Source organism: Lolium rigidum, chromosome 1 (assembly GCF_022539505.1).
Source record: "Lolium rigidum isolate FL_2022 chromosome 1, APGP_CSIRO_Lrig_0.1, whole genome shotgun sequence".
NCBI lineage: Eukaryota > Viridiplantae > Streptophyta > Magnoliopsida > Poales > Poaceae > Lolium > Lolium rigidum.
Window position 1 is genome coordinate 112,200,136 of NC_061508.1, and position 72,089 is coordinate 112,272,224.

Consider the following 72,089-nt stretch of genomic DNA (forward strand, 5'->3'; position numbering starts at 1 on the left):
GTCTTCGAATAGAACCATCATCGCCTTAGATGCAATTGCACCTTCATTTGTGTCTTCTTCGGTTGAACTTTTATTTTCATGTGTTATTCGTCAGATTTTGAATGACTATGTGCATCTTCGCTATGTAGAAGTTAGATGTAATGCTTAAACTTTTAAGTAATTATAAAGCGTTCTTTATTAGAAAAAGAAGAAGGCTGAAACCCCTATATAAACCCACCTCACACTCCTCACTCCCTCACGGAGACTAACACTCTCCCGGAAGTCCAATCTAACCCACCAAGCCACCATGGCGGCCACTCCCATCCCTCTGCTCCTCCTCCTCGCGGCCAACGCTGCCGCGGCCGCCGACCTCTCCGTCTACCACAATGTGCACCCACCGTCCTCCTTCCCGCTCGAGTCCATCATCGCACTAGCCCGCGACGACAACGCGCGCCTCCTCTTCCTCTCCTCCAAGGCCGCCTCCACCGGCGTCACCTCCGCGCCCGTCGCCTCCGGCCAGACCCCGCCCTCCTACGTCGTGCGCGCCGGCCTCGGTTCCCTGGGCGCAGCCCATCCTCCCGGCCCTCGACACCGGTGCCGACGCCACCTCGGGCGCACTCGCTCCCCGTGCGGCACCTCGCCCGACCGGCAGCCTCTTCGTCCCGGCCAACTCCACCTCCTACGCGCCCCTCCCCTGCTCCTCCACCATGTGCTCCGTCCTCCGGGGCCAGCCCTGCCCGTCCCGGGACCCCTACGACAGCCGCCACGCCGCTGCCGTCCCGCGCCTTCTCCAAGCCCTTCGCCGACGCTCCTTCGACGCGTCGGCCGGCCGGCCGACTGGCTGCGCCTGGGCAAGGACGCCATCCCCAACTACGCCTTCGGTTGCGTCGGCTCGGTGACCGGGCCGACGTCCAACCTGCCGAGGCAGGGGCTACTGGGTCTCGGCCGGGGCCCCATGGCTCTGCTATCCCAGGTAGGGAACATGTACAACGGCGTCTTCTCCTACTGTCTGCCCAGCTACTGTTGGATAATTAGGCACAATTTCCATGATTAATTCCAGAATATAAAACATGATGGCAGCAACTACTAACATGTGAAACTCAAACATACTAGATGCATTAATCAACATGAGTAGCAGCAGCGCAAGAACGGTAAAGCATCCATCGCTAAACGGATCGAGATATGTCGCACGTACCGATCCGGTGGAGGTGGCGGTGGAGGTGTAGCGGATGATGTCGCAGCGAGCAACGTTGTTGATGACAACGTTGTTGACGACGGGGACGACGGGTCGAAGTAGACGGCGTTGAAGACGACGGTAGGCAGCACCGCCCGACTTGGACGGAAGGCGACCCGTGATGAAGAACTTGAGCGGCCGCGCGAGCGCTTCCCAAAAACCTACTCCGCCCTCTCCCGTACGAGATCGCAAGGACGAGCGGTTCCGGAGACCTGCTCTCCCATTCGCCGATGCACGTCGGCTCACGGGATGGAGTAGGCTACGATGGCGGCGCAAGCAGAGAGAGGTGGAAACCCTAACTCGTGTATTGGATCTGTTTCTGCGGTAGCCGGGTAGGAGATTATATAGGCTCGGGAAACCCTAGGCAACGTGGGCCACGCCCACGTCGCACGAACGTTTCGAGTCGGTTATAGATAGCCCACGGTCCGGGAGCAACCCGAACCGACTAACTGCGACGCCTCCGTCTAGGACTCTGTTCGTTTTCCTGAGCTGCAAAAAGTAAGGAAAGTCTCGGCTCGAGGCTCAATCCACTCACCACGAGCGCGGCGCGCGCGTCGTGACGAGCAAGCGAGGAGGAGGAGGAGCGCGCGTGTAGCACTCCTATTCTCACTCACTTACTAGTGGTGGAACAACCCACCTTATAAGGTGGTCTAACTTCCTCCCAACTTTCCATGTGGGACTAAACTTCCCACCTCTTGCCACTCCCTAGTGAGATGCCACCAACTTGGGCTCAAACTCACAAGGCTGCCACTAAGTGGGCTTTGAGATTTATAGGAAAAACTGAAATCTAATTTGGGCCACTAAAAGTGGGCCCAATATTTCAACAATCCCCCACCAGATCTCAAATCCCCATTTAGAGATTTACCAATACTCGCTGCTTGTTTAGATACCAGTGTTTCAGCGGAGACTGTTAAGTTGAACTTCCGCCTAGAACCTTAAGCTACATCCATTCACACTTGAACAATGGACTAAGCCTTGAATTGCAAGTTTTGCTTGAACAGGGTTTCACTCAAAGTCATGACCAGTACATGGCTGCCAGTAGCATACCCCGCGGGTGAAGCATATGCGTCATACTTCGTGGTCTCTTCATGAGTTTACTAGAGATCACCCAAATCTCATAGATTGCGACGTTTAACAATCGGACTCATATAGGTGTGTTATTTCAAGAATGCTCTGTAGGACAGCACCTTTGCTAAAATAGCCAACATAAACACATTAAGGCTTGTTGCCAACCTGCCTTACAGCAATTGAGAGTTGTGCATCTTCACATAGAGAGGGTTACTTAATACTCTCCTCAATTAAACCACTAGTTTGTTCTTCCCGTGTCCTAATTCACGGGATCTCCGATCACAAAGGTTGGGTTACCACTATGGCATAACATCAACGGGTCTCAAACCCATCTCCCTCGATGCACTTTCTATCACATTACGTGATAGTCCCTTTGTAAAGGGATCCGCAGTGTTTTTGTCTCGTTTGAATATATGTAACAGCTTATTACTCCGGAGTTTCGCAATTTCCCGACGTGACTTCAAACGTCTCTTGACGTGTCTTGATGACTTCGCGTTATCCTTAGAATTGTTCACTTTGACAATTACAGCTTGATTGTCACAATTCAAAAGGATTGCCGGAATAGGTTTTTCAACCACGAGCAAGTCCATCAAGAGCTCACGCAACCATTCCGATTCAACAGTGGTTGTGTCTAAAGCAAGTAAGTTCTGCTTCCATAGTTGACCTCGTCAATATGGTTTGCTTGCAAGATCTCCATGATACTCGCGCCACCTCCAAAGGTAAATACATACCCACTTGTGGCGTACGGATCAGCTACATCCGAGATCCAATTCGAATCACTATATCCTTCAAGCACAGCTGGGTGCCCCGAATAGTGAATCCCATAACTCATTGTACCACATAGGTAGCGCATGACCCTATCAAGTGCATGCCAATGATCAGTACCCGGGTTTGACATGAACCTACTCAACTTGCTAACAGCAAAAGAGATGTCGGGTCTAGTCGCGCTCGCTAAGTACATGAGTGAGCCAACGATCTGAGAATATCTCAATTGATCTATGGCAATCCGCCGGTTCTTGCGTAGTGTCACACCGGGATCATAAGGTGTTGAAGAAGGCTTGCTATCAATATAGCCGAACCGGCTCAAGATCTTCTCAACATAATGGGATTGCGTTAGAGTAATCCCACTCTCGTTCTTAATCAGCTTGATGTTCGAATCACATCGGCTTCTCCCGCATCTTTCATATCAAAGCTCTTTGACAAGAAAGACTTGACCTCGTGTATTACTTTCATGTTTGTACCAAAGATCAGAATATCATCCACATACAAACATAGTATAACACCTTCGCCCCCACCATGGCGATAGTAAACGCACTTGTCAGCCTCATTGACAACAAAGCCTACGTAAGTTAAAGTTCTGTCAAACTTCTCATGCCATTGCTTAGGTGCTTGTTTCAGGCCATATAAAGATTTCAGCAACTTGCAGACCTTTCTTTCTTCACCTTTTACTACAAACCCATCAGGCTGATCCATATAGATTTCCTCTTCCAACTCTCCATTAAGGAAAGCTGTCTTCACGTCCATTTGATGAACGATAAGACCATAGGAGGCAGCCATGGATAGTAGTACTCAAATGGTGGTAAGTCTAGCGACAGGTGAATAGGTGTCGAAGTAATCTTCGCCTTCTCTCTGTGTGTAGCCTTTCGCTACAAGCCGCGCCTTGTACTTTTCAATAGTACCATCAGGTCTTAGCTTCTTCTTGAACACCCATTTGCAGCCTACGGGCTTGCATCCGTGGGGTCGTTCGACAACTCCCAAGTTCCATTAGAAAGAATCGAGTCCATCTCATTATGGACAGCTTCTTTCCAGCTCATCTCGCATCCGGAGATGCATATGCCTCTGCAATGGACGTGGGAGTATCATCCACAAGGTACACAATGAAATCATCACCAAAGGATTTTTCAATCCTCCGTCTCTTGCTCCGTTTAGGAGCTTCATTGTCATCCTTCTCAATAACAATCTCATGTGATTGTTCAAAATACTCATTAGACGTACTAGATTCAGGAACTATCTCGCGAGAAATTCTAGCAATGCTATGCATATCTTTCATAGGAAACATATTCTCAAAGAATGTTGCATCACGAGATTCCATAATAGTGTCAACATGCATATCGTGTACTTCGATTGAACTACTAAAAATCTATAGCCTACACTCCGCGGAGCATAACCTAGAAAGATACAATCCACTCGTCTTTGGTCCGAGTTTGCGCTTCTTAGTAATTGGAATATTGACTTTCGCCAAACATCCCCATGTGCGCAAATACGAAAGTGATGGTTTTCTCCCGCACCACTCCTCGTAAGGGGTTTCATCTTTATTCTTGTTAGGAACTCTATTCAGGACATGACATGTAGTCAACAAAGCCTCCCCCACCATGCCTTTGATAAACCAGCAAGTGGCTAACATGGAATTCACCAAGTCGGTCAGCGTGCGGTTTTCCTCTCGGCAACCCCGTTTGATCGGGGCGAATAGGGAGGCGTCCTCTCATGAATAATACCATGTTCCTCACGTAATTCATCAAAGATTTTAGGAAAATACTCGCCACCACGATCCGACCTAAGACGCTTGATCTTTCTCTCTAGTTGATTTTCAACTTCGGCCTTATAAATTTTAAAGTAGTCTAAAGCTTCATCTTTAGTTCGCAACAAATAAACATAGCAAAATCTAGTCGCATCATCAATCAATGTCATGAAATATCTCTTTCCACCTTTTGTCAACACACCATTCATCTCGCATAGATCGAATGTATGAGTTCTAGAGGTGCCAAGTTTCTCTCCTCGGCCGCCTTGTGAGGCTTCCGAGGTTGCTTTGATTGCACACAACTATGGCACTTAGAACCTTTGGCAATGGTGAAATTCGGAATTAAACTTAAACTGGATAGCCGAGACATTAAACCAAAATTAATGTGACACAAACGAGAATGCCAAACACTGGTATCATCACTAACATTGCCACAAACATGGTTTACAGACTTATTACTGAAATCAGAAAGCGAAAAGCGGAACAAGCCTCCACACTCATAGCCTTTACCAATAAATTGTCCAAACTTGGAAACAACTACTTTATTCGACTCTAAAACAACCTTAAACCCATCTCTGCATAGAAGGGAGCCGCTAACGAGATTCTTGTTCATAGTAGGGACATGCCGCACGTTCCTCGCCGCACGATCTTCCCCGAAGTGAACTTCGGATCTACCGTGCCAACACCACGAACGTAAGCATGTGACCCATTCCCCATCAAGACGGAAGAATCCCGGCGACTCGGTAAGAAGTGAACATGGATATGTCGAGCACACACATGAACATTAGCACCTGTATCAATCCACCAACATGGAGATTGAAATACCGAAAGAACAAGAAGAGATTACCGTACCCATCAAGCATTGCTAGCGGTCACCGTGTTGACTTGCCTTGCCTTTTTCTTGCGGTCCGCCCTCTCCGGATGAGTCCTTAGAAAAGTGGCCAACCTCTCCACGGTAAAGCAGCTCGGATCCGCTTTGTTTATCATCTTCTTCTTCTTGAAGGTTGTAGTCTTCATAGGCTTATTGAAGGAGGGCTTGTTATTCCCTTTATTCTTGCCGTAGGGTTTCTTCCGCACCATGTTGGCGCTAGACTCGACCCTCTCCTTTCTCGCATTATCCTTAGCCCGAGCTTTCTCCTCAACATCAAGAGACGCTATCGGATTTTCAACCGATATCTCCTGTCTCTTGTGTTTGAGAGTTGTGGCAAAGTTCCTCCATGAAGGGGGCAACTTAGCGATGATGCATCCAGCCAAAACTTGTCGTGTAAGGCACACTTAAGGAGTTCAAGCTCTTTCGCAATGCACCGTATCTCATGAGCTTGTTCGACTACGTAACGGTTGTTTACCATCCCGATGTCATGGAAGCTCTCCATGATGTACAGTTCATCGCTCGCATCGGTTGCACCGAATTTAGCATTCGGTGCATCCCGTAGCTCTTTACCATCCGTTATGTGCATGTACACATCACACGTATGATCGACAAGAATACTCGGAACGCATCCGACAAAGAGAGTATTGTTTTCCTTGAACTTGTTCCGATCTTGGTCGATATAGTTCCTTCGTGTAAACCATCACTAACTTCGAACACTTTCGGATGAGTAATCCGGAGCGTGGCCTTAACTTGCCACCTCTTAAAGTGCACACCGGTGAACTTATCCGGCCTCAGTGCATCGACAGAAACCAGCCATTGTTAACTCAGGAAATTGCCTACAATTAGGTTTTTGGATTGTTGGATAATTAGGCACAATTTCCATGATTAATTCCAGAATATAAAACATGATGGCAAGCAACTACTAACATGTGAAACTCAAACATACTAGATGCATTAATCAACATGAGTAGCAGACAGCCGCAAACGGTAAAGCATCCATCGCTAAACGCATCGAGATATGTCGCACGTACCGATCCGGTGGAGGTGGCGGTGGAGGTGTAGCAGATGATGTCGCAGCGAGAACGTTGTTGATGACAACGTTGTTGACGACGGGGACGACGGGTCGAAGTAGACGGCGTTGAAGACGACGGTAGGCAGCACCGCCCGACTTGGACCGGAAGGCGACCCGTGATGAAGAACTTGAGCAGGCCGCGCGAGCGCTTCCCAAAAACCTAATTCGCCCTCTCCCGTACAGGATCGCAAGGACGAGCGGTTCCGGAGACCTGCTCTCCCGTTCGCCGATGCACGTCGGCTCACGGGATGGAGTAGGCTACGATGGCGGCGCAAGCAGAGAGAGGTGGAAACCCTAACTCGTGTATTGGATGTGTTTCTGCGGTAGCCGGGCAGGAGATTATATAGGCTCGGGAAACCCGAGTCGGTTACAGATAGCCCACGATCCGGGAGCGACCCGAACCGACTAACTGCGACGCGTCCGTCTAGGACTCTGTTCGTTTTCCTGAGCTGCAAAAAGTAAGGAAAGTCTCGGCTCGAGGCTCAATCCACTCACCACGAGCGCGGCGCGCGCGTCGTGACGTGTCGAGACGAGACGAGCGAGCGAGGAGGAGGAGGAGCGCGCGTGTAGCACTCCTATTCTCACTCACTTACTAGTGGTGGAACAACCCACCTTATAAGGTGGTCTAACTTCCTCCCAACTTTCCATGTGGGACTAAACTTCCCACCTCTTGCCACTCCCTAGTGAGCTGCCACCAACTTGGGCTCAAACTCACAAGGCTGCCACTAAGTGGGCTTTGAGATTTATAGGAAAAACTGAAATCTAATTTGGGCCACTAAAAGTGGGCCCAATATTTCAACAATCCCCCACCGGATCTCAAATCCCCATTTAGAGATTTACCAATACTCGCCGCTTGTTTAGATACCAGGTGTTTCAGATGAGACCGTTAAGTTGAACTTCCGCCTAGAACCTTAAGCTACATCCATTCACACTTGAACAATGGACTAAGCCTTGAATTGCAAGTTTTGCGTGAACAGTGGTTTCACTCAAAGTCATGACCAGTACATGGCTGCCAGTAGCCTACCCCGCGGGTGAAGCATATGTGTCATACTTCGTGGTCTCTTCATGAGTTTACTAGAGATCACCCAAATCTCATAGATTGCGACGTTTAACAATCGGACTCATATATGTGTGTTATTTCAAGAATGCTCGTAGGACAGACACCTTTGCTAAAATAGCCAACATAAACACATTAAGGCTTGTTGCCAACCTCGCCTTACAGACAATTGAGAGTTGTGCATTTTCACATAGAGAGGGTTACTTAATACTCTCCTCAATTAAACCACTAGTTTGTTCTTCCCAGGTCCTAATTCACGGGATCTCCGATCACAAAGGTTGGGTTACCACTATGGCATAACATCAACGGGTCTCAAACCCATCTCCTCGATGCACTTTCTATCACATTACGTGATAGTCCCTTTGTAAAGGGATCTCGCTGAGTTTTTGTCCGTTTGAATATATGTAACAGCTTATTACCTCGGAGTTTCGCAATTTCCTCGACGGACTTCAAACGTCTCTTGACGTGTCTTGATGACTTCGCGTTATCCTTAGAATTGTTCACTTTGACAATTACAGCTTGATTGTCACAATTCAAAAGGATTGCCGGAACGAGTTTTTCAACCACAGTGCAAGTCAATCAAGAGCTCACGCAACCATTCCGATTCAACAAGTGGTTGTGTCTAAAGCAATGAAGTTCCGCTTCCATAGTTGACCTCGTCAATATGGTTTGCTTGCAAGATCTCCATGATACTCGCGCCACCTCCAAAGGTAAATACATACCCACTTGTGGCGTACGCATCGGCTACATCCGAGATCCAATTCGAATCACTATATCCTTCAAGCACAGTCGGGTGCCCCGAATAGTGAATCCCATAACTCATTGTACCACATAGGTAGCGCATGACCCTATCAAGTGCATGCCAATGATCGAGTACCCGGGTTTGACATGAACCTACTCAACTTGCTAACAGACAAAAGAGATGTCGGGTCTAGTCGCGCTCGCTAAGTACATGAGTGAGCCAACGATCCGAGAATATCTCAATTGATCTATGGCAATCCGCCGGTTCTTGCGTAGTGTCACACTCGGGATCATAAGGTGTTGAAGAAGGCTTGCTATCAATATAGCCGAACCGGCTCAAGATCTTCTCAACATAATGGGATTGCGTTAGAGTAATCCCACTCTCGTTCTTAATCGGCTTGATGTTCGAATCACATCGCCTTCTCCTGCATCTTTCATATCAAAGCTCTTTGACAAGAAAGACTTGACCTCGTGTATTACTTTCATGTTTGTACCAAAGATCAGAATATCATCCACATACAAACATAGTATAACACCTTCGCCCCCACCATGGCGATAGTAAACGCACTTGTCAGCCCTCATTGACAACAAAGCCTACGTAAGTTAAAGTTCGTCAAACTTCTCATGCCATTGCTTAGGTGCTTGTTTCGGGCCATATAAAGATTTCAGCAACTTGCGACCTTTCTTTCTTCACCTTTTACTACAAACCCATCGAGCCGATCCATACAGATTTCCTCTTCCAACTCTCCATTAAGGAAAGTTGTCTTCACGTCCATTTGATGAACGATAAGACCATAGGAGGCAGCCATGGATAGTAGTACTCGAATGGTGGTAAGTCTAGCGACAGGTGAATAGGTGTCGAAGTAATCTTCGCCTTCTCTCTGTGTGTAGCCTTTCGCTACAAGCCGCGCCTTGTACTTTTCAATAGTACCATCGGTCTTAGCTTCTTCTTGAACACCCATTTGCAGCCTACAGGCTTGCATCCGTGGGGTCGTTCCGACAACTCCCAAGTTCCATTAGAAAGAATCGAGTCCATCTCATTATGGACAGCTTCTTTCCAGTCATCTGCATCTGGAGATGCATATGCCTCTGCAATGGACGTGGGAGTGATACGTCTCCGACGTATCGATAATTTCTTATGTTCTATGCCATATTATTGATGATACCTACATGTTTTATGCACACTTTATGTCATATTCGTGCATTTTCTGGAACTAACCTATTAACAAGATGCCGAAGTGCCGGTTCTCGTTTTCTGCTGTTTTTGGTTTCGTAAATCCTAGTAACGAAATATTCTCGGAATTGGACGAAACGAAGACCCGAGGGCCTATTTTTCCACGGAGCTTCCGGAAGACCGAAGAACATACGAAGTGGGGCCACGAGGTGGCGACACCACGTGGCGGCGCGGCCTAGGGGGGCCGCGCCGTCCTATGGTGTGGCCCCTCGTCGGGCCCCCGACTCGCCCTTCCGCCTACTTAAAGCCTCCGTCGCGAAACCCCCGATGCGAAAAACCACGATACGGAAAACCTTACCGAGACGCCGCCGCCGCCGATCCCATCTCGGGGGATTCTGGAGATCTCCTCCGGCACTCCTGCCGGAGAGGGGATTCATCTCCCGGAGGACTCTACACCGCCATGGTCGCCTCCGGAGTGATGAGTGAGTAGTTCACCCCCGGACTATGGGTCCATAGCAGTAGCTAGATGGTTGTCTTCTCCTCATTGTGCTTCATTGTTGGATCTTGTGAGCTGCCTAACATGATCAAGATCATCTATCTCGTAATTCTATATGTTGTGTTTGTCGGGATCCGATGGATAGAGAATACCATGTCATGTTAATTATCAAGTTATTACATATGTGTTGTTTATGATCTTGCATGCTCTCCGTTTCTAGTAGAGGCTCGGCCAAGTTTTTACTTTTAACTCCAAGAGGGAGTATTTATGCTCGATAGTGGGTTCATGCCCGCATTGACACTCGGGACGAGTGACGTAAAGTTCTAAGGTTGTGTTGTGCTATTGCCACTAGGGATAAAACATTGGCGCTATGTCCGAGGATGTAGTTGTTGATTACATTACGCACCATACTTAATGCAATTGTCTCGTTGCTTTGCAACTTAATACTGGAGGGGGTTCGGATGATAACCTCGAAGGTGGACTTTTTAGGCATAGATGCGATTGGATGGCGGTCTATGTACTTTGTCGTAATGCCCAATTAAATCTCACTATACTTATCATGTCATGTATGTGCATTGTTATGCCCTCTCTATTTGTCAATTGCCCGACCGTAATTTGTTCACCCAACATGCTTTTATCTTATGGGAGAGACACCTCTAGTGAACTGTGGACCCCGGTCCATTCTTTTAATACTGAAATACAAATCTGCCGCAATACTTGTTTTTACTATTTTCTCTGCAAACAATCATCTTCCACACAATACGGTTAATCCTTTGTTACAGCAAGCCGGTGAGATTGACAACCTCACTGTTTCGTTGGGGCAAAGTACTTTGGTTGTGTTGTGCGAGTTCCACGTTGGCGCCGGAATCTCCGGTGTTGCGCCGCACTACATCCCGCCGCCATCAACCTTCAACGTGCTTCTTGACTCCTACTGGTTCGATTAAACCTTGGTTTCTAACTGAGGGAAACTTGCCGCTGTGCGCATCACACCTTCCTCTTGGGGTTCCCAACGGACGTGTCAACTACACGCATCAGGGAGTATCATCCACAAGGTACACAATGAAATCATCACCAAAGGATTTTTCAATCCTCCGTCTCTTGCTCCGTTTAGGAGCTTCATTGTCATCCTTCTCAATAACAATCTCATGTGATTGTTCAAAATACTCATTAGACGTACTAGATTCAGGAACTATCTCAGTAGAAATTCTAGCAATGCTATGCATATCTTTCATAGGAAACATATTCTCAAAGAATGTTGCATCACGAGATTCCATGATAGTGTCAACATGCATATCAGGTACTTCAGATTGAACTACTAAAAATCTATAGCCTACACTCCGCGGAGCATAACCTAGAAAGATACAATCCACTCGTCTTTGGTCCGAGTTTGCGCTTCTTAGTAATTGGAATATTGACTTTCGCCAAACATCCCCATGTGCGCAAATACGAAAGTGATGGTTTTCTCCCAGACCACTCCTCGTAAGGGGTTTCATCTTTATTCTTGTTAGGAACTCTATTCAGGACATGACATGTAGTCAACAAAGCCTCCCCCACCATGCCTTTGATAAACCAAGCAGTGGCTAACATGGAATTCACCAAGTCGACCGCCGTGCGGTTTTTCCTCTCGGCAACCCCGTTTGATCGGGCGAATAGGGAGGCGTCCTCTCATGAATAATACCATGTTCCTCACAGAATTCATCAAAGATTTTAGGAAAATACTCGCCACCACGATCCGACCTAAGACGCTTGATCTTTCTCTCTAGTTGATTTTCAACTTCGGCCTTATAAATTTTAAAGTAGTCTAAAGCTTCATCTTTAGTTCGCAACAAATAAACATAGCAAAATCTAGTCGCATCATCAATCAATGTCATGAAATATCTCTTTCCACCTTTTGTCAACACACCATTCATCTCGCATAGATCGGAATGTATGAGTTCTAGAGGTGCCAAGTTTCTCTCCTCGGCCGCCTTGTGAGGCTTCCGAGGTTGCTTTGATTGCACACAACTATGGCACTTAGAACCTTTGGCAATGGTGAAATTCGGAATTAAACTTAAACTGGATAGCCGAGACATTAAACCAAAATTAATGTGACACAAACGAGAATGCCAAACACTGGTATCATCACTAACATTGCCACAAATATGGTTTACAGACTTATTACTGAAATCAGAAAGCGAAAAGCGGAACAAGCCTCCGCACTCATAGCCTTTACCAATAAATTGTCCAAACTTGGAAACAACTACTTTATTCGACTCTAAAACAACCTTAAACCCATCTCTCGCATAGAAGGGGAGCCGCTAACGAGATTCTTGTTCATAGTAGGGACATGCTGCACGTTCCTCAGTCCGCACGATCTTCCACGAAGTGAACTTCGCATCTACCGTGCCAACACCACGAACGAAGCATGTGACCCATTCCCCATCAAGACGGAAGAATCCCGGGCGACCGGGTAAGAAGTGAACATGGATATGTCAGCACACACATGAACATTAGCACCTGTATCAATCCACCAACATGGAGATTGAAATACCGAAAGAACAGTAAAGAGATTACCGTACCCATCAGCATTGCTAGCGGTCACCGTGTTGACTTGCCTTGCCTTTTTCTTGCGGTCCGCCCTCTCTGGACAGTCCTTAGAAAAGTGGCCAACCTCTCCACAGGTAAAGCAGCTCAGATCTGCTTTGTTTATCATCTTCTTCTTCTTGAAGGTTGTAGTCTTCATAGGCTTATTGAAGGAGGGCTTGTTATTCCCTTTATTCTTGCTGTAGGGTTTCTTCTGCACCATGTTGGCGCTAGACCGACCCTCTCCTTTCTCGGTATTATCCTTAGCCCGAGCTTTCTCCTCAACATCAAGAGACGCTATCAGATTTTCAACTGATATCTCCTGTCTCTTGTGTTTGAGAGTTGTGGCAAAGTTCCTCCATGAAGGGGGCAACTTAGCGATGATGCATCCAGCCAAAACTTGTCAGGTAAGGCACACTTAAGGAGTTCAAGCTCTTTCGCAATGCACTGTATCTCATGAGCTTGTTCGACTACAGAACGGTTGTTTACCATCCTGATGTCATGGAAGCTCTCCATGATGTACAGTTCACTGGCCGCATCGGTTGCACCGAATTTAGCATTCGGTGCATCCCAGAGCTCTTTACCATCTGTTATGTGCATGTACACATCACACGAGATGATCGACAAGAATACTCGAACGCATCCGACAAAGAGAGTATTGTTTTCCTTGAACTTGTTCGATCTTGGTCGGATATAGTTCCTTCGGGTAAACCATCACTAACTTCGAACACTTTCGAGATGAGTAAGCCGGAGCGTGGCCTTAACTTGCCACCTCTTAAAGTGCACACCGGTGAACTTATCCGGCCTCGAGTGCATCAACAAAACCAGCCATTGTTAACTCGGAAATTGCCTACAATTAGGTTTTTGGATTGTTGGATAATTAGGCACAATTTCCATGATTAATTCCGAATATAAAACATGATGGCAGCAACTACTAACATGTGAAACTCAAACATACTAGATGCATTAATCAACATGAGTAGCGAGCAGCGCAAACGGTAAAGCATCCATCGCTAAACAGATCGAGATATGTCGCACGTACCGATCCGGTGGAGGTGGCGGTGGAGGTGTAGCGGATGATGTCGCAGCGGTAACGTTGTTGATGACAACGTTGTTGACGACGGGGACGACGGGTCGAAGTAGACGGCGTTGAAGACGACGGTAGAGCAGCACCGCCCGACTTGGACGGAAGGCGACCCGTGATGAAGAACTTGAGCGAGTCGCGCGAGCGCTTCCCAAAAACCTAATCCGCCCTCTCCCGTACGAGATCGCAAGGACGAGCGGTTCCGGAGACTCTGCTCTCCCGTTCGCCGATGCACGTCGGCTCACGGGATGGAGTAGGCTACGATGGCGGCGCAAGCGGAGAGAGGTGGAAACCCTAACTCGTGTATTGGATGTGTTTACTGCGGTAGCCGGGCGGGAGATTATATAGGCTCGGAAACCCGAGTCGATTACGGATAGCCCACGATCCGGGAGCGACCCGAACCGACTAACTGTGACGCGTCCGTCTAGGACTCTGTTCGTTTTCCTGAGCTGCAAAAAGTAAGGAAAGTCTCGGCTCGAGACTCAATCCACTCACCACGAGCGTGTCGTGACGTGTCGAGACGAGACGAGCGAGGAGGAGGAGGAGCGCGCGTGTAGCACTCCTATTCTCACTCACTTACCAGTGGTGGAACAACCCATCTTATAAGGTGGTCTAACTTCCTCCCAACTTTCCATGTGGGACTAAACTTCCCACCTCTTGCCACTCCCTAGTGAGCTACCACCAACTTGGGCTCAAACTCACAAGGCTGCCACTAAGTGGGCTTTGAGATTTATAGGAAAAACTGAAATCTAATTTGGGCCACTAAAAGTGGGCCCAATATTTCAACAGCTACAAGTCCTACTACTTCTCCGGCTCCCTCCGGTTGGGCGCCGCCGGCCAGCCCACGCGCGCCAGGTACACGCCGATGATGAAGAACCCGCACCGCTCGTCGCTGTAATACGTGAACGTGACCGGGCTCAGCGTGGGCCGGTCCCCCGTGAAGGTCCCCGCAGGGTCGTTCGCGTTCGACCCCAGCACCGGCGCCGACACGGTGATCGACTCAGGCACGATGATCACGCGGTGGACGGCGCCCGTGTACGCGGCGCTGCGGGAGGAGTTCCGCCGCCACGTGGCTGCTCCGAGCGGGTACACGTCGCTGGGTGCCTTCGACACGTGATTCAACACCGACGAGGTGGCTGCCGGGGGCGCGCCGGCCGTGACCATCCACATGGACGGCGGCGTGGACCTGGCGCTGCCGATGGAGAACACGCTCATCCACAGCAGCGCCACGCCGCTCGCGTGCCTGGCCATGGCCGAGGCGCCGCAGAACGTGAACGCCGTCGTCAACGTCATCGGCATCGCCAACCTGCAGCAGCAGAACGTCAGGGTCGTCTTCGACGCCGCCAACTCCCGGGTGGGATTCGCGCGCGAGTCCTGCAACTGAGATTTGTGGCGCGCGACACGAAGTTTAGCGTCTCCATGCATGAAATTAGTTTATTAATTAATCTCGACGCGCGCTGGCGTCGTCTTCTTGTTAATTGATGATTTGTGGCTCAATTTTCTAGTGTGTGAAATAATGGGAAGTGGCATCGGACTATGTCACGTGTGGTGTGTGCTGTGTTTCTACTGTATACGTGTCGATACGACTAGGGAATTAATTTGCTGGCAACTGTTTTACTGGTGTGGTTCATTTGACTGTTCTGCAGCTTGCAACTTGCAAGAGATTGATTTACAGGCCAGGCGTAGTTGCAGGACTAATTTCACATTGTGATTAGGTTTGACTAAGGGTGGAAATTGATTGGGTGCGGATTGAATAGTGTTCTTCTTATATCCATTCTCATATTTTTAAAATAAATACGGATGCGAGTGCGGATGTTGATGAATATTAATATGGAGCGTGTTTTCTCCATTCAACAAATAACGAAATAATAGACTCATAATACTAAATCACATGCATAATGATATAATACATACTCTATAAACACCTTCGAGAAAATGAGTTAAAAAAAACTGATTCAGCGGGTCTTGAGATTGATGAAGTCACCACATGCACCTTAATATCCATGAATTCCACTAAAGAATATTATGCCTTAATGAGAACCTAAGGTTAGGCTGAATGATCAGGAGGCGTGTTAGCGTGAGCACGCATGTGTGTATGATGGTGTGTTACTTCACAAAAGGAAACCGACATACATGAGATTTGTCCAAGTAGGTTATAGCCACGTATACGCAATATACATCAATATGATTATTGAAAATGATCAAAACATCCGGTTCCTCTGTCTGAGCAAGAAGCACCATATGAGAGAGAGGGTCCTCTTGCACAACCTAATCACCAGATGCCGACATCATGGGCCGCCTTTATTGCTATGCGCCAGGAGATTCGAGACTCTACAATGCATCAACAGCTGCAAGATGATCTGGTGGAGTACATATAGACGCTCCGAGGCAACGCCAACGCCGACGCCAATTAGTCTGTCTTAATTTGTTTCAAAACTTGTGAAATTGTGTGCTTCATTTGTTTCAGCACTTGTTAAACATTGTACTGATATTCGCCGAATTTGTTTCAGCAATTTCCTGACTCTTGTTCGCCGAACTTGTTAAATTTTATGTCGAATTTGTTTGAAATATGTCAAATGATCGAGGGTGGGGGTTTCTTACCGGGGGGGGGCAGCTGGAACTTCGACGCTCCCCAGACCAAATTTTCCTCCAATTCGGATGAAAATATCGCCGGATTTGGGGCCTGGGGATCGCCAACCAGTGGAGATGCTCTAAGCACTCGATTCTCCACACAGAACCCCCAAAACCCTACAAACACGCCGCAGCCACCGCCACCGCCTCCGCCTCCCCGTCCGAGCAGGGCCGGCTCTGGCCCAGGGCAAGAGGTGCGACGGCCTGGGGCCCATCGAATGTAGGGGCCCATATCTGCTGCATATACTAACTACGGTAGAGTAGAAGGAAAAAAAGAAGATGCCCATGTTTTCATGCACAGCTAGGCCAGGCTTCCAGGAATCGATCGCTCGGATTGACTTCCCTCAATCTAATTAAGCACGGAGGTCGCCTTTCGCCTCACCTTCCCTTGCCTCATGCCTGAAATCCCTAATCCCTATTCGGCTAATGAAGCACCACTAGTAAATCTCGAATAGTCTGAGACCGAGGCATAGGTTCATGGGATTAGGGAGAGATCAAGATCAGCAGGTAAATCTCGGATCGAAAACTCAACAAGACCCTGCTAGCTGACTCTAGGTTTTCGTGTTTAATCAAAATTATCAATTTCTGACTGTTTGATCTTTCTTTATACAACAATGTGACTGTTTGTTCTTTCTTTCCGCAGCAATGTGAGGCTGCAAATGCTTCCGTTCGGTTTGTCCGTTCTTGGTCAATTTCAGCTTATTTCTCATGATTAATTGATTACTTGAGGCTTGGAGGTTTTTCCTCACCCTATTTCTCTTACTTATTTCACTGTAGCTTCTATAATGGTTTGAGATGAAGGCAAGAAAATTTATCGAAATTTTGATGCGACTAAAAAATTATTTGTGTTAAATAGCTCACAAAAAATAACCATGCATTTATGCAATTGATTTTTTCTCCCTTGGGCCCATTGATAGAACTTGCCCTGGGGCCTTCGAAATCCTAGAGCCGGCCCTGAGCCGTCGATCTCCGGCTACCCTCTACCCCCACACCCATCTCCGGCCATGGCTGAACCCGAGGCACCCGCCGCCGCAGCAACAGCCATGGAAACCGAGGCCCCGGAGGCGAACCCTAGCCTGAAGAGGGAGCGGGAGGAGGCGGACGACTCCGCCGCCGCCGCCGCCGCCGCCGCGACCGAGGCGGCGGAGGAAGCGCCTGCCAAGAAGGCGAAGGTGGAGGAAGATGCGAAGGAGGCGGAGGATGCTGCGGTGAAGGGGGAGGAGGACGAGGGGGCCAAGGCAGATGAAGGGAAGCCCGTGAAGTTGGGCCCCAAGGAGTTCGCCTCGGCCGTCGACATGTTCGACTATTTCTTCGCGCTTCTCCACTCGTGGTCGCCGCAGCTTGATTTCAACAAGGTGAGGCCGTCAGGGTTATCTGGCCTCGCGCTGATGCGGTTACATATTGACATATTGTTAAGCTTTTACAGTGATGTGCTATGTGTTTGTAGTCAGTTTAATCTTACGAGTTTGTAGACTATTGGCAGTGTGAAGCTGGTAGGTTGATTTGATTAGTTCAAGGAGTTCATGGTGCCTGGACCCGGATTAGGCAAAGCCTTATTTGCTTGATTTGCTCCAAGTAATCTAATAGGACTCATGCATGGGCTGCGAAGGTTGCAAGTTTGCAGTAGTGAAGGTTGGGCGTGTTGTTGTAAGTTGGAGCTAATTATATGCGATGCTTAGGCCTCACAGCATTCTAATTTGAGTGAGTTCGTTGCCGTTTTGGACGCTATTCTGCTAGAAAAGATTGAAGTTTTAGGGTTTGCTTATGTGCATTCCAATGCTATTTGGTATCCTCAAATGTTCAGTCTTATGTAATGTTAGTCCTGCCTGCACAGTAGCAACCTATTGGTTTGATTTGATTAGTTTCAATGTTCTGGTGTGCTTGGATTAAGCATGGTTGATCTTTTACTTATTTTACTGCTGTTTCTTATTTCTCATATACAGTTACATTAGACATTTGTAATTAAGGGCTTTGGTCTTTGGCTGGATTTATTGGGCTTCCATGTGTGAATTTTCATTGAGTGGTTTTGTGTTTGTTTTTGCTGCATATGTAGTTTTATTTTCATGTTGTATTTGCCCCAAGTTTATGTTAAGTAATCTGTTCATCGTTACCTTTGATATGACAGTGACAAGTAGCTCCAGTCAAGACTGAAAACCTCATTAGGTCGATATAATTCTTCCTTGATATGTTTTTATTTGAAGTTGACATCGCTACCAGTCTGAAGGATATCTAGCTGGGACTTTGGTTCACTACTTTATTTCCCTGCAAGTGCTTTGTAGGCCATAAACTGCGTGTTTCAATTTGGTTGTGCATTGGTAAGGGCTTAGTGTTAGTATTGAGTTGTTAACAAAATATGTAAACCATCGCCTCAGCATTATTAACTCACCTTCCAAGTTTTTAGTTTCTATGTGGCTATGCATTGGACAGGGATTTTGTTGCCCTTCATGTCGTGTGCATTGCTAGACTTTGGTTCACTACTTCATTTCCCTGCAAGTGCTTTGTAGGCCATAAACTGCTAGTTTCAGTTTGGTTGTGCCATGGCCATGCTCTTTTTGGTAAGGGTTTGGTGTTAATATTGAGTTAATAAAAAAATCTAAACCATTACCTCAGCATTGTTAACTTACCTTCCAAGTTTTTAGGTCCTAGGTGGCTATGCATTGGACATGGAAATTTTTGCCCTTCTTGTTTGACATTGCTAGACTTGTGAGCTATTTACTCTTATAGCTTCAGCATGGCATGGCATGATATGATATGATAATCAAGTGAATTGGGTCTATCTGTTGTTTTGGCGTAATCTTGTTTAAATTGATTTAGAAACTTCGAATTGGCTGGCCCTTGACCTGCTTATATGCAATTTAACATATTGACCACATTTTAGGATTATGTTAGTTTATGGGAGCTATACTTCATACTTTTGAGATGCCTATGATGTATTGTATGCTCTTCAAGCTTCAATTTTCCAGTTGACAGTTCATTATTGTCATCTGCATTGTGAGGCAGAGTGCTAATTTGCATCTTACGCTTTGCAGTATGAGCAAATGGTGTTGGAGGACCTGGTGAAGAAAGGCCATGCTGAGCCCGAGAAGAAGATTGGAGGAGGCATTGAAGCCTTTGAGATCCGCAACCACCCGGTGTGGCAGAGCCGTTGTTTCTTCGTTCGCAGGGTTGATGGCTCTGCTGACGATTTCAGCTTCCGCAAGTGCGTCGACAACATACTTCCTCTCCCTGAGGACCTGAAGATTGGCAAGAAGTCAAATGGCAATAAGGGTGGTGGTGGTGGCCACTACAGGGGCAGTGGTGGAAGAGGAGGAGGAGGCCGAGGTGGTGGTGGTGGCCGAGGTGGAGGCGGCTACCGTGGCGGTCGTGGCCGGGGTAGGCGTGGCAACTAGGAGGAACACAATAATAAGCCCCACAATTTTGCCTGTCCAATGCCAATCGTTGCAATTGAGGCAGGTTGTTGCAATTGAGGCATTTATCATGACCTATGCGTGTTTGTTCCCCTGTCCTAGAGACCTATGCTCCACTTATGTACTGTGTGCAACTGATATATGATCCTTGGATGCTTTGCCATCACGCTGTTCTTTACTTTCTGTTATTCGGTTATTCCGTTGCTCTGTCAATGTTGATGCATCACCATCATTCAGTTATTCCAGTTTGGCGTGGATGAGGGCATGCAGTCAAATCGAGTTGGTTTTGTTCATGCGTTTTTGCTGTGGTCTTGCTAAGAAACCTGCTTCAGAGCTGAATATATTCCTCGCCACTCCAGGCTGCTGCTGGTCTTTAGGACGACGCGATAATGATGATTCTCTCCGGGTAATCAGCGGAATTGACCAGTGAGTGGCTACTTTCTCTGGGTAGGGAAAAAGATGGATGCTTTCTTGGTCACTTGTGGCATATATATCCAGTTATGCACTAGCAGCATCTGTGCTGTGTTTCGGGAAAAAAAAGAGGAGGCAGCAGCACTAGTGCTGTCCGTTTGTCTGTTGCTTGCTTGCGCCATTTTTTTTTATAATACATTTTTTTCTTTATTTTCAGAAATAATATTCGTTTTTGATAATTTGCATAAATAATACATCGTCGGGGAAACGAAACCCGATTAGACGAAATCGGGGTAGGCCAACCCGATTGATCCCTATCGGGATAGTATAGCCCGATTCTGTGGGCTACCTGAAGTTTGCTATTTTACTTTATAGTAATCGGGATTCTGTAACCCGAAAGGAACTTATTCGGAACTAAGAGCATCTCCACTCGTTGGCGCTCCTCACGCTCAAATCCGGCGAAAGTTTCGTCCGGATTGGAGGAAAAATTGGCCTGGGGAGCGCCGAAGTTCCAGCCGTCCCCCCCCCAGGTCACCCCCAACTTGGGGCATTTGACATATTTCAAACAAATTCGACATAAAATTTAACAAGTTCGGCAAACAAGATTCAGAAAATTGCTGAAACAAATTCGGCGAAAATCAGTACAATGTTTAACAAGTGCTGAAACAAATGAAGCACACAAACAAATAAATAAAGATAGACTAGTTCGCGTCGGCGTTGGCGTTGCCTCGGAGCGTCCATATGTGCTCCACCAGATCATCTTGCAGCTGTTGATGCATTGTAGAGTCTCGGATCTCCTGGCGCATAGCAATGAAGGCGGCCCATGATGTCGGCACCTGGTGATTAGGCTGTGCAAGAGGTCCCTCTCTCTCATATGGTGCTTATTGCTCAGCCAGAGGAACCGGATGTTTTCGCTCATTTTCAATAATCATATTGTGTAGGCACACACATCAGTTCATCACCTCCCACATCTAATCTTTGGACCAAGTCATAGCAGGGAACCAGACGACAACAAATCTCTGCTGGAGGACACCAAATGCACGCTCGACGTCTTTTCGGCAAGCTTCTTGTTTCTTCACAAACTCGCAAAGTTTGGGGGTGCTAGGTTTCGAGATAGTCTTCACAAATGTTGCCCACTTTGGATAGATACCGTCCGCAAGGTAGTATCATTTGTTGTAGTGTCGACCATTGATCACATAGTTCACCGGGGGAGCATGACCCTCAACAAGCTTGGAAAAGATCGGGGAGCAGTTTAGGACGTTGATGTCATTGTTGGATCCAATCATACCAAAGAAAGAGTGCCAAATCCAGAGATCATGGGTAGCCACTGCTTCAAGTATCACAGTGCAGCCGTTTTTGTGACCCTTGTACATTCCCTGGCACGCAAACAGACAGTTCTTCCATTGCCAGTCCGGCGTACATGCTTGACAAGCAACCGAGGATCATCATGTACTCCTCGTCTTGGGCGGCGGCTGCCATCTCTTCTCGCATAAGCTCGACGAACATCTGCTCCTCCTCTTCGTCCGAGTCCATGGCCGGCGAGGCAAATGGACGAACACCTGACGGGCGTGGTCGAGGCAACCCGAGCCGCGAGCGACGAGGAGTAGGCCAAAGTCGGAAAACAGGCCGCCGGAGGAGCAGCCAGATAGGCCTCGGAAAATAGGCAGGTGGAGAAGGAGGGACGGCGGAATCTGGGCAACAAGCCGGCGGGGTGGTGCCGGCGACGAGAGAGATACGAGGGGTGGGGGAGATTTTGAGCGAGGTGGCGGTGGGGTTCGTGTGTCGAGTCGCCGACAGATCGGACCCTTCCCCGCTTTTCACTCGTCCGGAGTCCCCGATAGATCCCCGGGGGACCGGGGATGGCGTGGACTCGCCGGATGGATGAAGGTCCAAATCTGGACGAAAACGAGGAACCGGGAACGCGACTGAACCGAATTTTGCCGTCCGAATGGAAAAAGCGTCGCTCGGGGCCTCGTCGGGGACGAGTGGAGATGCTCTAATAACCCGAAGGAAGAAACGCTATCCAATAGTGCCTACCTGTACTTCCTTTCAGTGAATCTATCTTAGTCTTCAGCTGGGCTAGCTAATTCCGTGTCGCTGTCAAGAGAGCAGCAGCAACTGCTCACGCCACCAAAGGCAGCAACTAGTAAGTACATCTTTAATGGAGTGACGCATTTTGGATGTCTAAAATGTCCGCGTGTATTTATTTGCGTCGGCTCAAATGGTCGAAATCGACCGCGCGTTTCGTTTGCATCGGGGTGGCTCCAGTGGCACGCCACATTTTTTCAATTTTACATTTTTTCAACATAAAAACACAACTTACATAGTAAAAGAAAGGAAATTAAAATATAAAACCTAATAACGCCTGCGCCTACTCGCCTGGCTCCGGTACCGGCCACGGCCAGTTGGCAAGCCGGCGGTGGTGGAGGTTGAGCGGCCCACGCCGGTGGTGGAGGTGGATCAGGCCACGCCGGTGGTGGAGGTGGAGCGGCCCACGGGTTGTACGGCGGCGGAGGAGGCGGCGGTTGCACCGGTTGCGGGGCTGATTCCTCGAGCGCCCGTCGTAGGGCCTCTTCCTCGTGAGGCTCGGCGGCAACATGCCGGTGGCGTACCGGGGGCAGCGGCGGCCACCGGTCGGTCCACCTCCGAGACGGGACGCCGAGCCTCTCGATCTCGTCGTCCGTCATCGTCGCCTGGTACTCGAACTCCCGAGCCTCCGCCATGGCCAACTACCATTCATGTAAAATGCAGGCGACGTAGTCATCGCTGTCTTGAAGGAATTGACTAACGCCCTCTACTCCGTCGCCTTCTCCTCCGGGGTAGGCGCATCAGGGTCATCAGAAGACTATGAGATGTCGGAGTCGTCGTCCTCTGCGGCTGCGGCGGCCGCCACCCTGCGGCGTTCCATCTCGACTTCGAACGCCGCGTGGGCCGCCCGCTCCTCCTCTGTTTCCTTCTCCGCACCGCGCGCAGCTGCCGGCGGACCTCCAGGAGCACCCCGCGTACGGCGACGCAAGTCCCAACTGGGACTTGTGGTTCGAGGTGGAGCACGATGCGCGCCGGCGCACGTGCTTCACGTCCGCGATGGCGCGGTCTCGCGCGCAGCCGCGCACGCCTACAAGGCGGGCTGGCCGCGGCCTCGGCGGCCTCTACATCGACGAGCCCCAGCCCCAGGAGGAGGACGGCCCCGAGCTGCAGGCGGCGCTCGCGGCGTCCCACGAGCAGCATGCGACCCAAACGGACACGCGGACGCGGCCGCTGTCCGGGTGTCCGCTCGGCCACCCAAACGGTCCAAAACGGGCGGCCCATCGTGTCCGTTTGGATCGCTCGGTTGGAGATGCCCTTACTATGCATCGACCCGCTGGAGCTAGCACGTGGCGTATTTATTTTTAATCCAGGTGGACGCAAACGGTCGATCATCTTAGGTTTGCGCTGCATACTGCATGTTTGCATCCCTCGCGCGCGCGCTTGCCCATAGCTGGCCTGCTCATGCGCAGGCATGGTGCAGTAAACACCAAGAGCGGTGAGTGAGCTTTTATTGCAAGACGTGCAGTGTTTGACCAAGATTTAAACAATTTTAAAACATGAAAATGAAAACGTTTCAAGTTCACCTCTGGTTCGATCTTGCAGTAACCAGACGTATATATGGATGCAAATTGAGATAATTAATTCATGAAGCATTGGAAATGTCCATCATGTGTCGTGTTTCCCCTCACATGAAAATTGGATTGGTGGCAGACAAGTAAAAGCACATTTATGTGCGACAACCCAAAATGCACATATTTTGCTTAGTTTTCATGCATGCATTAACAATTGTGAATATATACATAAAATGCATGTGGGTCATGATTCAAAAGTTTGACATGTATATGGTTCTTGTGTAGTAGTACTATAGTAGTACCAATCTCACATGTGCTATTTTCTAAAACATTGGTATGGCATGTCTCGTATTTTCCCTAGCTATAAATTTAGAAAAAGATGAGCAATCCATGATGTTCGATTGCCTTTTCTGAACCACCTTTGGCCTGATTTCAAATCTGGTAAAAATCACATGGGTAGGGGACGAGTGTATTTTTTTGGATGCATCGCTCGTATTTGCAAGTTTTGGGGTTCCCACCAATTCAGGGTTTAGGGTTAGGGGGTACTAGTCGGCAACCCGTGCACGCGCACGGGCTAGTTATTTTAGACCGTGCATGCGAAATACTTGTGAATCTTTTTACATGCATGTTTCCAAATGATAGACTTGGTAGTTCTCTAAAAAGTTTCCTATTGATTACATGATATTATGTGTTAGCCATGTGTTAAAACAATGTCCAATAAAACCAAAACAATGAAATTGCATTGATTTGCTAATAAGTTCGTGTTATTTTCTAGTTGGTTTATCGAATACACAAAGAAATTATGCAGAAAAATAAATCACACATCTACTAATGTATCCAATACAATGGTTGAAATATATATCTCTCGTTTCCAACATATAAGGCATATTGGTTTTCCCATAAGTCAAACTTCTTTTAAGCTTGAACAACTAAGAAAACAAATTTAATGGTTGATGAATTTGTATTGACTTGGTATTTTATATGTTTACATTTTTTGATAAAATTTGTCACACTTAAAAGCAGAGTTCCTAGGGCAATATCTATACACCTTATTTTTTTTAGAAGAGGTCATAGTATTTATACAATTGAAAATAGTATTTTGCAACACTTTTCTCAAATATAGAATTATATAATGTTTAGACAGAACGCGATACAAAAGAAATACAAATCGTGCTAGAAAATGAGCAAATATGACATGCCAAAATAATGCTATATTCACATGTTGAGACTATTATTACTATTACCATAGTGGTCGTTATTTCTGAAAAGAAAACATCAGATGAACGATAGAACACACGATTAGTCACTCTTGCAACCTTTATGATCATAACCTTTATCAAATTCAACATCTGTCACGTGTTCCTGTCACCCTGTAAAGTCACGAAAACATTTGCCAAATGACCTTAAAATCAAACACGTTCAAGGTGGAAAGGACACAACAGTTGAAGAAAGCTTAACATGGCCTGCTCGCCCACGCTTCATTGGTCTTTCTACAACAGCTGCAACTCTTCGAACGACCTGTATACGCCTTACTCCGATAAAATCACCATCCACTTCATTCGCTAGCGTTGATGCACAATCTCAGCTGCAGCCTGCAGGCAACAGATTGCACAGGAATACCACAATGAACGCTTACTCTTCATGGATGTAGGCATTAGAAGATTAGCCTTTTATCGCATGGAATAACTAATGGTCTAAAGCTGGCTACCGGCATCGAACTTCTCAGCCACGCACGTGTGCTTTCTCTCGTCCTTCCACGACCTGGATAGATTACTGAACTGCATGCGTGCCCTGTCATGGCGGAAGGGTGAGAAGACGGTGGATCGCTTCACCGGCCGAGATCGCTAGACTTGAGAGTTGAGATATGCCAATATGGCATCATGAGATATACATGGCGATGTGAGGGCTAGCAGTTGTGATTGATCCGTTCCTTTCAAAGGGATTTTTATAAGGAGAAGCTAAGATTGATCTTCACATATATAACCCTTACTATGTAAAATTTATCTCAAGGAAAAACGGTGCACAAAATCATTTTTTTTTCTGTACCATCCCGTATCAAGAGTTGTAGACAACTTGGACTCTTCAATATTTGGTCGGTAGAGGTGCAAAATCTGATCCGTACCTCTATCTTCAGATTAAATCAAACGTGTATGTTGCATACAAACTACATCCACCCTCCTATTAGCTTTCTTTTAAATGTATGTGCAGTTATTATTTCTTTATAAAGGACGTGTACGTCCAGCTAAAGTTTTATCCACACCCGCAATTTTTCTTCCGCGATCTGTACTCCGTAATTTATTTTAACAGACGTGCCGTATTTGGACGTGGTAGCTATATTAGGATTGACACGTTCTGTGGCCTACTATAATTAACGAAACGTGACTACGTAACATTATAAAATACAACTCTCTCCACTAATCCTAGCCATACATTATCCCTAAAGACCACTAAGGGCATCTCCAACCGAGCGACCCATCTCGCGCCCGCGCGTCCAGATGGGTCGAAACGGACAAAACCGCGGCCCAGCGCGCGGATCCATCCCTAAAACGGATGGCCGCGGCGTCCGGGATGACCCAAACCCGGCCCAAATCTTGGACGGGTTTGCGTGGCCGCGGACGCGAAAGGCTGGTCGCTCGCGTCCGCCCCTTGTCCGCCCCTGGCCCGCCTGTCTGCGTCCCAAAACACAAGACCCTCGCACACATCTCCCCACCTCTCCGCCGCCACCCACGGACAGGCGATTTGGGAGCGCGTCGACGCCGGCCATCGTCGTCGAGACGCCGGCAAGCGGGGCGGAAGCTTAGGTCGAGGTCCCGCGCTGCTTTCGCCGCGTCGTAGCAGAGTTGGAGGACGCCGCCGCCGGCGCTGTTGTCCTCTCACCGTCGCGACACCTCCCGCCGTTCGCAGCTGCGCCGTTTCCGCCGGAGGTGAGCTCTCCTGCAACGTGTTTCCAGACCGCACGTCGGCTGAGACGGCCATGCCTGCAGGTCCCTACAGAAGCATTTGGATCGCCTCCGCCTGCGAGGTGTTCGTTCAAATGCTCGAACTAAAATGTGTCCCTTTTCAGATCATGGTGGACAGCGACGACGAATACTACTTCAAGAACTTCATCGACACGTCGTCAGAAGAGGAGTCCGACGACGATTTTTTTCACGGATGCTGCGATGCTCATCCACGAGCACATTGTCTCGCAGATCCCCATGTACCGGGGGTCCTTGCCGAGGCGTGCGGCCGCCTTGGACCGCAAAAGAGAACGCGGCCACGACCAGCTGTACAACGACTACTTCCAACCCACTCCATTGTTCGTGCCGTCCTTGTTTCGCCGTCGTTTTCGGATGACCGGAGCCGCTGTTCCGCCGGATAATGGATGGCGTCAAGATCTACGACGACTACTTCGTGCGAAAGTGGATGCAATTGGCAAGGTAGGCCTCTCTTCGTACCGAGAAATGCACGACGAGCGATTAGGATGCTCGCATATGGCGTTGCCGGTGATTTCGTAGATGAGTACACGCGCATGAGTGAGTCAACCGGCTTGGAATCGATGTACGGGTTCTGCGGAAGCGGTGATCGGTTCGTTCGGAGAACAGTACCTCCGGCAACCTAATGCAGAGGACACAGCTCGTCTGTTGTCGATCAACGCTTTCATGGGTTTTCCTGGGATGCTTGGCAGCATAGACTGCATGCACTGGGAGTGGAAGAACTGCCCCTTTGGTTGGCAGGGGGCATACAACGGCCATTCTGAGGGGTGCACAGTCATTCTTGAAGCTGTTGCTTCCCATGACACATGGATTTGGCACTCTGATGCGTGCAATTAACACACGTCCGTTGGGAACCCCAAGAGGAAGGTGTGATGCAGACAGTAGCAAGTTTTCCATCAGAAAGAAACCAAGGTTTATCGAACCAAGAGGAGCCAAGAAGCACGTTGAAGGTTGATGGTGGCAGAATGTAATGCGGCGCAACACCAGGGATTCCGGCGCCAACGTGGAACCTGCACAACACAACCAAAGTACTTTGCCCCAACGTAACAGTGAGGTTGTCAATCTCACCAGGCTTGCTGTGAACAAAGGATTAACGGTATTGTGTGGAAGATGATTGTTTGCAAAGAACGAGTAAAGAACAAGTATTGCGATAGATTGTATTTCAGATGTAAAGATGGACCGGGGTCCACGGTTCACTAGAGGTGTCTCTCCCATAAGATAAATAGCATGTTGGGTGAACAAATTACAGTTGGGCAATTGACAAATAAAGAAGGCATAACAATGCACATACAAATATCATGATGAGTACTATGAGATTTAATCAAGGCATTACGACAAAGTACATAGACCGCTATCCAGCATGCATCTATGCCTAAAAAGTCCACTTTCAGGTTATCATCCGAACCCCTTCCGGTATTAAGTTGCAAGCAACAGACAATTGCATTAAGTATGGTGCGTAATGTAATCAATAACTACATCCTCGGACATAGCATCAATGTTTTATCCCTAGTGGCAACATCACATCCACAACCTTAGAAATTTCTGTCACTATCCCAGATTTAATGGAGGCATGAACCCACTATCGAGCATAAATACTCCCTCTTGGAGTCACAAGTATCAACTTGGCCAGAGCCTCTACTAGCAACGGAGAGCATGCAAGAACATAAACAACTCATATATAATAGATTGATAATCAACTTGACATAGTATTCAATATTCATCGGATCCCAACAAACACAACATGTAGGATTACAAAGAAACGATCTTGATCATGATAGGCAGCTCACAAGATCGAGCATGATAACACAATTAGGAGAAGACGACCATCTAGCTACTGCTATGGACCCATGGTCCAGGGGTGAACTACTCACACATCAATCCGGAGGCGATCGTGGCGATGAAGAGTCCTCCGGGAGATGATTCCCCTCTCCGGCGGGGTGCGGAGGCGATCTCCTGAATCCCCCGAGATGGGATTGGCGGCGGCTGCGTCTCGGAAGGTTTTCCGTATCGTGGCTCTCGATGCGGGGGTTTCGCGACGGAGGCTTTAAGTAGGCGGAAGGGTAGGTCAGGGGGCCACACGAGGTGGCCACACAGTAGGGCCGCGCGGCCAGGGCCTGGGCCGCGCCGCCCTGTTGTGTCGTCGCCTCGTGGCCTGATGACCCACAAGTATAGGGGATCGCAACAGTCTTCGAGGGAAGTATTACCCAATTTATTGATTCGACACAAGGGGAGACAAAGAATACTTGGAAGCCTTAACAGCGGAGTTGTCAATTCAGCTGCACTGGAAACGGACTTGCTCGCAAGAGTTTATCGATAGTAACGGTTTTATAGTAGTAGCGATGGTGAAATAACGACGACAGAGTAACAAAGACAGCGGTAGTGATTATAGTAAACAGCAGGATTAAAAAATACGTAGGCACGGGGACGGATGACGGGCGTTGCATGGATGAGAGAAACTCATGTAACAATCATAGCGGGGCATTTGCGGATAATAATAAAACGGTATCCAAGTACTAATCAATCAATAGGCATGTGTTCCAATTATAGTCGTACGTGCTCGCAATGAGAAACTTGCACAACATCTTTTGTCCTACCGGCCGGTGGCAGCCGGGCCTCAAGGGAAACTCTTGGATATTAAGGTACTCCTTTTAATAGAGTACGGAGCAAAGCATTAACACTCCGTGAACACATGTGATCCTCACATCACTACCATCCCCTCCGGTTGTCCCGATTTCCGTCACTTCGGGGCCATTGGTTCCGGACAGCGACATGTGTATACAACTTGCAGGTAAGATCATAAACAACGAATATCATGATGAAATAATAACATGTTCAGATCTGAGATCATGGCACTCGGGCCCTAGTGACAAGCATTAAGCATAACAAGTTGCAACAATATCATAAAAGTACCATCTACGGACACTAGGCACTATGCCCTAACAATCTTATGCTATTACATGACCAATCTCATCCAATCCCTACCATCCCCTTCGGCCTACAGCGGGGGAATTACTCACACATGGATGGGGGAAACATTGCTGGTTGATGGAGAGGCGTTGGCGGTGATGGCGGTGATGATCTCCTCCAATTCCCCGTCCCGGCGGAGTGCCGAACGGAGACTTCGGCTCCCGCGACGGAGTTTCGCGATGTGGCGGCGTTCCGGAGGGTTTACGGCGACTTCGACTTCTCCCCGTGCGTTTTTAGGTCGAGGCGAATAAGTAGTCCGAAGGGGGCGTCGGAGGCCAGCCGAGGGGCCACACCACATGGCCGCGCGGGCCCCCCGGGCCGCGCCGCCATGTGGTGTGGGGCCCTCGGGCCTCCACTTCAATTGTCCTTACGGCTCCGTCATTATTCCGGGAAAATAGGCCCTTTCGTCAAAATCCCGAGGTTTTTACGAAAGTTGGATTTACGCACAAAAACGAGACACCGGAACAGTTCTGCTGAAAACAGCGTTAGTCCGTGTTAGTTGCATCCAAAATACACAAATTAGAGGCAAAACAATAGCAAAAGTGTTCGGGAAAGTAGATACGTTTTGGACGTATCATGGCCCCACTTCGTTTCCTCTTCGGACTTCTGGAAGCTTCGTGGAAAAATAGGCCCCTAGGCGTTGATTTCGTCCAATTCCGAGAATATTTCCTTACTAGGATTTCTGAAACCAAAAACAGCAGAAAACAACAAGCGGCTCTTCGGCATCTCGTCAATAGGTTAGTGCCGGAAAATGCATAATAACGACATATAATGTGTATAAAACATGTGAGTACCATCATAAAAGTAGCATGGAACATAAGAAATTATAGATACGTTTGAGACGTATCAAGCATCCCTAAGCTTAGTTCCTACTCGCCCTCGAGTAGGTAAACGATAACAAAGATAATTTCTGAAGTGACATGCTATCATAATCTTGATCATACTATTGTAAAGCACATGAGATGAATGCAGCGATTCGAAGCAATGATGAAGATAATGAGTAAACAAATGAATCATATAGCAAAGACTTTTCATGAATAGTACTTTCAAGACAAGCATCAATAAGTCTTGCATAAGAGTTAACTCATAAGCAATAAATTCTTAGTAAAGGCATTGAAACAACACAAAGGTAGATATAAGTTTCAGCGGTTGCTTTCAACTTTAACATGTATATCTCATGGATAATTGTCAACACAAAGTAATAAAACAAGTGCAATAGGTAAACATGTAAGAATCAATGCACACAGTTTACACAAGTGTTTGCTTCTAAGATAGAAAGAATAGGTAACTGACTCAACAATAAAGTAGAAGATAGGCCCTTCGCAGAGGGAAGCATGGATTACTATTTTTGTGCTAGAGCTTTTCATTTTGAAAACAAGAAACAATTTTATCAACGGTAGTAATAAAGCATATGAGTTATGTATAAGATATCTTATTAGTTGCAAGTCTCATGCATAGTGTACTAATAGTGCCCGCACCTTGTCCTAATTAGCTTGGGTTAACACTGATTATCATTGCATAATATATGTTTCAACCAAGTGTCACAAAGGGGTACCTCTATGCCGCTCTGTACAAGGGTCTAAGGAGAAAGTTCGCATTGGATTTCTCGCTTTTGATCATTCTTCAACTTAGACACCCATACCGGGACAACATAGACAACGGATAATGGACTCCTCTTTTAATGCTTAAGCATTCAACAACGATTAATATTCTCATAAGAGATTGAGGTTTTATGTCCAAACTGAAACTTCCACCATGATTCATGGCTTTAGTTAGCGGCCCAATGTTCTTCTCTAACGAGTATGCATACTCAAACCATTTGATTGTGAAAACCGCCCTTACTTCAGACAAGACGAACATGCATAGCAACTCACATGATATTCAACAAAGGTAAAAGAGTTGATGGCGTCCCCAGAAACATGGTTACCGCACAACAAGCAACTTATTAAGAAATAAGACACATAAGTACATATTCTTCACCACAATAGTTTTTAAGGCTATTTGTCCCATGAGCTATATATTGCAAAGGTAAAGAATGGAAATTTTAAAGGTAGCACTCAAGTAATGTACTTTGGAATGGCGGAGAAATACCATGTAGTAGGTAGGTATGGTGGACACAAATGGCATAGTGGTTGTCTCAAGGATTTTGGATGCATGAGAAGTATTCCCTCTCGATACAAGGTTTAGGCTAGCAAGGTTGTTTGAAGCAAACTCAAGTATAAAACGGTGCAGCAAGACTCACATATAAACATATTGTAAGCATTATAAGACTTTACATCGTCTCCTTGTTGTTCAAACACCTCAACCAGAAAATATCTAGACTTAGAGAGAACAATCATGCAAACCAAATTTTAACAAGCTCTATGTAGTTATTCATTAATGGGTACAAGGTACATGATGCAAGAGCTTAAACAAGATCTATATGAGCACAACGATTGCCAAGTATCACATTATTCAAGACATTATACCAATTACCACATGCGGCATTTTCCGTTTCCAACCATATATCAATGAATGAGGTAGTTCAACTTTCGCAATGAACATTAAAGATAAAGCTAAGAACACATGTGTTCATACGAAACAGCGGAACGTAATATCTCCAATATAAAGGATTGTGGGATCCGACTTTATTCAAACAAAACAAAAACTAAAGCAAACAGACGCTCCAAGCAAAGCACATAAGATGTGACGGAATAAAAATATAGTTTCACTAGAAGAACCTGATAATGTTGTCGATGAAGAAGGGGATGCCTTGGGCATCCCCAAGCTTAGACGCTTGAGTCTTCTTAAAATATGCAGGGATGAACCACGGGGGCATCCCCAAGCTTAGACTTTTCACTCTTCTTGATCATAGTATATCATCCTCCTCTCTTGACCTTTGAAAACTTCCTTCACACCAAACTTCAAACAAACTCATTAGAGGGTTAGTGCACAATCAAAAATTCACATGTTCAGAGGTGACACAATCATTCTTAACACTTCTGGACATTGCACAAAGCTACTGGACATTAATGAAACAAAGAAATTCATCCAACATAGCAAAACATGCAATGCGAAATAAAAAGGCAGAATCTGTCAAAAACAGAACAGTCCGTAAAGACGAATTTTACAGGGGCACTTAACTTGCTCAGATGGAAAAACTCAAAACTAATGAAAGTTGCGTACATATCTGAGGATCACGCACGTAAATTTGCAGATTTTTCTGAGTTGCCTACAGAGACTTCTGCGCGAATTCGTGACAGACAGCAATGCTGTTTCTGCGCAGCAATCCAAATCTAGCATCAACTTTACCATAGAGACTTTACTTGGCACAAAAACATGATAAGGAGAGGTTGCTACAGTAGTAAACAACTTCCAAGACTCAAATATAAAACAAAGTACTTTAGTAAAAACATGGGTTGTCTCCCATAAGCGCCTTTCTTTAGCGCCTTTCAGCTAGGCGCAGAAAGTGTGAATCAAGTATTATCAACACTATTACCAGGGGTGTTGGGAGTTGCCTCAACAATGCATTTTATCTTATCTATGTGAGTTTCAGAGGCTCCCTTTTCATTATTCTTAGGTTTGCTATCCTCGTCAAACAAATTTTCAGGGACAAGCCAACCATAATTAGTTTCTAGAGCATCGCTCATTCCTAGGAGCTTACAAGGTATTGTTGTCTTAATCTCCTCACCATCATTAATATCATTAGTGTACCTTACTCTATCAATGTCCATTTTTTCAAGGATACTAACAAAATTGGTATAAGAGCCAAGCATATTGTATTTAATAAAGACCTTTCTAGCCTCTCTTGCTACACCATCAAATTCTTTAAGAAGGGTTTCTAAGAAAAAATATTTCTTCTCCCCTTCCTCCATATCACCGAGTGTGAGAAACATGTGTTGGATTATAGGATTGAGATTAACAAATTTAGTTTCCAACATGTGTACTAAAGAAGCAACAGCAATTTCATAAGTAGGAGCAAGTTCTACCAAGTGTCTATCTTCAAAATCTTCGACGGTACTAACATGAGTGAAAAAATCTTCTATATTATCTCTTCCAATTATAGACCCTCGGCCTACCGGTATGTCTTTTAGAGTGTACTTAGGAGGAAACATGATGAAATAAACAAAAAGTAAATAAAGTAAATGCAAGAAACTAATTTTTTGTGTTTTTGATATAGAGAACAAGACAGTAAATAAAGTAAAGCTAGCAACTAATTTTTTTGTGTTTTGTTTAAGTGCAGCAAACAAAGTAGTAAATAAAGTAAAGCAAGACAAAAACAAAGTAAAGAGATTGGAAGTGGAGACTCCCCTTGCGAGCGTGTCTTGATCTCCCCGGCAACGAGCGCCGGAAAATATGCTTGATGCGTGCAATTAACACACGTCCGTTGGGAACCCCAAGAGGAAGGTGTGATGCGGACGATAGCAAGTTTTCCCTCGAAAGAAACCAAGGTTTATCGAACCAGGAGGAGCCAAGAAGCACGTTGAAGGTTGATGGTGGCGGAATGTAATGCGGCGCAACACCGGGGATTCCGGCGCCAACGTGGAACCTGCACAACACAACCAAAGTACTTTGCCCCAACGTAACGGTGAGGTTGTCAATCTCACCGGCTTGCTTGTGAACAAAGGATTAACCGTATTGTGTGGAAGATGATTGTTTGCAAAGAACGAGTAAAGAACAAGTATTGCGATGAGATTGTATTTCGGATGTAAAGATGGACCGGGGTCCACAGTTCACTAGAGGTATCTCTCCCATAAGATAAATAGCATGTTGGGTGAACAAATTACAGTCAAATAAAGAAGGCATAACAATGCACATACAAATATCATGATGAGTACTATGAGATTTAATCTGGGCATTACGACAAAGTACATAGACCGCTATCCAGCATGCATCTATGCCTAAAAAGTCCACTTTCAGGTTATCATCCGAACCCCTTCCGGTATTAAGTTGCAAGCAACAGACAATTGCATTAAGTATGGTGCGTAATGTAATCAATAACTACATCCTCGGACATAGCATCAATGTTTTATCCCTAGTGGCAACAACACATCCACAACCTTAGAACTTTACATCACACGTCCCAGATTTAATGGAGGCATGAACCCACTATCGAGCATAAATACTCCCTCTTGGAGTCACAAGTATCAACTTGGCCAGAGCCTCTACTAGCAACAGAGAGCATGCAAGAACATAAACAACTCATATATAATCGATTGATAATCAACTTGACATAGTATTCAATATTCATCGGATCCCAACAAACACAACATGTAGGATTACAAAGAAATGATCTTGATCATGATAGGCAGCTCACAAGATCGAGCATGATAGCACAATTAGGAGAAGACGACCATCTAGCTACTGCTATGGACCCATGGTCCAGGGGTGAACTACTCACACATCAATCCGGAGGCGATCATGGCGATGAAGAGTCCTCCGGGAGATGATTCCCCTCTCCGGCGGGGTGCCGGAGGCGATCTCCTGAATCCCCCGAGATGGGATTGGCGGCGGCTGCGTCTCTGGAAGGTTTTCCGTATCGTGGCTCTCGGTACTGGGGGTTTCGCGACGGAGGCTTTAAGTAGGCGGAAGGGTAGGTCAGGGGGCCACACGAGGTGGCCACACAGTAGGGCCGCGCGGCCAGGGCCTGGGCCGCGCCGCCCTGTTGTGTCGTTGCCTCGTGGCCCCACTTCGTTTCCTCTTCGGACTTCTGGAAGCTTCATGGAAAAATAGGCCCCTGGGCGTTGATTTCGTCCAATTCCGAGAATATTTCCTTACTAGGATTTCTGAAACCAAAAACAGCAGAAAACAGACAATCGGCTCTTCGGCATCTCGTCAATAGGTTAGTGCCGGAAAATGCATAATAACGACATATAATGTGTATAAAACATGTGAGTATCATCATAAAAGTAGCATGGAACATAAGAAATTATAGATACATTTGAGACGTATCACACTCATTCTTCGGAATGGCTGGCTCGCACAATGACATCAATGTGCTGCAGCGCTCTCCGGTGTTTGATAGGCTAGCGTACGGTAAGTCCCCTGATGTGGATTTTGAGATCAATGGCCACCACTACACCAAGGGGTACTACCTTGCTGATGGTATCTATCCACCTTGGGCTACACTCGTGAAGACAATCCGAAACCCCAACTCGGAAGCGAGGAGGCAAGGTTTGCCAAAGAGCGAGGAGGCAGCCCGGAAAGATGTCGAGCGGGCGTTTGGCATCCTCCAAGCTCGTTGGGCTATCGTCAGACACCCTGCCAGAGCCTGGGATGTGCAAACTCTGTGGGAGGTGATGATCGCTTGTGTAATCATGCATAACATGATTGTTGAGGTAGAGCGGGATGATTTACTGTTTGATAATGACTAGGAAGGCCAAGGAGAGTTGGTTACTCCTCAAGGTGCTCCGGCATCATTCCAGGACATTCTTCATGCGCACCATGAAATTCGAGATCTAGCTGTACACAACCAGCTTCAGGCTGATTTGGTCGAGCACATGTGGCAGCATGTAGGCAACAATGTTGCAAACAACAATGATGAAGGAAATCCTTAAGCCTAGAGCATTTGTATCGTTTTTTCATTTTATTTGAATAATACTTTATCCTTGATTACATGGACTATGTAATGTGTAATACATTTTGAGCATTTGAACTATTTTATATATTTTATATAATATTTTTTCACGTTTTTCTAGTGAATTTACAAGAAAAACATACCATGGGGCGCCGCGACCCAAATCTGGCGCGTTGGGCGCAGCGCGCGACCCAAACGGACACGCGGACGCGGGGCTCCGTCCGCGCGTCTGCTCGGGCACGCAAACGACCCAAAACGGACGGTCCAGCGCGTCCGTTTGGGTCGCCCGGTTGGAGATGCCCTGAGCTCGCAGGGTTGCCAACGCTTCTGGTCGATTAGCATGTCACTTTCGCGGGTCCCGCATGCAGGGAAGATTGCGGTCGTGCTACCGTGCGAGGCGGTTCCTCGGTCAAAAGCCAAATCAATCAGAGTCGTCCTAATTCGCCGCTCCATAGCCTCAGCACTAGATTTAAATGTGCGCCTTGGCGCACGATCCCGTGAAATTCGTAACGATTTACATTTTATACAACAATGATAAAAATAAGTTGGAAAAATGGTAATAGGTTTCTTTGATTTTACAAAACAAAGTCTATAAGATAAAATTAGGATAATGCACACAAAATCATGAACGGAATAGCAAACCTTTATATACAATAAGGGAAATAGAAGAATATTATTATAGTAACTAAAGCAACATCAAAAACAACATCTACATAAGCTATTTATGGGCGTTGTCGTGGCATTGTTTTTAGAGGCCACAACACAAGAAGAACAGAGATTTAATAGGTACTTGCACCACCAAAACTTAACACCGCTGCAAATGTGCACCACCAAAACTTAACACCGCTGCAAATGAAAGGATAATCCCGCCACGTCGACATGACAACATCTGTGTCGCAGAGCTTATGCCGCCGCCTCCTGGTCAGCTAATCCCGCATTGGCGTCAGCAGGTACGGAACTTTATCGAGGGTCAACTGCAGCGCACTGTAGAGGATGTTCAGCCATGTTTGCTCGGATTGGGGTTTTACCGTCTTCGTAGTCCTGCGGCCAGAGCGGCGTTGGTCAATCATATTCCCTATCAGATACAACAGGGGGTTTTTGTTCGATTTCTCAACCATGATAATAGGGACAATCATAGGGCTGTGCAGGGTTTTAGATTTGGATGGTTAATGCTTCTCAGTGTCCCATTGGATTATAGGAATGATTATGATCTGGCTAATGCTATTAGTTCCTTTGGGAAATTGCTACATTGGCATCAGGATGATGCTCTACTTGAGAGAACAATTTGCTATGTAGCTTTCCAATCTGAAGCCAAGGTTCCTAGGGATATTGTTTTTACTAAATATGCTTCTGTTGGTGGAGTTAAGGAGTCTTGGACAGCTGCTTGCTTTATACTCACTGCTGAATTTGCTGATGAGTTACCACATGATGAAGACCAAATGCCACTCAATGGCAATCCACATCCTATGCCTGGGCTACTACAGCCTGACTTGAATATTTTTGTGAATCCACAATTTCACGAGATTGGATGGGATGTGCAAGAACAGGTGCAGCCTCCTGTGCATAATCATGGAGTTCGGCACCCTCTGTTTGAGGTGGAGGAAGAGCAAGATCAAGCTATGGAAGTGGAGGTCCAGGTACAAGAGCAACGGCAAGAAGAAATCCACGAGCAGCCGGTGGAACAGGAAATTCATCGGTTTAATGAGTACGCCTTTCTTGATACCTCAAGTTCGGAAGGTTCGGTTAACATGCTACGAGCCCCACGGCATTTGGTAATCAACGGGATTGAGGTGCGGTTTGATGTGGTAGACAAGAAGTTTCTTTCCTTTTTACACAAGCAATTTCCTAGCTATACAAATTGTTTGTCTGATGTGATGGTTGGGCCTCTGCTGCCCAAGGACATGGTCATGGATAGAATCTATAAAGGTTTAGCTCCTTCTCTTTTCATGAAGGCTATTCCTATGGCATTACCTATACAGAAGTTTGCCTGGCTTTCTGACTATAGGAGTTTGATCTCTGAGACACCAAGTTACAGTGAAGCATCTATGGCTACTTGTGATATGCAATTCAATGTGGAGTCTATTGTGGTCTCTGGGTCTGTTGGTGGGAGAACAGCAGTCAGCAAGAGGAGAAACATGGACCCTGTAACTCCAAGGTTTACAAGAAGTGCACTTAAAGCTCGGATGCATATTCGGAAGCAAGTGATGAAGAAAGTATCCGAAGGAACTCTATCAACTGCTGCAGTTTCTCTTTTCTCGAAGAAGTGGACAGTTCATCTTGGAGTGATAGTTACGTCGAGAAGATGTACTAGGCACATGGCTAAAGCAAATGGGTATAAGTTTGAGAGTATACCGAGACAAGGGTACAACTAGGAAAAAACCTAAGTCATCCAAGCCGGAACAAGTAGATAAGGAGGAGGTTGTTCCTTTCATACCTGTTTCCACTTTGCGGAACATTGGAAGGCAACTACAAATCCACGAGGAAGACATCACAACAGAGAAGCTTATGGCTGCTCCTGTGGACACCAAGGAAAAGAAGTCATCCAATGGATTATAGTTTGTTATGTCAAATAGTCAGTGGTGTTTTTGTGGCAATCATGAGGATAGTCAGTGGTGCTTTTGTGGCAATTAGGAGAATAGCTTTTGGAAGTGCAAGACTTTTATTCTCAATTTATGATTGTAATGATAATATTTGCTACTTTGGGTTTCATGGTTATCTTATGTGGCCTGTTATGCATGGTCCACTTTTGCTGTGCTATATTTGGTTTTAATGAATACAACAACAATGAAGGTTGATTGGAATGTTCTATGTTGGAATGTCAGAGGGTTAAATGACAAAGACAAGAGATTATTGGTGTTTAACAAGATTGATGAAAGTAAGCTGTGCCATTATATGCCTGCAAGAAACTAAATGTGAATCTTTTGACCACTCATTTATAAGGACTTTACGCCCCAAACGATTTGATAGATTTGCTTATGTGCCCTCCATTGGTGCTTCTGGGGGGATTATTGTCCTTTGGAATAGTAGGGTTTTCATGGGCACTCTTCTTGAAACTACTCACTCTGCTATTAGGATACAATTCACTTCTGCTCACACTACTTGAAAAGTGGACTGCGGTTACTTGTGTATGGTCCTTGTAGAGGTATAATGAGGGATGAATTTGTTCAATGGTTGCATGATTTGGATATCCCTGTACATGATAATTGGTTACTCATTGGGGACTTTAATTTTATGAGATCGGTTGATAATAGGAATAAACCGGGGGCTGATATGGCAGATATCTTTCTATTTAATAGTATCATAAGCCACCTGGGATTATTGGAATTACCTCTGAAAGGTAGACGTTTTACATGGTCTAACATGCAAGCCACACCCTTGATGGAGCAATTAGATTGGTTTTTCACAACATGTGAATGGACCCTGAAATTTCCCAATACAATGGTATTCCCTTTGTCAAAATCTACCTCTGATCACATCCCTTGTGTGGTGTCTATCTCTACCTCTATTCCAAAAGCAAAGATTTTTAGGTTTGAGAATATTTGGTTGGAGCAGCCAGGGTTTATGGATGTTGTGAAGAAGGCTTGGTAATTACCAATTCACAAAAATAATGTTGCTTCTGTTTTGGCTGCAAAATTTAAAAATCTCAGATATGCTCTGAAGAAATGGGGGAAAAATCTATCTCATTTGAAGTTGATAATTGAGCACTGCAATAAGGTCATATTATTCTTTGATAATCTGGAGGATTCTAGGGATTTAAGTAGGGAGGAATTTAATTTCAGAAATATTGTGAAGGTACATCTTAAAAAGTTATTGGGCATACGAGTCAACATATTGGAAGAATAGATGTACAATTAGATGGATTAAACTTGGAGGAGAAAATACCAAATTCTTTCATGCCAAGGCTACTGAAAGATACGGATATAATGTGATCTCAGTTATTAAAGATGAGCAAGGGAACTCTATGGTGGATCATAATCAGAAGGCTAATGCTCTTTGGACATGTTATAAAAATAGAATGGGAGTAACAAATGCTTCGGCCACACAAGCTGACATATCTCATCTTATCTCTCCTGTTGAAGGTTTGGAGTCTTTGTCAGAAGAGTTTACTGTTGAGGAAATTGAGGGTGTGGTTAAACATATGAAAACTGATAGAGCTCCTGGTCCAGATGGATTTAATGGGCTGTTTGTCAAGAAGTGTTGGCAAATCATAAAGGATGACTTCATTAACTTGTGCAAGGATTTTCATAAGGGTCAAGCTCCTCTGGAAAGTATTAATAGTTCCTTTATAACTCTGATTCCAAAGAGTTTGTCTCCGAAAGCGAGTGAATGATTTTAGACCAATCTCACCGACAAATACTTGTCCGAAATTTCGACAAAGTTGGCTGCTAACGAGACTTCGGGTTCAAATTACAAGATGCATTCATGAAAACCGAGTATGGGTTCATAAGGGGTAGAACTATTCAAGACTGTTTAGCATGGACTTTTGAATATCTACATCAATGCCACAAATCTAAGAGGAAAGTTATTGTGTTAAAGCTAGATTTTGAGAAGGCCTTTGATACAATTGAACACAAAGCCATTATCAAGATAATGGAACTTAAAGGGTTTGATCCAATATTTATTAATTGGGTGATTGAGATTCTTTCTCTGGTTCATCCGCAATTCTGTTGAATGGGGTCCCTGGTAAAACTTTTGTATGCGGAAGAGGGGTCGGACGGGGAGATCCTTTATCTCCTCTTTTATATGTTCTTGGTGGGGATCTTTTACAAAGTTATGTCAATCATGCATACGAGAGAAGGGAGATTAAAGGCACCAATTCCAAATAGAGGAAGTAATGATTACCCTATAGTGCAATATGCGAGATGACACTATTATTATGCTACCTGCTGAGATTGAGCAATTACGGATATTGAAAGAGGTACTTGGGGAGTATACGGCATTCATCTGGTCTTAAAGTTAATTATCACAAGTCTTCACTCATACCAATCAATATTTCCCAATTAGAAGGCTGAGGCACTATCGGCACGAGATACAATGTAATATTGCCTCCATGCCATTTCCATACCTTGGTATTCCTATGGGCACAACTAAACCAACAATCGGGGATCTCTCTCCACTCAGCGATAGAGTTGAAAGAAGGCTTACTTGCCTCGAGCATCATTCTTGTCTTATGGAGATAGATTAATACTGGTTAATTCAGTTCTGTCATCCATGCCTATTCATTTTCTTAGCACATTGGATATACCAGATGGAGTGATTGATGTTATTGATAGAGCCAGAAGGAATTGCTTGTGGAGGAAAAGAAAGGATGATGAGAAAGTGCACTCTCTAGCCTCTTGGGATATGATATGCAAACCAAAGAATAAAGGAGGTTTAGGTATCATTAATCTGAAGATTCAGAACAAATGCCTCATGATGAAGCAGCTCCATAAATTTTATAATAATGTGGATCTTCCTTGGGTCAAATTAATAAGGAATTCATACTACTACAAAGAGGCACCACATGCTGTCACTGTTTGTGGTTCATTTTGGTGGAGGAACATTATGAAGCTGTTTGAGCTATACGGACAATTGACACATTGTAAGCTTGGGTCTGGAGAGACTATTATTTTACTGGTCAGATAATTGGAATGATGGGGTACTCCAAGATATTTTTCCAAGACTTTTTTCTTTTGCAAGGGACACATTCATCTCAGTCAAAGAGGCATTGCAAATTACTGATCCTGCACAGGCTTTTCATCTGCCTATTTCTGCTGAGGCTGCTACTGAATTAAGAACACTTCAACATATGCTAGCAGGTGTAGTTACCTCAGATCAGGATGATCAATGGCTTATTACAAGCAACAAATCAGGTGCTTTTATTCCAAGTCAAGTTTACAGATTGAGTTTTCATCATATCAATTCACACTTTCCATCACAATGGATATGGAAAAGCAAGTGTACCTCTAAGCATAAATTCTTTGCCTGGCTTATATTACATGATCGAATCAACACCAAAGATATGTTAAGGAGAAGACATTGGCAAGTTACCTCTGATCATAGTTGTGTCTTATGTTTTGCTGATGCTCTGGAGGATTGGTCACATTTATTCTTTGAATGCACTTTTAGTGTCAGAGTTTGGATATACTTACAAATTAATTGGGCATCAGGTTCTGGACCAGAAATGCTTGAAAAATACTAAGAAACGTTTTAAGGGTCCCTGTTTTGTGGAGATTATTATCTTGGCTTGCTGGAATATATGGAAGCAGAGGAATAATAAGATTTTCAAGGATATACAACCAACCTTTAGAAATTGGAAGGAAGGTTTCTTTTCTGATATTACTCTACTTAAGCATAGAGTAAAAGCGAGTACTGTCCCCATTTTGTCATCATGGATTGACAACTTGTTGTAAATAGTTAGACTCTAGTTGTGCTCTTTTTATTTTCCCTTGTAAATATTGTAAATATTTCTTTCAGTTTTGAGCAATAAAAGGCTGTGGGGGACTCCCCTGCAGTAGTTAGTTTCAAAAAAAAAATGAAAGGATAATCAACCAACAGTTAAATGTGAGCCAAATATAAGAAACAATAAGAGAAGAAGATTAGCTCACGTTTGATACAACAGAGTATTGTAATCTTAGAAGCAATTTGACAATAAAGAGAAGATAATAAATTACCGTTCAACTTGTATACCGAGATTGCCTTAAAACCATCAATAGCTATTGGGATGCCTTGAAACCATCAATAGCTATTGGGATGCCTTGAAACCATCAATAGCCATTGTGCTAACACGAAATAAATTTATCCAATTGAAGGAAACAATGCATTCGCACTAAGAACAGTTTGGGAAACCAACAATCAAGCACACATTCTAAGTCAAAGGACATGGTATAAAACAGGAAGTCTTCCTTTATATGATCAACAACAGGCAAAGCACTTCCACCAGGTTCGCTAATTGGTTCAAACTTACCATAACCTACAAAATTTATGTGGAATGAAGTAAAGAAATTATTCAACTTATGTCTTTCAAAATACAAATGTACAGCTAGAGTTTTTGTATTATAAAAATGTATACAGCTGCCTAAGACATAAGCAATTCCTCGTCTTTTAAATCAAATGCACATACATGTAAAAGAATTTAATTTCCATGCTTCAATACTTCAAATGTCCATGCGGTTGGATTTTGGTGTGGTTCCAAGAACTAAAAAATAATGGTGGGATCAAACCATATTCCATCAAGAATTTAAGCATACAAAAAGAATCCATGGAGAATCCATGGAGAATCCCTCCAAACAGAGAGAAGGTCAACAATTGAACACACAAGCAGGAGCAAATGATTACCTTCAGCACATAAAAGGAGAAATGCAAGCAACATATATATCGACTTGTGCTGCTGACTTATTATATTGGAAGTTCATAAATTATCCTAGCAATTTGATATAGGAAAGGAAGAGATGTAGATATAGGAAAAGAAGAGATGCAAGCTACTGATACCGAGGAATCAGGAAAGCATGCAGATTACGACAAATTAGAGTAACATGTATATAAGTGGTGGAGGATCATCTGTTCTAGAAAATACACAATAAATGAAAGAAAATCATCTTCACAGAAGGTCTGAATTAAGATATCCCAAGCTTGAATATGGTGTTCTTGGTTAATGCATGCACTCAAGACAATACCTTACCTGGTAAGCAATCAAAGAACCGAGATACATCAAGGGAAAACATCAGAAATATATGGAAAACCAAAGCAAAGAAAAGGGTCATCCAGTACCTTTGTTTTCTCAAATAGCCACTGGGCATTGAACTCGTCCCTCTGACCTTGGTCGCATTTCACCGAATAAAGAAGTAGCTGAGAAAAATTTTGATGCGAGGGAAATTGCCTTAAACATCCGTAATAAATAATTAATATTTCAAGAATAAACTCCTCGTAATTATTTCATCAAAATTGAATGCACAAAGTTAATTTTTTTTTAGAACAAACTCATCTTTGTTTCTACCGTCAGTAATCTCACCCTTGAATATTGAAGTTGTACATGTCTTCTAGATGTACTCAAGGATTCTTGACATGTATAACGTAATTTTGACATGCTCAATCATCTTGGGAAAAAATTCCTTGCACGTTTAAGCATGTTTACCTAGCACATATCACTGCATACTTCCTCGCTAACATATATACAACAGATTCCCTTCTTTCCTAGTTGTCCTGATAAAAATCTGAGTCTACACTATTGTTCATGTTCTAAACTGTGTCACTGCTCATATACACTATGTCACTACCACAATTTATTCATCTCCTCTGACAATAAAGTTTCAAATTTTATTTAGTTCATCACCTTTCTTTTAAAGGCTCACATGAACATGACAATACCTATGGCCATAATATGGTGACTGTAAAACTAAAATTGTTTGTTCATATGCCCAAAATATGAGAAGAGCAGGAACGAACCCGACCATGGAGGCCAGAATGGGAGCAGGAAAATTCATCCAGGAATGTGGTGTTTCAGATTGCTGTAGGCTAAAATAGTGATGCCAAATAACAGTCCCCAAAACCAAAGCTGCAAGCAAGAAGCATCAATTTCAGGAAAATAAACACCATCAACAATCACCAAATTACAAACCAAGCACACTCCAAACAATTAACACTCATATTTAATAGATTTCAGATCAAAACTAATGACCTGGCAAATCCTCAACAACACTTACCTTGGCCAAGCAGATGTTCCAGCCGGTATATGTGGAATAAAAATTCTCAGAGCTTGATCGAATATGGCAGGATCAATTACATTTGTAGAGATAATAGCAACTTTCTCATCTTTCTACATACCAGACTCGTCAAACAGGTCACCTGAGAGATGAGCTCAACAAACGCGGGTGGCCAACCTAAAATGAAAGCAGTATTCACCGAACAACTGATGCTAGTATGTCACTGATTTACATATTATTCAAAAATTTAACACCTAGACATAACAACTATTTATGAATTATACAGAACATGTCCCACATATACCTTTATAATATGACAGATTCTAGACCCACTGTCATACTTTCTCAAAGCGAGAACATTTGTGTTCCCCCTAGCTTTCCAGGAGCAAAGATTTGCAGAAAACCTTTACTCAATTTTCCTAGCATAATTATTTAGATTATGACACTGGAGAATTCATATGCATGGATGCTAATGCTGAACATTATCCTGGCAGCAAACTGACTCAAATAGCAACATGAAGAAGAAATTTAAACATGACATGTATCTGCATATTTTCTAACTCAGTGCACTCCCTAGATTTTAGGACAGATAAATAACATTTAGATCGAAACAAAGGTGATATGAGATTTCATCAGATACTACTCCCCAAATATACTGGAGTAAACGAAAAGATATTCTAGTTGAGAGTCTGATATTTACAATACCGATACAAACAACATGTAAATATGGTTGATCAAATCCGACTATTTTCTCGAGTTCATTATATCTAAGACAATTCCGGGATATGACAGCAGCATGGCATAGCGTGTATTGAAACAGAATGGTTAAATATGTTATTCTAGGAAAGGAAGTGGCTCTTTCCGTCAAAAAAGGGAGTGTCTCTTCTTTGTAAGGACAGCTCATTAATCTCTAGTGCTCAAAATCTAAATCTGTATCGTCAAGTAAGACCTGAAGTACTGAAAATAGTATATGAGTAGGCAGCGATAAAAGAAAGTAGTATTGGTGCTCAGGAACAATATCTGCTACAAATCCCCAACAATGAAATCTTATATTTTCTCATGTAATGAAATTTCACAACAGCATTGGTAGCGCCTCCAAACAAATAGTGCATCCAACAATCTGGAAGATTAAGTATGTTGGATACGTTATCCTACATATTATTAGCACCAAATGCACCACAACACTTAAACTAATTACAGTAAGGAAGCATTTGACAGAGTGGCATAGCTTGTACTTTCTGACTATGGTTTGCGGAGGTTGTAAGCAACAACACTTAAACTAATTACAGTAAGGAGACATTTGAGGGGGTAGCATATCTACTTTCTGGCCATGGTTGGCGGAGGCTATCATCACATTTCTGTTGTGCTCCTACTGGTAGGGATGGCAAAGCATGGGGCGAAGGCAAGGAAGCCGTACCAGCTGGACGATGGAAGCACTGATGTTGTTGCTTGTCGCTGCTACTTCTAATGGTGCTCCAGTAGGGGCTATATGGAGTAGGGGATAACAGCAAGATAAATACATCTACAGCAGTGGTCGACAGAAGGACAAATAGAAATTGTAAGTTATTACTTGAGTTAGCTCACCAACCAACCTAGGTCCGTTTTTTATCTTCTGTCAACCAAACGATCAAATAAGCTCGGAACAAAATATGAAAGCAACCTTGTGTTAACTGTCGAAGACGTAGTAGATGGGGCAGGGGAGGGTTTGGATCATCAACAATATTAGATACCTTCACAAACACAATGAGCTCCACCAGCAATCCTAACAAAAAACAATTAAGCAACAATTTAGGCACTGTACGGAAATAGCTATACTTGGTGAATAGACAACAAAAGAAATCTAAAGGGGCATGAAAGCAACAACGAAGCAAGAGGTAAGATCAAATGAATCAAATGCATTGATGCCTTTTCCATAAAAGCAACAATGAAGCAAGACAAATATTTGGTACTACATTGACATAGGACCGAATTAAACAACCATAAGCATAGCAGGCTAGCAGTACACTCTTATTTATAAGTTATATAAAACAAACAGTTAGCAACTTCAGATAGAAAGAGAACCACTGAGGATGGACTGGAAACTTAATTCTGATGTTACTTTGAACCTTATTAGTGCCTTTTCGACATGTACTGGAACATGGCTTTACTCAAACATTTGGACATAACCAAGTGATAACAACACATCGGCAAAAAAAATAGCAGTTGCCTCACATAACTTATATGCTGGACAATCAATTTTATATCCTAACCAGTAGATACCCCACATAATTAATACAGTATGGCATTAGTTTCATTTCCTAACCCACAGATGCCTCACGTAGTTAATATGTGTCGTCACCCGTGCACCCAGCATAACTAATGTGTCATAGAGCATAGGTGGCGAACACTCACCATCTAATAGCGCCAAATGGAGGAACTTGTGTGGGCACTGGAATTCCCCTTCATCGCCATTGAAGATCTCTGCTCTGGGAGCAGCCTCAACAACAACGTTTCTCTACCCTTTTACCTCGCAAGCCACGGCCTTACTCCCCTTCCCAAGCCACTGCAGGAAGAAGGGTATATTCATTGAGCACATTAGGAGAGAGTGAGATGAAAATTATATAATGCATAGGACAGCCCCTGAAGAACATTGTTTTGAGCATATACTCATGTATCATCAGTTATCTCATATAATCAATCTTCCATTATATGAACGAATAAAAGAGACAAAAGATCAAATGTAAAGAAAACTCGTGCAAATGTTTGTACCTCAAAACATAATAGTGTCCTTAGTTTTTTTGTGCTCTATAATTCTTCCATACGCAATCTGCACCTCATATTCATGTCCTATTACGTAATTATAGCTAATTAAAAAGAAAGTAAAGAATGGCAATAAAATTTCATGATGCAGACATGAAATTCCAGATTAACTTGCTGAAAAGTGAAATCTGGCCTAAACATATATCCAAATTAGTAGATGAATCAGAAAGAATAAATAAACTGATGAACATTAAATGAAAAGGGGAAGGATGGGGATGAAAACATAGCCTTCCTGCACCCAAGCTGACCAAACTAACCAGCTAACGAACAACTATTTTCTCGTAGGCTAATTTTCCTACTTCCTTAATCTTCCTTATGCAGCATCATTTACGTATCAGCAATAGCTATGCGTATGTGTAAGCACTACATGATTACTCAGAACAGATTCATGAAAGCTGAAAATGGGAGTGAGAAACGGGCTATGTGTCTTACGGCGCGCAGGGAGCCGGGCGTCTACGCTGGCGATCGTGGGGGCGACCGGAGTTGGGAGAGGGCTCCCCCTCCGCGTTCGTCCCATGGGCGCCGGATGCTCTCCACCGGCCGCCGGCGGGCGCGGCGGTGCGCTGTGAGCAACTCCTTCCAGATCTTGGGCGAGATCGGGGAGGACGAGGCTGCGGTCTTGGCTTCGGAGGCGGAGGTCGCCGGGGAAGATGGTTGCGCGGGGCAGCCGTCGGCTACGTGTCTCGGCGATTTCTTGGCCTGGTCTCTCGTTGGGGCTGCCGGGGCTGGGTCGGCTCCGGCGAGTCCAGCGGCGGAGGCGTCTGTGGTGCGGACGGAGGTGCAGCAATTCTCGCCGGGGCGGCTGGAATCGGAGGTGGAATTCCCATCTCTGCGGCGGTCGATCTGCGTCGGGCAATCGGGCCCCCTGGCTTCGTCGTCGCCGTCGATCTCTTCGCCGGCGGTTCGCATCGGGGAGATCCAGATCTTGCTTCGCCCGCCGGTGGCGGCGCCGCCGTCGGCGCGCGCGGGGGCGCTCCTAGGGTTTCCTGGGGAGGATCGCGGTGTTCCGTGCGTGGGGGCTGGTTGGGCTGGGCCAACGCCTTCTGGGCCTTACTTGGGGCCTAACTGGACTGGGCCGGCTGCTGCGGCCAGGGACCAAGGGGAGCCGTCCGATGGGGGACACGTGTCCCAGTCTCTTGCTTCTACGGCCCAGATGGCGTCTCACTCGTCTGTCAGGGGGGGGGACGATTCTACCCCTCCTCCAAGGGTACTTAAGTGGCGCTGGCTGCCGGTGGGAACCCTAGATTGGGAGTTAGGGTTTCCAGCCGCCACCAGAGACATTCGGCGTCATCGTCGCCACGCAAAGCTTCTCGTCTCTGCGGGTGCGAGCGGCTCCACCGCGCCTGTGCTCAAGCCTCTGAGGATGGATAGGGAGAGGAGAGGGAAGCGCTCCTTCGACCAGTTCAGTGGTGAGGACGGACGCCGCAGGGAGCAAGACCTCCGCCAAAGGCTGGAACGCGAGCAGGAGGAACAACGCCGGCAGCAGTTTCAGCGGGACAATGAGGTCCAGCGCCGGAGGGAAGACGAAGGAAGGATGCGGGAGCGTCGTGGGAGGGAGCCACGGCGCCCACACCCACCTCCCCTGGCTCCGCGGGGGCGAGAGCAGGGCCGTGGGGCTCCTAGACCACCGGGTTCCACGCATGGGGAGCGTGCAGCCCAGGGGCGCTCGTCGGCGGAAGGAGGGGCTCCTTCGAGCAGTGAGGCGACCCACATCGTCTGCTACCACTGCGGGAAGCCGGGGCATGTTCAGGCGGAGTGCAAGGACGACCCGTTCTGCATCAAGTGCAACAAGGTTGGTCACCTATCGGCCATGTGTGCCTCTCTGTCTAAGGCGTCGGATCCTTTTTGGGCTGGATATGGTCTGGAGGGCAGAGGCTTCATTTGCTGTGATGTGCCGGAAGAGGAACTTCTCCCGCCGGCCCCAAATGCGGCCATGGTTATCCTGGAAGGAGGTGACCTCTCTGCTGAGCAACTGGAGGATGAGCTCAAAGATCTTGTGGATGAGAACTGGGAGTGGAGGGTGCAGCAGATCAACCAAACGGACTTCGCTTTGTTCTTCCCTTCAAAGGAGAGTCTGCGTATGGCTATAAGAGGCGGGGGCCTCACGCTGCCAACAACCAAGCTTCACATCATTGTCACTTCCAATGCCGGGGACCCGGCGGCAGTGGAGCACCTGGAGGAGTGCTGGATCAAACTCTATGACGTCCCGCCGCCCTTCAGACAGGCCGTCCGCATCCTGCTGGCCACCAGGGAACTGGGGCGTCCCATTGCGGTGGATGAGAGCTCTCTGGAGTCTCCCCTGGATCCTGTTAGGGTGCGGATTGGTTGCAGGTCTCCGGTGCAGCTACCGCCGTACACCATCTTCTTCGTTAACTCCCAGGGCTTCAAGGTGCGCATTGTCAGAGAAGGCGCGGAGAGGGAGGATCTCTCTGATCTGCCCCCACCTCCTCAGAGGAAGATGTCGGATGAGAGAGACGAAGAGCTGGAGGACTCTGAGGGGGAAGGATGGAATGGCCGTAGGGGCAAGCATAGGAAAGACATGAGCCCGGCCAAGGGCAAAGGGGGCTCCGCATCCACGTCTGTGCCTCAACGCAAGTCCGTTCCCGCTTCTGCTTCTCAAGAGAAACCAGGTGACTTGGGGCCGAAGCTGCCAAACACGGTGTTCTCGCAATATGGGTCCAATCTGACTGAGGAGGGAGACATCTTCCCGGTGCTCGCGGAGATCCTTCAACCGGCGAGGGCGCGGCAGGAACCTTCAGGGGAAAGGGTCTCCTCTGGTGGGGACCAATTGTCTCCTTCTCTGGTGTCCTTCCAAGACTCTCCGCTGGCGGGCGCCGAGTCTGTCAAGAGCCGACCATCTCTCTGGAAGGCGCAGCAACTCTCGGACGAAGACCGCGTCGAAGCTGGCATTGCCACTCCGGTGACATGGGAATCGGACCCGCAGGCCATGCGTTCCAAGGAGCGTAGAAGCAAAGCGAATGCGGACCGCCCATCCTTGGCTCTCAAGATGGTCGCCCAGCAACTCAGCTTCTCGGAGGGTGTGGATCCCGCCGTGGAGAAGGAAGGAGGGGAGACTCGGCACATTGAAGAAAGGGAGTTGGAGGGTGACCTCTTCGCTGAAGGCACTGTGGTCCCGGAACTGGCGGCGCCAATTTCCAGGGCGCCTAGGAGCAAGGCGTCGCCGGTGGCGGCGGCAAGGTCCAGTGCCCGGGGAGCGGGCTCGTCGGCGACGCCCATCCTGGAGAAAGCCATCCAGCGTGCTAAGGAAAAAACCCCAGGTACGTCCAAATCAGTCGAGAACTTCGCTATCTTGCAAGATATTCCCGATGCCTCTTTGCTTTCTGTTGCGCGCGATAGCTGCATTGTTTTTCCTTCGGCTGCGGGAAATCCGGCTCCTCTTCTCTCTATGTTACGGGCTCGGGAGCTGGCCCAAGCGGAGCTGGCGCTTGCAAGGGACAAGGCGCTGGCTGAGGAGCGGAAGAAGAAAGAAGCGGAGCAGCAGGTCCCGCAGAGCGAAGAACCTCAACAGGCCAACACCACGTCCTCTCCTCCAGTAGGGTCTGGGGGAAGCCGTGCAAAGGGGCTAAGGCTGATAAAGAAGAAGAAGATCCAGAAGAAAACTTCGGTGGTAGCAAGGAGAGTTCTAACCCGCCAAGCACGGGGTCGCACCGTGGTTTCCCAATGAGGGCCCTATTCTGGAACATCCGCGGGTTCGGTGTTAGGGGACGCCGAACTTTGCTTAAGGACTTTCTCCGCTCTCACAAGATTGATATAGTGTGCTTGCAAGAGACAATCAGACAAGAGTTCACGGATCAAGAGCTCGCCAGTCTCGAGATTGGGGACAAGTTTGTGTGGTGCTGGTTACCTTCCACGGGTCATTCAGGGGGAATGCTCTTGGGTTTCCGGGACAGCACTTTCGAGGTGGGCGCCATCGACAGGGGTCGCTACTTCATCTGCACCGATATCTTCTGCCGCGCGGATCGGCTGCGCTGTAGAGTCATGGGCATCTATGGGCCGGCCGATCACTCTCGCTCGGCAGAGTTCCTGCTGGAAGTGACCAACAAAGTCAACTCTTCCGCCGTCCCAATCATCATGGGAGGGGACTTTAACTTAATCAGAGCAGCCCATGACAAGAACAATGATAGGATCAACTGGGCTAGGATGGACATGTTTAATGATCACATCGCAACGTGGGGTTTGCGTGAAATCCCGCGCACCGGGGCGCGCTACACTTGGACTAACAAGCAGCTTAACCCAGTGCGGTGTGTGTTGGATCGGGTCTTCATTTCCCCCGAGCTTGAACTTCACTTCCCGCTGTGCGCTGTTACAGCAGAGACAAGCCTCGGCTCTGACCACACTCCGCTTATTTTTGACTCCGGGGATGGTACCCCTCCCAAGAGCAATAGGTTCTTCTTTGAGTCCAGCTGGTTAGAACTTAATGGCTTCCAGGAGGCCTTACAAGCAGCTTGGCTGGCCCTTTCCTATAGGGTGGGAGGGCGGGATATTGTGGACTGGTGGAGTTTCATGAGTTCGGGCCTGAGACAGCACCTCAGAGGCTGGAATGCAAATCAAGGAAAAGAGAACAGAGATGCTAAGCAGAGCCTTCTTTCCCAGATCAAGAGTCTCGACGAGAAAGCGGACGCGGTCGGGATAGACGAGGAGGAGTGGGCTTTCCGCTATCATTTAGAGGACCAGTTGCTCGAGCTTTTCCGGGCGGAGGAAGAGTATTGGAGGCAAAGGGGCCGGGTGCGCTGGGTCCTGCAAGGCGACGCCAACACCAAATACTTCCACGCGCTGGCGAATGGCCGCCGCAGGAAATGCTGCATCTCGTCGCTCGTCTCGGATCATGGGGTGATCACAGACAAAACCCTCATCCAACAGCATATTTACGAGTTCTATCGCCGCCTGCTCGGCTCAGAGGAGGCCAGGGTGTGTGGGCTACACGCCAACGCCTGGGGAGCTGAGGCCAGAGTCTCTCAGGAGGAGAATGAGAACCTGATGCGCACCTTTTCGGACAAGGAGTTGGAAGCGATTGTCATGGAAATGAAATCTGACACGGCCCCGGGCCCGGATGGGTTTCCGGTGTTCTTCTTTAAGAAATTCTGGAGCTTAGTTAAGTTGGGCGTGCTTCATATCCTTAACGACTTCATCCTGGGAAGGATTGACATTGCGAGACTGAATTTTGGGATCCTCTCGCTCATCCCTAAAGTCCCTGGGGCGGACAAAATCACGCAGTTCAGACCTATCGCCCTCATCAACGTGATTTTCAAGATTGTCTCCAAAGCGTTCGCAACCAAGATGGACCCCATTGCCCATCGCATCATCAGCCCAAATCAGAGCGCTTTTATCAAGGGTAGATTTATCCTCGACGGGGTTCTAGCGCTTCATGAGATTGTGCACGAGCTGAAAGTTAAAAGGCAAGGGTGCCTCTTGCTGAAACTAGACTTCGAGAAGGCCTATGATCGAGTAAATTGGAACTTCCTGTTGGAAGTCCTCAGAGCTAAGGGCTTTGACGCGGGAGTGGTTCACCGCATCTCCCAGCTGGTCATGGGAGGCCAGACCGCGATCTCTATCAACGGGGAAGTGGGACCGTTCTTTAGGAACAAAAGAGGAGTGCGTCAAGGGGACCCGCTTTCTCCCTTACTCTTCAATTTCATGGCAGAAGCGCTGTCCAAGATCCTCTCCTCCGCGGCGGCGGCGGGTCACATAGCTGGGGTGGTCCCTCACTTGATCCCGGGCGGGATCACCCACCTCCAATACGCAGACGATACTCTCATTATGATCCAAGACGATGACACGCACATTGCCAATCTGAAGTTCTTGCTCATGTGTTTCGAGGATATGTCTGGGCTTAAGATAAACTACCACAAATCTGAAGTGGTGGTCATGGGGACCACCGCTGCTAGGAAACAAACTGTGGCTGACAGGCTCAACTGTAAACTTGGCGCCTTCCCCTTCACCTACCTGGGTTTGCCCATTTCTGATAGGAAACTCACTATGGAGCAATGGCTGTTTTTGGTCCGTAAGCTGGCTGGCCGTGTCGAGCCTTGGTGGGGTAAATTCATGTCGTCTGGTGGGCGCTTGATCTTGTCCAACTCCTGCCTGGCCAGTCTGCCCCAGTTTGCGATGGGGATGTTTCTCCTGCAAGACGGTATTCATGCTAAATTCGACTCTCACCGGGCTAGGTTTTACTGGGAAGGCTCGGGGCCTAAACGGCGGTATCATCTGGTCAATTGGCCTGCGGTGTGTAGGCCTAAGGATTGTGGAGGGCTGGGGCTCCTTAATTCCAAAAAGATGAACTGGGCGCTGATGCTCAAGTGGATCTGGAAACTTTTTCAACCGGACAACCCTATTTGGGCCCAGATCATCAGAGCGAAATATGCTTCTGCCAACAATATCTTCGAGGGAACGGGCCGTGGGGGCTCCCGGTTTGGCGAAGCTTGCATAAGATCAAGCATCTCTTCAAGCTTGGAGCGAGATACGGTATCCGCGATGGGAGGCGAACTTTGTTTTGGATGGACAAGTGGAACGGCGAGGTTGCTCTCAAGGACAGATTCCCTCACCTTTTCGAGCATCGCCAACTTTCAGATGAGCACGGTGGCTCAGGTCTGCGGGGCTGGGGGGCCTCTGACCTTCCGTCGCTCACTTGATCCCCAGGGGGCTGGCGAATGGCTGCAGCTGAGAAGCATCATTGAACAAACCAATCTCTCTCAGGGACAAGATGGGGTGTCTTGGTCTCTGGAATCTTCGGGGCGCTTCTCGGTTCGGTCCATGTACCTGAAGCTGGCCCAAGGGGCCTCCTTGGCCCACTTCCGCGATGTTTGGTCGGCCCGTATTCCTCTCAAAACCAGAATCTTCTCGTGGCAGCTAGTTCTTGACAAGCTTCCCACCGCCATCAATATTGCGACTAGGCATGGCCCTGGCAATGGATGTTGCAAGCTTTGCGGCAGACCGGAAGACGCGGCGCATATCTTTTTCACCTGCTCTACGGCGGTCTTTGCGTGGAGTGTTACCCGCCAGCTGCTGGGGTGCAGCTGGTGCCCCGCTAATTTTGCACAGCTTTTTGCCATCATCTCTAGTCTGTCGGGTAGATTTAGACGATGTGTGTGGTTGCTTTTCATTGCTCAATCATGGGCACTTTGGCTCTTCAGAAACAAAATGACCATTGAGTCCAAGTTCATGAAACATCCAGCTAACATAATCTTTAAAACTATGTTGTTTCTTCAGATGTGGACGCCGTTGGCAAGACCCCTGGACCGCCCCTGGATCGAGCACGCGGTAGCCGAGCTCAAGCTGCTTCACGACGCAACCAACCCAAGAAGGGCTGACCATGAGGCGTGATCTCTCCACCGGCTCCCTCCTGCTCTTAGCCTAGCCTTGCTGTTCTGCTGTTTAGTGCTGTTCGCTGTTATGTTTGCTTGGCCGAAGCTGTTGTGCCGCAGCATGTATCGTTACATCCTTGTTGAACCTGAGGGCTTTATTAATTTAAAGTCGGGCAGTCTCTGCCTTTTATCTAAAAAAAAAAATTCATGAAAATGGTAAGGATCTATTTATTTATTTTTGCAAATAGATGTTATAAGCTGCAGGAGTAAACCGCTCTCATCATACATACATGTATTCTACAAAACAGTAAATCCAACTTAAAGGCCCCGTCAGCCTGATCACACGTCACCATACACGGACACAACACAAAGAATTTCATCCCTAACAAATAGTGCAGATCATAATCTTTTTTGTCAACAGCTCCATTTCCCCGGAGTACTGAGGTGTACAAAAAAAGAAAAAGTTGAATAACTTGAAAAATTTGACAGCAATAACCGAGAAGGACCTAGCAATCCGAAGCTCACCTCAATCAACATTGAATCCAGTGGTGTTCATCTCAGCCCACACAACATAGGCGAGCCGCGGGCCAGCAATTGCAGGCAGCAAAGCAAAAAAAAACGTCTGACCAGCCAGCCACCGCGCACCAAGAAGAGGGGCAGGCGATATAGGCGGCCCCATGCAAGCTGAGATGGACGCGGGCTACCAGCTGCTCCTCCTGGCGAGGGCACGACACGTAGTGGTGGCGCAAACTGCAGGATGCACTACTCTTCCATCAAGACAACCGGTGCAAACGGGTGAGGAGGACTAACAAAATAGAAGAGAAATCCAATACACCCAACTGCAAATAATAAAAGGAGATTATCATATAAGCGCAAATCGAAACCAAACAATCGATTATCTAGCAGGAGAATAGCAAATAAATACACATCTGAACCAAAGCATCCTGTTGTGGAGACTACTACAAAATAAAATAGCTATATTACCTGATTTGTGACATCCAAAGTAAGCGTGAAAGGAAATTCAAAAGCATAATAGGGCTCTAGGGATCAGCATCATCTCCGTTGTTTCATACTCATCTAATATTTGAAAGGAGACACACAAGTATCAGTGCAAATGAATATAAATATAGTGGGCTGCAGCTGAGAAGAAACAACCAGCTATATTGATATCCTAATAAATATCTTTGGGCAAGCTGAATTTTTTTTTTGATATCTCATCACAATAAATATCACCACAACAATTATCATAGTAGCAGGACAAGAGCAGGATTGTTCAGGGATCCAAACACTCACCTAAACCAGAATCATTTGACTGCACCACTGTAGAGCATAAGAATCCACCTTAGGTACTAAAACAATAACCCCAAATTCTAATATGACTCATTTTGTCCTTTTGTAACTTCAGGGAGAGATATCAACATCGACAGTATAAATGCTCATGCATTTTTATTAGCCACTGATCTGCAGAAGATAGAACCCGAGTGTCATATACTGGCATTTTGCATCGCAACTGAGCCCCATGAAGCAAACTATAAGCTTATTATGTCAATTGGATAGGCACGCATTTTCTAAAGATTAGTTAAATCAAAGTTGTGGGCAATACAAAGCTTAATAACAACATTTTGATATTTAATGAAAAGGCAAATAGGCAAAGCTGTGCCATCTCAATAGAAACATTCTGACCTGAAACAACATCAGAAAGCTACCATCTCCACGAGCGCTTATTAAGCAGATCATTTAGAAGCTTATAATTAAATCCATGCATTTGATGTCAACTGAAGAAACATGTTTTAGTTTCTCTGGCTTACACAAATGAGCTAAACAAATTGGAAGGAGATAGAACTAAAAACTCCTCACAAACATCAAGAAAATGTGCAATAAGCAGCAATATAATCTTTCTCGAAGGTTTTTCTAGAGAAAAACAATCCGAACCTAGATGTAAACTTGTACCAAATGCACAAAAAATTGCAAACCAATGTGCGATCATTAGCACCGCTCAAAGCAAGAGTGTACCAAAGTTTAAATCTCTATTGTCCATTAATGAAACAACATATTCCTGTGTGGCTACGAAGACCGAGTGGGCATAATATTCAATCTTTATTGCACTTCGATGAAACCTGGTGGGTAATAAACACAAAAACCTGCATGAATAAGTTGTCACACATCTACCGTTGTCACACGTGAGCAGAAGACCAAATCACATGAGAGAGCAAACGTTGATTAATATTTTACTTGGAGTAAAATGTACCCAAACCATACCTACTGTATTTTCTTGATTTATTTACGCCAACGGCAACAAATAATTGATGTTTCTGCACAAACCTACATAAAAAACCATAAATATTATCTAGAAATAACACTGACATGCCTTGCATCATCTGATATACACATAAGAGATGAAGCCTTTGCACTTAAAAATCAAAATTACGTGGTTTTTCTTCTGCCAGTCTATTTAGCACAACTGTACAGAATATTGAAGCATCCAACAACAAAAATCAGGTACAGTTGAATACAAGTATATGAAACAAAAGCTCATATGAAATCTCTCTCCATAACATGCTCTTATTTTAATTGCAAGATTACAAATAGCAGGATGGAGCATAAATATTAGCTAGATCGAACTCACATCCTGGAGCACCATAACCATAGAATATCCCATGTACACAATTCGTCAAACACCTGGCAAGCAAAAATGTCATGAAGCCAGAGAAAGCATATCCAAAGTAGATCAGATCATTCAACCTCACGGATAAAGCCCAAGGCTACATCCCTTTGCAAAGGCAAAACAGATCAAGCACTAAAATTTGATGGGGAAGAGGTAGGAGAGGAAGAGAGGAGAAAGAGCACCTAATACCGCCTGGGAGTGAGGATGGACCTGCCAGGAAGGTGCTTCTCCTGCCGGCAAAGACGAGCGGCGTGGCAGAGGGATGCCGCGGGGCTCGGCGAGATTGATGAGGAGACGGATCGGCGGTAGCCGCCGGCGATGGCAACGATGAGGCGGACCGAAGCTCTGCGGCGCCGCCGACGCCCTCCTGCGCCACGTCGACGCGCGCTTCGAGGGGAAGCCCGCCGTCGCGCCGCCCCTGCGTGCGGGATTGTGGGAGAGCGTGGCCCTGCTCGGCCGCCCCGTGCTCCGCCTCTCCGCCGCTGGCCCGGAGCTCTGCAGCGCCGCCGACGCCCTCCTGCGCCACGTCGACGCCATCGCGCCGCCCCTGCGTGCGGGATTGGGGGAGAGCGTGGACTGGGGGCATGCGGGGATTGGGGAGTGCGGCTAGGGTTTGGACCGTGGGCTGCCTATTTTAACCACGTTTGACCAAGAGCAATCTCACCCGCAGTCACCGACAGGCGGGCCCGGACGATGGTGGGGCCCACTTGCAGCCAGAGGCGGGTAGCACATGGCCATTGCATGGCTTTATCTAGTGGAAGGAGAGGTTAACCACGTCTGACCAAGAGCAATCTCACCCGCAGTCACTGACAGGCGGGTCCGGATGATGGTGGGGGCCACTTGCAGCCAGAGGCGGGTAGCACATGGCCATTGCATGGCTTTATCTAGTGGGAGGAGAGGCAACAACGAACGGACCAGATACGCTGATGAGGTGATCCGACGGCCCAGAAGCGCAGATCGCTGTCAAGCCCCCATGGGGGCATCAATTATACCTTTAGATTCTCCCCTCCCCCTTCCGGCCTCCCCCTCCCATCCTCTCTAGCCGCAAATGCCTGATTCATGTTCTTTTCCGTCTCCGTCGCCCAGCCAGTCACTGGCCGGGGGCCTACGGCGAGCGGCGATAACGGTGGATTTGGCGACTCGTGTGTGATTTGCCGCGGGCCAACTATGGTGAGCGATGGGATCTGTTGATTTCAGCGGATTGAGGAGCAGTGCGTGGAGAGCGGCCTCGGCAGGCTGAATCGATGGAAACGTTGGTGACCTTCAGGTGGTGTCAGGCAGCCCGGCGACTGGTGGCGTCAAGCGGTGCTATAGGTGGCATCGGTACCATGGTGAGCGGCGGGCGTCCTCAGGCCTTGTTAGTTCGTTTCACGACTGCCAGGAGCACACGCCGCCACGTGAGGTACAGTAGCAGTCCCTGCTTTTTGTTAACAACTAGCTGATCTGCTAGAACTCTACCGAATCTTCATTCATGCGGATGATTTCTGTATATTCATTTGTTATGTAGTGAAGGATATGTGCTCAAATCTGCCGAGACGTTCATGTCTGCTGCCTGCTGAAGGTGGATGCTAGCTCTCAGGTTTCTAATGGCTTCTCCTTTGGCTACGTTTTCAGTCGTACAATATTTGGATATTCAACTATTTCTGAAGCAACTTACAAAATTGTATTATTGAAGCAACTTACAAAATTGTATTATTGAAGCAACTTACGGAGTACAATTTTTTTTGTTCACTAACTCTGATTTTGATGCCATTTTCTGGTGAGTTTTGTCTTTCTAAAGTATAGCCGTGGTGTTCTAAAAATATAGGTCAGCCAAGATTTGAGAGAATTTGTTGTGTACGGCAGAAGAGAAATTGTTAACAAAATTAAGTTAAAAATGGCAAAACGGGTGAGCCATCGACCTTCAAAAGGGAAGCATCTGGCTACGTTCACAACTTTTCATTATATCAAGCAAGTAGGGAGGCAGTGATTGGTGCACATAGGAATAAACTGCCAAATTAGGGAAAATAGTTTTTGCTATCGAGTGAATGCACAGTATAAGAAAGGGTGGTGTAGATGTTTCGACAATCTTACCTTTAGTAGAGTTGGAGCTAATTTGGTAGGCAAACAAATTTCTCATAATCTCTCTTAAACTAGACTCGGCGGCTCATTTTGTGGGTATAGTATATATAGACTTGATTATTTACCTGAAAATGAATTTGGGCTCATAGGATCTGACTAGCTTCTAACCCGGTTGAATGGTACTCCCTCCGTTCGGATTAAATTGACGCAGAGTGGTGTTAATCCTAGCATACAAGTAGTGTTGTCTCACGTCAATTAAATGTGAACAGAGGTAGTACTTATCATAATGTGAAAACAAAATCTCTTTTTCGCTTATAGAGATCATATATCACGCTCATTATGATTCAATATTTGCGAAAGAAGATTCTTTAGTTGCAAATTCTATTTAGTTTTTTATTCTTATGCCAATTCTCTGTCTATTTCGCAAACGTCCGGTGTTGTTCAAAATACTAAAGGGCAGTGCCTTACGCCTGGATACCAACTAAAATTAGAGTTGTACAGCTTGTTGTGGTTCGTAGTCCTTCTGGTGGGAGTTCCCTGTTGATACATGCTTTAGGTATCTGAATGTGTGCTACTCTCTTGCAAGCATAGATGTTGTGAACTTCGTGTGTTCTTATGTTGGATATATCTCAAACAACATTCTGCGGTTTGTTTTGGTTTGTGGCAAAGCCCCAGTAGTTTCTTCGAGTTTTCTATTAAGTATTAAAGTTTGGATCACCAAAGTTTTGAACTTTCAATAGAAAATTATCAATTCACTGAATTCTATAATTCAGTTGTACATGTCTTCACATGCATGATCAAAATTATTTGACAGTTTCTTACATCATCTTTATATTCATTCAGGATTACAAGATTTTATACCCCCTCTGTCCGTAAAAGAATGTCGTATATTTCTCAAAATTCGGATGTATATACTAAAGCGTGTCTAGATACATCTAAATTTAGACACACTTGTGACATCCCTTTTTGCACAGATGTAGTACTATTTTTGTAGTTCAAGAGTAGCTGAATTAAACATTACAAGAAACTAATGCTAAATTATGAGAAACTGATTTTTGTGGTACGAGCCATCAAGCACGCTGATTTTCTATCAGCTTTAATGAAATGAGTTCAGGAGCTATTTTGAAGTAACATTAGGCTACACACTAATGGATACAGGGAAAATATCAACATTTTAGTTGCTATTGTCAAGCAATTGTGAGGGGATGAAGAGGTCATGCAAATAATGAAGAAGCGACATCGACGATACTAAAGAACTATAATTTCTGGATATACCAATCAGGTTTTTCATTTTCTTACTTACAAAAACGATCAATGTGCAAAATGGTATGTTCCATTATTCCCTTCCGTAGCCACGTTCACTTTTGTAAGACGTTTTGGCAAGTCTAATTGGCTTTTCTAAAATTTCTTATAATAAGGAAAAGGAGGGAGTATCATATTTTGCCGATTAGTGGGCACGTAAATGTTCTTGTTGTTTGTTTTTTAAACCTGAACATATGTTCACTTGCTTTTCACCTATCCTTTTCTAGATCTTTTCTTATGAAGTGTCTAGCTGTTTGCTGCCCAAGGCATGGCTACGTATGGATGATGTCATTTGGATTCATCCATGCTATTTGAATATTAGTTCTGTTCTATAATTAGGCCCTGTTTCATTTCCTCTCAAAGCAGCGAGTACCCATTATTTTTGCTGATAGTAATAGCTGATGAGGTCCTTTCTATAATAAGCCAGCGACTTAATTTTGCAGCATCAACAATCAGGTGGAATTCTGGTTGGTACGGTCCAGTTATGGATTGTATTTCCATATTCTCAATCTATATATTGATGATTTTCTCAGGACGATATAGAATGTAACATACATAGCTTGGAAATTTATGATGACAACGGACAAAACATGGCACGGCAAGGTGCATGAACAGGAGCGAGCAATCTTTCAGCCGGAGGTGTTTCGTCAGTGAAGAGGCAGCCAACATCTCAAAGCAACAGGGCTGAACTTGTGTTGTTTTGAATAAAGCTCTGACCATTTGTGCTTAATGTATGTTTTGCTTCCTTCATCATTTACCTGTCTCTTAGTCTAATGCATGTAAAAGATACGGATTAGATGATTTGGTTATAGACAAGCTGCGGCAAAGTCATGTATGATATGATCATCGGTAAATAGATATTTGTAAAAATGTAGAGTTATTATTTTTCTTTTCTGCTAGAATAAAGATGTGGATTTTGTCCGAGACAAGTCTTTTTTTCTAGATGTACTTCCTAGACTTTAATTATCTTGGCTCAATTATTGCACATTACCTTAGTTCGACTTATGTTTTCTCAGCTGGTATAATACTTCACACTGATAGGAGTGGTCGTATTTGCGTACGCAAATACCAATTAGTGAGATTGTGTCTACATCATCTATACGACACACAGCAAAGAACGGCGCGGCAAGGCGCGTTAGGTCCTTCTAGTACACTATATAAAAGTCAGACTGTTTCACGTCTCCTGGTTGAAGTGGGCACTGTAGATGATCTATTTATCCTCTCTTTCCTCCATCCTTAGCTTGACACGTTTGTTATTTTTTTTCCTTCCGTGATTCACTAGGTTGGGTATTTTGTGTTTCTTTTTTTTTAACTTCCTGGGCAACCGGTTACCGGTTTGTACTCTACTTTCTCTGCATTGCTTGGACCTCTGGTAGACATAGAGCCCGAACCCCCACGATTCTTTTTCCTCTCTTCTTCCCGTCGTGGCCGCCAGATCCTATCCTTCTCCCTCCCAAAAATCTTGGCATCACGCCGGCGAGCAGGACCATGGCGCCGGCGAGCGTGGGCTGCAGCTTGCGTCGGCGGTAGGCCGAGGACTCCTCGCCGCCGTTGGTGACGGCGGAGAACGAAGAAGGCACCACAAACTAGGTCAGGATCCGGAGCACCCCGGTGGTGCCAATGGCGGGGACGGTTCCCGCCCCAATGGCTGCGAGGACGGCTGGTTCGGATTGTTGCAGCAGCCAGCGCACGGTCTCTCAGTCAGACTTGTGCCCCAGCCAGGGCCATCTCCGGGCACGGACTCCATCACCGAGATGGCACCGGCCCAGCCAGGGCCATCGCCGGGCACCGGCTGGCTCGGCCATCATCCACCGGCATGACGTCCTGGGACTGGAGACCCTGCTCCAGTTCGCAGTCCGCCTTGGCGATGTCGTGGATTCCAAGATGTTGATGGTGCTGTCACACATCTCTCCTTTCTGACTTGACTGCCAGCACAGAGGAGGACATCGACGTCGTCTTCTCCATCCTGAGAAGGCGCACCCGCCGCGTGGTGCATCGTCATCCCTGTTCCCATATGAGCCTTCTCTCTCTGTGCTTCTCAATCTCTTCCGATCAGACAACATAAGGGAGGGTCCATGGTTGCAAGGGAGTTCTCATTTGGGAATTTTCTTTTTGTTTCATGTTGGCTGATCTGGCCACAGGAATTCAGGAAGACCAAGAAGAGGCAAAATATAGATGTATAATACTTCTCTGATTCAGTTTCTTGCCATACCAAATGGATTTTCGTTGCTACATAGATTTTTTTGTGTGGCATCACACCATCTGTTTAATACAAGAAAAACTAGCTTTCCTCAAGAAAGGAGATGGATGCAGTGTATTGAAAGCAAATCATGTTCCTTCCGTCAAGTTTTTTGGGTATCTTATTACCATATATGAACTCGACGGATGATTTAATTTCTATACCTTCTTTCCAACCGATAAGAAAGAGGGTATCAAGGCTGTTCTCCCCGAGTCTCCTTTTAGTTTTGTGAGATAGTTGCTTACTTTCTTTATTTTTTATGCATATACGTAACTGAGTTAGAAACTTCCAAATTTGGCTTTATGCTTGGTATCACACCTCCGTATAAACACTCTTGAACTAAATAGCACTTTCTATGCAATTATGATTACGGTTATAGACCTTTATGTTTGGCTATGATTGGTAATGGAGAATTACTGAAACCAGAATGTCAAGACAAAGCCATATGCAGATAAAGTTTACAAATTCGTGCTCATATGTCATGGGCAACCAAGTACATGCATTTTATAGCTCTCTTGATTCCCCCAAACAGCTTATCTTTTACAAGGCATCATGCTGATTTTCTTTATATGCAGGCCAAATTTATAAATTGAGAAGGGATTCTCAAACAGCCGTGAAAATCATGGACCATGCATGGAGCTAATAGGAAATTAGACCAAGTTAGGGATAATATGAATTTCTATCCTCCATCTAGGTAAAAGAATATGGTATTTGATTTGGTTTTATTTCCATATTTTCGGATGGAGTTACTACTTTTCTTCCTATTTTAGTCAGTACATTTCCTGATGATACCATTCCTTTAAACAAACTGCTGGTTCCTTTATTTGGTCATAATTTCTCTGGCATGCTCTATGATTTTGATTCTTCAATCTTGATGCGTTCGTGCGTCCACTTATCTAGGAGAATAAAGTAGCAAGGGTCCTCATTACTAACATGCGGTTTAATTGTAGCTTTATCTACTGTTTTGGTGGAAACACGAAAGCAAGGATTGGTAAGTAATCTTCAAATTGTACGGGAAGATTGGTCTTCTCTTATAATGCGATGGAAATACTAGCTAAACTATCTCTCCTTTGTAGGACAATTTAAGCTGCTAAGATGCATATGCCATGTGTTACGAAATTTATTGGGGTCATTTGCATTGCAAAAGCTAGGACTGTTTGTGCATATAAGCAACCACGGATATTACTCACGTTTTTACTAGGTATCTCTTCCAAGGCTGATTTTCCTATCTCGAGTTCGTCTTTCGTTTTGCTTCTCGGATCGACCTCCCTTGAGCTTTCGGGGTTCAGTCTGTGCTCAGCTATATCTATTTCTCATGTTCTATTTCTCATGTCTTTCTGGGTAAGCATCGCATGGTACAACCAAACTTTAGTCGTTTTTCTACTTCCTACATTTGCTGCTCACTTTTTTTTATTTTTCTATTACTTTTGCTGTCCTTTTCTTTGTTGGTAGAACAATTTTCCTACTGTGCATACAGGCTCTGGCGCAATAGCGTCGTTTCTTTTAGACATTCCTACCAGTTGATAGGCTATAACATTTTGCACTGTGCTACTGCCTTAGATGGTTTGCACGTCTTCATAACCTTATAGTTTTGCCGATTAACTACAGGTGTCAGGGATACATAATACAGAAGAACGCCGGCCAGAAGTGACAGCGATCTTCATGGCTGATGTTCAGCAAAATTCACGGCAGTGTGCACGGCTCCAATGTGCTTATATAGTAGAGTTGTCTCTAGAATACACACAGTTCCGGCTGACTCCGTGATTAACTCAGCTACAGACAAACTAGCTACATCTAGAGGTATGAGTGTTCACAAGTTCTCTGACGAAAAGATTGTAGTATCCTTCCCCTATCACAAAGAAGCACTGCGAGCCATGAAACTAGGTGGACCAGAGACGGTCCTGCAGATTAATGGTTGCCCTTAACGCTTTACCATGGGAGATGAACTGGTTCACCTAAGAAGCATATTTATTGTTCAGAGGGTACATCTCATGGGCGGCTCTAGCTGGCGCTCGCGCGCTAGGATCTTATTGCGCGATCGGTTTCCGACAACCCAATTCGGGAAATAACCGTGTTTCCCTTTCGTGGAAATAAACGTGCGGGAAGTTGTGGACCACATAGGTTACGTGTCGTATGTGATTTGCTTTCTATTGCAGCTGCACAATTCCCTTTTCGTGCGCGATACAAGTTTCAGAGTCGTACGTTTTTTGCTTCCTGTACGTGCGCAATTCCCTTTACTCGTTCACGAAGTAATTCTCCTTATTCCCTTTTTGGGCTAGTGAAATTTTTAGGGTTAAAAAAAGGGAGGGGAGCAGCATAATCCACTTGCAAATGAAATGAACTACGACTTGCAACATGTACAATTCCCTTCTTGGTAACAACAGAACGTAGGTGTTGGTTAACCTTCCAGATACATGTTGATGAATACTGAATGGGAGGTTTGGTAACACGTGGACTTAGGTGTTGATGAATAATGAATGCGTGAGTTGGTAACACATTGAGTCAACTGTTGATGAAGAGTGCATTGGAGGGTTGATAAGTAGGTTCCCTTGTTCCCTTAAAAAATAAAAATGACCAAATTTCATATATTAAAAGAAGATGAAGCTAAAGAATGGAAATGGGTCGGTAACACATGGACTTATGTATTGATGAATAGTGAATGTGTGGGTTGATAATTATTGTTTCCCTTGTTCCCTTAGGAAAACAAAAGGACCACCTTCTTATACAAAAGAGAAAAAAAGAAGGAGGTAACAAAAGAGGCGATGGGTTGGTAATACATTGAGTCAACTGTTGATGAAGAGTGCATGGGAGGGTTGATAAGTAGATTCCATTGTTCCCTTAAAAAATAAAAAGGACCAAATTTCATATATAAAAAAAAGATGGAGCTAAGAGTGGAAATGGGTTGGTAACACATTGAGTTGGGTGTTGGTGAATAATGAATTAGCGGGTTGATATTTATTGTTTCCATTGTTCCCTTAGAAAAACAAGAGGACCACCTTCTTCTACACAAAAAGAGAAAAAAAGAAGGAGGTAACAAATGAGCAGATGGGTTGGTAAAACATTGAGTCAACTGTTGATGAAGAGTGAATGGGAGGGTTGATAAGTAGGTTCTCTTGTTCCCTTAAAAAACAAAAAGGACCAAAATCCATATATATAAAAAAATGAAGCTAAGAATTGAAATGGGTCGGTAATACATTGAGTTGGGTGTTGGTGAATAGAGAATAAGTGAGTTGGATGCTAGCTCTCAGGTTTCTAATGGCTTCTCCTTTGGCTACGTTTTCAGTCGTACAATATTTGGATATTCAACTATTTCTGAAGCAACTTACAAAATTGTATTATTGAAGCAACTTACAAAATTGTATTATTGAAGCAACTTACGGAGTACAATTTTTTTTGTTCACTAACTCTGATTTTGATGCCATCTTCTGGTGAGTTTTGCCTTTCTAAAGTATAGCCGTGGTGTTCTAAAAATATAGGTCAGCCAAGATTTGAGAGAATTTGTTGTGTACGGCAGAAGAGAAATTGTTAACAAAATTAAGTTAAAAATGGCAAAACGGGTGAGCCATCGACCTTCAAAAGGGAAGCATCTGGCTACGTTCACAACTTTTCATTATATCAAGCAAGTAGGGAGGCGATGATTGGTGCACATAGGAATAAACTGCCAAATTAGGGAAAATAGTTTTTGCTATTGAGTGAATGCACACTATAAGAAAGGGTGGTGTAGATGTTTCGACAATCTTATCTTTAGTAGAGTTGGAGCTAATTTGGTAGGCAAACAAATTTCTCATAATCTCTCTTAAACTAGACTCGGTGGCTCATTTTGTGGGTATAGTATATATAGACGTGATTATTTATCCTGAAAATGAATTTGGGCTCATAGGATAGCTTCTAACCCGGTGTTGAATGGTACTCCCTCCGTTCGGATTAAATTGACGCAGAGTGGTGTTAATCCTAGCATACAAGTAGTGTTGTCTCACGTCAATTAAATGTGAACAGAGGTAGTACTTATCATAATGTGAAAACAAAATCTCTTTTTCGCTTATAGAGATCATATATCACGCTCATTATGATTCAATATTTGCGAAAGAAGATTCTTTAGTTGCAAATTCTATTTAGTTTTTTATTCTTATGCCAATTCTCTGTCTATTTCGCGAACGTCCAGTGTTGTTCAAAATACTAAAGGGCAGTGCCTTCTGCCTGGATACCAACTAAAATTAGAGTTGTACAGCTTGTTGTGGTTCGTAGTCCTTCTGGTGGGAGTTCCCTGTTGATACATGCTTTAGGTATCTGAATGTGTGCTACTCTCTTGCAAGCATAGATGTTGTGAACTTCGTGTGTTCTTATGTTGGATACATCTCAAACAACATTCTCGCGGTTTGTTTTGGTTTATGGCAAAGCCCCGATAGTTTCTTCGAGTTTACTATTAAGTATTAAAGTTTGGATCACCAAAGTTTTGAACTTTCAATAGAAAATTATCAATTCACTCGAATTCTATAATTCAGTTGTACATGTCTTCACATGCATGATCAAAATTATTTGACAGTTTCTTACATCATCTTTATATTCATTCAGGATTACAAGATTTTATACCCCTCTCGTCCGTAAAAGAATGTCGTATATTTCTCAAAATTCGGATGTATATACTAAAGCGTGTCTAGATACATCTAAATTTAGACACACTTGTGACATCCCTTTTTGCACAGATGTAGTACTATTTTTGTAGTTCAAGAGTAGCTGAATTAAACATTACAAGAAACTAATGCTAAATTATGAGAAACTGATTTTTGTGGTACAAGCCATCAAGCACGCTGATTTTCTATCAGCTTTAATGAAATGAGTTCATGAGCTATTTTGAAGTAACATTAGGCTACACACTAATGGATACAGGGAAAAGATCAACATTTTAGTTGCTATTGTCAAGCAATTGTGAGGGGATGAAGAGGTCATGCAAATAATGAAGAAGCGACATCGACGATACTAAAGAACTATAATTTCTGGATATACCAATCAGGTTTTTCATTTTCTTACTTACAACAACGATCAATGTGCAAAATGGTATGTTCCATTATTCCCTTCCGTAGCCACGTTTACTTTTGTAAGACGTTTTGGCAAGTCTAATTGGCTTTTCTAAAATTTCTTATAATAAGGAAAAGGAGGGAGTATCATATTTTGCCGATTAGTGGGCACGTAAATGTTCTTGTTGTTTGTTTTTTAAACCTGAACATATGTTCACTTGCTTTTCACCTATCCTTTTCTAGATCTTTTCTTATGAAGTGTCTAGCTGTTTGCTGCCCAAGGCATGGCTACGTATGGATGATGTCATTTGGATTCATCCATGCTATTTGAATATTAGTTCTGTTCTATAATTACCTCTCAAAGCAGCGGGTACCCATTATTTTTGCTGATAGTAATAGCTGATGAGGTCCTTTCTATAATAAACCAGCGACTTTTTTTTTTTTTTTGAAGCAATAATAAACCAGCGACTTAATTTTGCAGCATCAACAATCAGGTGGAATTCTGGTTGGTACGGTCCAGTTATGGATTGTATTTCCATATTCTCAATCCATATATTGATGATTTTCTCAGGACGATATAGAATGTAACATACATAGCTTGGAAATTTATGATGACAACGGACAAAACATGGCACGGCAAGGTGCATGAACAGGAGCGAGCAATCTTTCAGCCGGAGGTGTTTCCTCAGTGAAGAGGCAGCCAACATCTCAAAGCAACAGGGCTGAACAGGGCTGAAGCAACACACGCTTCGGCCCGTCCTGTCGCTCCCCGCGGGCGACGGGCGGGCGATTTTCCAAACCCTAACCCCACCCCCTCCTCCCCGCTCCCCCCCGCTGCCGCCGCCGGCGTCAGCCGCCGGGCAAAGCCCGGGCGGTGCCGACGGCGGCGGGCCCCTGGATCTGGCTCGTGTGGAGGTGGCGCGGGGCCTCTCCTTCGGGCGGCGGAGATCCACAACGAGGGATCGACGGCTCCTCGCGCGGCGGGCCAGCGCGCCGCGGCGAGACGATTCCTCGAGGTCGAGGCGGCGGAGCTCGGCGGCGCGGTCGCCTTCCTCGCGGGCGACGGCTACGACGCTGCAGCTTCTACGGGACGCTGAGGCGGCGGCCTCAGGGTGCGGCGCCACTGGCTTCTCGGCGAGCAGTGCGCGTGGATGCGGCCCAGCACCCTCGGCCGTGCGGACGGCGAGGTGTTGTCGGGCGCTGGTCGTGGCGTGGCGGCGGTTTCGCGAACGCCGGCGCCAGATCTGAAGGCCGCCATCCCCACTTCGTCCGAGGTCCACCCTGCATCTCCGGTTCTGTCCATGGCGACCCTCGTTCGCCGGATCTCTGGCCGGGTTAGGTGTTGGTTCTTGGGTTGTGAGAGAGGGAGAAATCCCTGGTCAGCCTCGCTGGTCCGACGGTGACGACGCCTGGGGGCGCCGTGCTTCCTTCTTGAGGTACCGTCCTTTCTCTCCTCCCCTCCCCTCCCCTCCGTCTCCCGGGTGAAAACCCCAACGTTGTTGGGGCGGCGGCGGCGCTGGTAGCGTCGTGACCTTCTTGAAGGCGCCGCCTTGGGTTCGATGGGGCGGTGGGTGTGGCTTTGTGTTGACTGGTGGTGGCTGCGGCGGCAGTGTGGCTCGCGGTGTACCTTGGTGCGCTCCTAGTCCTCTGCAACTTCTTCTTCAACGATTAGACCCATGGCTTCGGTTCGGCGTGAGTGGATCCTTGGCGGGCGGCAAGGCTCTCAAGGCGAGCTCGGTGCAAGGTGTAGCTCGTCTCTGTCTTGTCCAATTGGCGTCCGGTTCCCGGACGGTTCTCTCGCTCGGGTGAGCTTTTCCAATGACGGCGGTGCGGCGCCCTTCGAGCCGGGGCGAGGGGGCAGGGGTCCCTCTCCGGTCATGGAAGAGAACGCTCAGGCGATGGATTGCTCCTCGGTGCAGGCATGGACGGCCACTCTGTTGACGGCGCTTCTTCTTCGAGCTCTCCCTTCGACGCCCCCTGGTGCTACGCTCTCGTTTGAAGGGCATCGAGGACTCCAGCTGCTTTCCTTGTGTTTATCCTTTGTTTTGCTGTTGTCTGTGTTGCTTGTAAGCTGGTTCTCTACATCTTGTAACAAACCTGGCCGTATGGGCTTTATTAATTTAAGGCTGGGCACTTTGTGCCTTCTGTTAAAAAAAAAATAAAAAAATAAAGCTCTGACCATTTGTGCTTAATGTATGTTTTGCTTCCTTCATCATTTACCTGTCTCTTAGTCTAATGCATGTAAAAGATACGGATTAGATGATTTGGTTATAGACAAGCTGCGGCAAAGTCATGTATGATATGATCATCGGTAAATAATATTTGTAAAAATGTAGAGTTATTATTTTTCTTTTCTGCTAGAATAAAGATGTGGATTTTGCCTGTCCGAGACAAGTCTTTTTTTCTAGATGTACTTCCTAGACTTTAATTATCTTGGCTCAATTATTGCACATGACCTTAGTTCGACTTATGTTTTCTCAGCTGGTATAATACTTCACGCTGATAGGAGAGGTCGTATTTGCGTACGCAAATACCAATTAGTGAGATTGTGTCTACATCATCTATACGACACACATCAAAGAACGGCGCGGCAAGGCGCGTTAGGTCCTTCTAGTACACTATATAAAAGTCAGACTGTTTCACGTCTCCTGGTTGAAGTGGGCACTGTAGATGATCTATTTATCCTCTCTTTCCTCCATCCTTAGCTTGACACGTTTGTTATTTTTTTTCCTTCCGTGATTCACTAGGTTGGGTATTTTGTGTTTCTTTTTTTTAGCTTCCTGGGCAACCGGTTACCGGTTTGTAGTCTACTTTCTCTGCATTGCTCCGGTTGCCTTGGTCAAAGCGGTGCTGCTAGCCCCACCTCCACCGCTTGGACCTCTGGTAGACATAGAGCCCGAACCCCCACGATTCTTTTTCCTCTCTTCTTCCCGTCGTGGCCGCCAGATCCTATCCTTCTCCCTCCCAAAAATCTTGGCATCGCGCCGGCGAGCAGGACCATGGCGCGGGCGAGCGTGGGCTGCAGCTTGCGTCGGCGGTAGGCCGAGGACTCCTCGCCGCCGTTGGTGACGGCAGAGAACGAAGAAGACACCACAAACTAGGTCAGGATCCGGAGCACCCCGGTGGTGCCAATGGCGGGGACGGTTCCCGCCCCAATGGCTGCGAGGACGGCTGGTTCGGATTGCTGCAGCAGCCAGCGCACGGTCTCTCAGTCAGACTTGTGCCCCAGCCAGGGCCATCGCCGGGCACGGACTCCATCACCGAGATGGCACCGGCCCAGCCAGGGCCATCGCCGGGCACCGGCTGGCTCGGCCATCATCCACCGGCATGACGTCCTGGGACTGGAGACCCTGCTCCAGTTCGCAGTCCGCCTTGGCGATGTCGTGGATTCCAAGATGTTGATGGTGCTGTCACACATCTCTCCTTTCTGACTTGACTGCCAGCACAGAGGAGGACATCGACGTCGTCTTCTCCATCCTGAGAAGGCGCACCCACCGCGTGGTGCATCGTCATCCCTGTTCCCATATGAGCCTTCTCTCTCTATGCTTCTCAATCTCTTCCGATCAGACAACATAAGGGAGGGTCCATGGTTGCAAGGGAGTT

At 46.0% G+C, this 72,089-nt stretch overlaps 1 protein-coding gene and 2 long non-coding RNA genes across 27 annotated transcripts in view; 2 read left to right on the forward strand and 1 right to left on the reverse strand.

Annotated features, from left to right (window-relative positions):
* Window positions 1-17,425: 17,425 nt before the first annotated feature.
* On the forward strand, window positions 17,426-20,072 carry LOC124655412 (protein EMBRYO DEFECTIVE 514-like). Its single transcript, XM_047194339.1, has 2 exons — window positions 17,426-17,842; window positions 19,517-20,072. Exons 1-2 carry the CDS (start codon window positions 17,492-17,494, stop codon window positions 19,874-19,876), a joined length of 711 nt encoding a protein of 236 aa, XP_047050295.1. The 5' UTR covers window positions 17,426-17,491; the 3' UTR covers window positions 19,877-20,072.
* A 16,953-nt stretch (window positions 20,073-37,025) lies between these two features.
* On the reverse strand, window positions 37,026-58,158 carry LOC124655510. Of its 25 annotated transcripts, none has more exons than XR_006988753.1 (9): window positions 57,831-58,157; window positions 57,464-57,526; window positions 56,498-56,665; window positions 56,189-56,281; window positions 55,730-56,043; window positions 47,475-47,625; window positions 45,084-46,845; window positions 43,056-44,935; window positions 37,026-37,248 (listed from the first exon to the last, which is right to left on the reverse strand). It is a non-coding gene; the product is annotated as an uncharacterized LOC124655510 (long non-coding RNA). The 25 variants fall into 25 exon arrangements; XR_006988752.1 differs by having other exon boundaries at window positions 56,498-57,321; XR_006988747.1 differs by having other exon boundaries at window positions 56,498-57,345.
* Window positions 58,159-72,040: 13,882 nt separating this feature from the next.
* Window positions 72,041-72,089, forward strand: part of LOC124679849 — a 2,171-nt gene continuing 2,122 nt past the window's right edge. The window contains exon 1 of the long non-coding RNA XR_006995282.1: window positions 72,041-72,089. This exon is cut by the window's right edge and continues 85 nt beyond it. This is a non-coding gene — a long non-coding RNA (uncharacterized LOC124679849).

Coding starts and splice junctions, on each gene's coding strand:
- LOC124655412 (XM_047194339.1), top strand. CDS start 17,492: ATGGCTGAACCCGAGGCACCCGCCGCCGCAGCAACAGCCATGGAAACC. Junction 17,843..19,516: donor CGCAGCTTGATTTCAACAAG/GTGAGGCCGTCA, acceptor TACGCTTTGCAG/TATGAGCAAATGGTGTTGGA.